This window comes from Pristis pectinata, chromosome 17 (genome assembly GCF_009764475.1).
Source record: "Pristis pectinata isolate sPriPec2 chromosome 17, sPriPec2.1.pri, whole genome shotgun sequence".
Lineage (NCBI taxonomy): Eukaryota > Metazoa > Chordata > Chondrichthyes > Rhinopristiformes > Pristidae > Pristis > Pristis pectinata.
Genome location: NC_067421.1, coordinates 16136601 through 16208689, shown reverse-complemented (window position 1 = coordinate 16208689; position 72089 = coordinate 16136601). Strand labels below are relative to the sequence as shown.

The window sequence follows — 72089 nt, the reverse complement described above, 5'->3', positions numbered from 1 at the left end:
CCTCCCACAACCAAGTAGGACCCGGTCTTCTGTGAATCCACTGTTAGTCCTCGACATGCTGAGACACAGGTGAAAGCACTTCTGGCTTTGCTGCTGGTTTCTACTTGCTTTATTCACATTTTTCAGCATTATGCCAGGGGTAATCCATTCCTCCAATCCTGCACCAGTCAGACCCGGCCTTATCTGGCCACATTACAGTGGGCATCCCTGACTTGGAGATTAGGAGGGAAAAGGTGAATTAAGTTAATTATTTTTATTTTGTTTTCTTTCAAAGTTTCTTCAAACTTCAAAGCCTGAGTGCAACATGGCAGTGTTCAATCCTTGGGTTACCAAAGCTGAGGAAATGAACCTCATCCAGCCCAGGTAAGTGTGGGAAGGGGCGGGAGTGGAGGACGACTCGCCATATATCCAGATGGAGGGCTGGGTCTGGGACAAATTGGCCCAATAGTACAAGCCTCATCTGCTCTCTCAGGTGGATTGAAAGATCTTATGGCACTTACAAAAGTTATCCTCAGTGTCATGTCCAATATCACATTGTGGCTATGGCCAAATCGACAGCTGTTTCTCCTACAATACAACAACATCTATATTTCAGAAGTACTCATTTTTCTCTAAATTATGTTGGGACATACTGAATGTGATGTGAACAGTGCTATATAAATGCAAGTCTCCCTTTTACTCTGTGATGTGCAACATCTTCCATAATGATGATTGTTGCCAGATATGGTTTATAGTTGCCTTATTACTGCAGAAATTTGGGTATGAGTCTATTAATGTAAACTTTTTCTGCTTTATTTTGGCTGGGTAATTATTCTTTTAAATCAGGAACAAACATCCCGCCAGCTTTTAAAAGGCCCACCTGCAGTCTATAATGTATTGTAAAAATACTTTGTTGTTGTTTCCCTGGAAACAGGCCTGAGACACACTCTGCTATACAATTTTGAGCCGTGATTCATTCTGTTATGAAAGTGACAGATTGTAAGTTTTGAATGAGGGTGGCAGGTTATAAATTTGTAATAAGCTTTGGCAACAAGCTGAGAGCTATAAAGAGGAAGAAGTCATAAACAATTCTGTGTGTGGTTAAACTGACAAAATAAGTTCTGTGTTGGGAGTGGTATGTGGGCTTTCACTAAAAATATTTTCACAGTATTTTTATGTAGAATTTTTAACCAGCTTCCAAGACTTACAAATAAGCAGGGCAGTTCTGTCTATTTGGAAGACATTGAAACTGCCTTTAAATTTGCGACAGCAAGCTATTTTCCCAATCAAGGAGTTGGAATTTCTGCTGCAGAGTAATTGTACCAGTGTTATACCTTGGTTAATTCATCATTTAGCCAAAGCATTTTAATAGATAAGTTATGATGCAGTGGCCCATGACTTAATGAGAATTAGAAATAAATCTTGAGGAGATAGAAGGATTATTCCACAGGTTAAATATAATTGACAGATTAAGATATTATCATCATCATCCTGGGCATATTATTGAACTAAAAGGTCAACAGATTTCAGAAAAAACTCAGAAATCCAAGAAGGGAAGGCCTAACTTTTCCTGAGAAAACCCACCCAAATATGAGCTGGTGTAGAGAGGACTACTTGCCCATCAAACAGTTGCTATTGTTATACAGTGACACCCTCAGACAAAACTAGCTGCCCATCATCTTAATCAGATTCTGTGATGTTTCCTCCCATTTTAGTAAGGATTCCAGCCCCAAGTGTCTAGCTGTCTCTGCCTCTGTGTTAAGGTAGATGTAAAAATGTCCAACTGCCAGGTTACACCTACTCCAGCCATTCCTGTGAGAACTCGTGGTCAAATCAAGAAATTGTAGAGTTGTGGATACAGTCTAGTCAACCATGAAAACCAGCCTCCCCTTCATGGACTCTGCCTACACTCCTCGCTGCCTCAAGAAAGCAGCCAGCACAATGAAAGACCCCTCCCACCCCAGACATTCTCTCTTCTCCCCCCTTCCATTGGGCAGAAGGTAGGCCCAATGAAAGCAGGCACCACCAGACTAAAGGACAGCTTCTATCCCACTGTTATAAGACTCTTGAACAGATCTCTTGCATGTTGAAGAAATAACTCATGACCTCACAATCTACTTCGTCATGGCCCTTGCACCTTATTGTCTACCTGTACTGCACTTTCTCTGTAATGGTAACTATAACAGTAACACTATATTCTGCATTCTGTTATTGATTTTCTCTCGCACTACCTCAAAGTACTTATGTTTTTATATGATCTGTATGGATGGCATACATAGTTGCATACATGCATGCCAAGTTTTTCACTGTATCTTGTGACAATAATAAACCAGTACCAATACCAAATCACTCCAGAGGCTGAAAACTAACAGTCATGTTTGCACTGTATTAGCCATAACAAAATGCCTGAATGCGGACACTGGATGCTTCCATGAATGTTGATCGGAGACCTGTACCCATTTCAGATAGGTGATTGAATCACAATGGAGAGAACCCTGACTGATGTAGCAAGGGCCTGTAGATGCAGGCCATTTCTTTGCTAACTTCTTCATTGCAGTGCCTGTTTTCTGTCTGCCGCGTGGACACATTGATGTTCATTTTAGATCCCTTTTCTCTTTTATAGTTGAAGTCTAAATATTCAGTTGTTATCCTCAATACAATGGAGAAAAATGCATATTTTCCTAACTTCTTTCATCTGCTCCAATGCTTCCAAGTTGATACACTTCCAACCTTTATTCAGATGCAGCCAAGTTAGCAGCCATCAAGAGGCCAAGTTGGTGCTGGTAACCTGACATCTTTATATACACATAAAATATATATTTGTTGACCAGATTGTGTCCATCATAAACATTTGGCTCCCACATTAACTCTATGGCTGATCTTACCTGCTGCGGCACTTGTGGGACAGGCGTTGTTGGAGGACTGTGGGACTGCTGTAGGGACATTATGTTGCAGTTATATAAGTCATGGGTGAGGCTGCACTTGGAGTAGTGTGTACAGTTTTTGTCACCCTGTTATAGAAAAGACATTGTCAAGCTGGAGAGGATGCAGAAGAGATTTACGAAGATGTTGTCCAGACTAGAGAGCCTGAGTTATTGGGAGAGGTTGGCCATGTTGGATCTTTATTCCCTGGAGCACAGGAGAATGAGGCGTGACCTCATAGAAGTATAAAATCATGAGGGGTATGGATAAGGTCAATGGTCATAGTCTTTTCCCCAGGGTTGGGGAATCCAAAACTAGAGGGCACAGATACAGGATAAGAGGGGAGAGATCTAAAAGAGACCTGAAAGGTAACTTCCTTACACAGAGGGTGGTGAGTGCCTGGAATGAGCTGCCAGAGGAAGTGGTCGAGGTGGGTACAATTGCAACATTTGGATAGATACATGGAGGGGAGGGGTTTGGAGGGTCATGGGCTGAACGCGGGCAACTGGGACTAGCAGAGAGGATGCTGTGGTTGACATGAACCAGTTGGGCTGAAGGGCCTCTTTCTGTGCTGTGTTACTCTATGGCTGCCGTCCATGGTTCTCCCAAGTGCTGTGAGCGATAACGGTGGTGGAACCTGTGGGTCTGCCTCCAGATCCTCCCTGACGGCCTCTGACAGCTCGCTGCTGCCCAGGACACTTTCCACTGTTCACACTGCTTCTGTTAGTTATCGTAAAATGAGAAATTATTTAAAAAGTAAAAGGAAATTATGAAAAATAAACAAAAACAAGGTGGCAACACACAAAGCGCCGATGGAACTCAGCGGGTCAGGCAGCATCTATTGAGGGAAATGGACAGTCGACATTTCAGCTTGAGATCTTTCATCTGGACTGAACAACACAGAACACAGAACATACTGTAGAACGGTACAACACAATATGGGCCCTTTGGCCCACAACGTTGTGCCGACCTATATAAACCCTATCCACATCCTACAGTATCTATCCCCCTCTCTACTTCACCTCCCATAGTCCCCTATTTTTCTTTCATCTATGCGCCAATCTAAGAGTCTCTTAAATGACCCTATCGTATCAGCCACTACCACCCCCCCACAACACCCCCCTCCCCTGGCAGTGCATTCCAGGCACCCACTACTCTCTGTGTAAAAAAAAAAAACTACCTCTGACATCGCCCCTGAACTTTCCTCCCTGCAGCTTAAATGGGTGACCTCCAATATTGGCCATTACTGCCCTGGGGAACAGATGCTGATTGTCCACTCTGTCTATGCCTCTGATAATTTTATATACCTCTATCAAGTCTCCTTTCATCCTCCATCTCTCCAAGGAGAGAAGCCCTAACTTGCTCATCCTCTCCTCATAACGCATGTTCTCCAACCTTATGCATCCTTGTAAATCTCCTCTGCACCCTCTCCAAAGCTTCCACATCCTTCCTATAGTGTGGCGACCAGAACTGAACACAATATTCCAGATGTGGTCTAACCAGGGTCTTATAGACCTGCAACATTACCTCTCTGCTCTTGAACTCAATCCCCCGGCTAATGAAGGCCAGCACACCATACGCCATTTTAGTCACCCTATCAACTTGTGCGGCAACTTTGAGGGATCTATATACTTGAATTCCTTCTCTCTGTTCCTCCACACTGCTAAGAATCCCGTCATTAAACATGTACTCTGGCTTCAGGTTAGATCTTCTGAAGTGTATCCTTTCACACTTCTCCAGATTGAACTCCATCTGCCACTTCTCTGCCCAGCTCTGTATCCTGTCAATATCCCGTTGCAACCTACGACAACCTTCTGCACTATCTACTATACCACCAACCTTCGTGTCATCTGCAAACTTACTAACTCACCCTTCCACCTCTTCATCCAAGTCATTTTTAAAAAATCATAAAGAGCAGGGGTCCCAGAACAGATCCCTGCGGTACACCACTAGCCAATAACCTCCAGGTCAAATACTCCCCTTCTACAACCACCATCTGCCTTCTGTGGGCAAGCCAATTCCAAATCCACACAGCCAATTTTCCATGGGGAACCTTGTCAAATGCCTTGCTAACATCCATATATACCTCATCCGCCGCTCTACCTTCATCAATCTGTCTTGTCACTTCCTTGAAAAATTCCATTAGACTCGTGAGGCAGGACCTGCCCTTTACAAAGCCATGTTGACTATCCTTTATAAGACTATGCGTCTTCAAATGCCCATAAATCTTGTCTCTAAGAATCCTCTCCAATAGCTTGCTCACCATTGTCGTAAGACTAACTGGTCTATAATTCCCAGGTTTATCCCTTCGACTTTTCTTGGACAATGGAACAATACTTGCCATCCTCCAATCCTCCGGTACCACTCATGTAGCCAGGGAGGACTCAAAGATCTTTGTTAACGCTCCAGCAATTTCTTCCCTCGCTTCCCAGAGTAACCTGGGGTATATCGTATCCGATCCCGGGGAATTATCTATCCTAATGCTTTTTAGTGGTTCCAAAACTGCTTCTTTCTTAACCTCAAAATGCTCCAACATATTTGCCTGTTCTAAGCTAACCTCTCCTTCATATAAGTTCCTCTCCTCAGTGAACACTGAAGCAAAGTATTCATTCAGGAACTCCCCTACCTCCTTCATCTCCAGACACATTTTCCCCTCTTATCCCTGAGCGGTCCTACCCTCACCCGAGTCATCCTTTTGTTCCTCACGTATGTGTAGAATGCCTTGGGGTTTTCCTTAACCCTATTTGCCAAGGCCTTCTTATGCCCTAAGTCTAGTTCTCCTAAGTCCCTTCTTAAGCTCCTTCCTGGCTACCTTATAACTCTCAAGAGCCCTGGCTGATTTTTGCTTCCTAAGCCTTAAATAAGCTTCCTTCTTCCCCTTGACTAAACCTTCCACCTCTCTTGTTAACCATGGTTCCTTCACCCTACCATCCTTTCCTTGTCTCAGTGGGACAAACCTATCTAGAATCCCATGCAAGTGGTCCCTAAATGATCTCCACATTTCTGCAGTGCATTTACCAGAGAACATCTGTTCCCAATTTATGCTCCCAAGTTCCTGCCTAATACCATTGTAATTTGCTCTCCCCTAACTAAATACTTTCCCATAATGTCTTCCCCTATCCTTGTCCATGGCTATGCTAAAGGTCAAGGAGTTGTGGTCACTATCCCTGAAATGCTCACCCACCGAGAGGTCTGTCACCTGACCAGGTTCATTACCCAGTACCAGGTCCAGCATGGCTCTCCTCCAGTCAGCCAGTCTACATACTGTGTCAGGAATCCTTCCTGTACACACTTAACAAACTCTGCCCCATCTAAAGCTTATGCACTAAGGAGGCGCCAATCAATATCAGGAAAGTTGAAGTCAACCATGACAACAACCCTATTATTTTTGCACCTTTCCAAAATCTGCTGACTTATCTGCTCCTCAGTGTCTTGGTGGCTATTTGGGGGCCTATAGAATACTCCCAATAGAGTTTTTGCTCCCTTCCTGTTTCTGACTTCCACCCACACTGACTCAATAGATGATCCCTCTATTATGTCCTCCCTTCCTACAGCTGTGACACTATCCCTAATTAGCAATGTCACCCCACACCCCTTCTACCTCCCTCACTATGTCTTTTGAAACATCTAAACCCTGGAACCTCAAGCAGCTACTCTTGCCCTTGCAACAGCCAAGTCTCTGTAATGGCCACAACATCGAAATTCCAGGTAGACAAATTTTATTGAATGGGATCAATAATAACATGCCAGCTATGGTCAGTGTAAAGCTGGGCAAACACATACAGTCCCTCAGGTCAATGGATCCAAAGCCACAGCTGTGGTAAGTGGAGTGTCTAGCTAGTAGGAGATCAGGAGTTCAGATGCACCAGAGACATAAGCAGAATATATGCTGATGCTCAGAGCTTGATTAAACCCTTTACTCCATGAGGTATCCTTCTGTTTCTGTTCCTAAGGTGGTTCTCCATTTCTGCCTCCATGCTCACTGTTCTACTTCTCCGCCCAGCATCATTTCATGTGCTTTGGTAATTTACGTTTTTACAAAGATCAAATGATACAGGAAGGTTGCTAACTATATTTATTTCAGCTTAGCACATCATTACAGTCAGATAATGATTAGCTACTCAGTCTCTGCTTACAAGCTCACACCACCAGATACATGTTGCAGTATGATTCTAGCCCATTGCTCCATTAAACCACTGATGGAGCAAATACAAATTTCAGTTCTTAAGCCGATATGTCATCACAATAATCAAGCTCTGATACCTTTATTTTGACTTTCTGGTATTATCTCAGTGTGAGGGAACGGGGTGTAAAAGGTCATCAGGGAGGGGCTGGAGGCGGAGCCTCAGGTTCCAGCACCTGAGGCCTTGTCATCGCTCACAGCTTGTGGAAGAACTACAGATGGCAGTCCTCCAGCAATGCCTGTCCCACAAGTGCCATAGCAAGTAAGATCGGCCGTGGAGTTAATGTTGGAGCCAAATGTTTATGACAGACATGATCCAACCTACTGATATATATTTTGTGTGTATATAAAGGTGGTAGGTTACCAGCACCAGCTTGGCCCCTGATGACTGCTAATTTAGTGAATGGAGTGTATCTGTATTATGCAGAGCAGATGAAACCATACAAAGTGCCCCCTCTGCTACAGAGTGCAGGCACAGTCATGTAGCGGTTTGCAGAACGCTATTACATTGCCAGTGACCTGGGTTCAATTCCGGCCACTGTCTGTAAGGAGTTTGTACATTCTTCCTGTGTCTGTGTGGGTTTCCTCCGGGTGCTCCAGTTTCCTCTGACATTCCAGAGACGTATGAGTTAGCAAGTTGTGGGAAGTTGGCGCCCGAAGCGTGGCGACACTTGCGGGCTGCCCCCAGAGGACTCTACGCAAAAGATGCATTTCACTGTGTGTTTTTATGTACATGTGACACATAAAGATATCTTATAGGGCGGCACGGTAACATAGCGGTTAGCGCGACGCTATTACAGCGCCAGCAATCGGGATTCGATTCCCTTCGCTGTCTATAAGGAGTTTGTACGTTCTCCCATATCTGCTTGGGTTTCCTCCGGGTGCTTCGGTTTCCTCCCACATTGCAAAGACGTACAGGTAGGTTAATTTGGGTTTAAAATGGGTGGTGCGGACTCGTTGGGCCGGAAGGGCCTGTTACCACTCTGGAAATAAAATTTTAAAAATTTAAAAATTTACCCCCATTGCAAATTAGGCACTTCTAGTTCCACTCCTCGTTTCTGGAACTATCATTGATCTGAAGATCACCTCCAGCCTCAACTTTTCTCATCTAAAACCAAAATCCTTTGGATGACAGAGATCTGAAATGTGGAGAAAACGCAGCAGCTCTGGGAGAGTTTGTGGAGAGAGAAACAGGTTCAGCGTTTCAGGTCGATGACCTTTTGTCAGCTCATTGTGTTATGCTGAGGCAAAGGAGAGTATTTGAAGAACAAATTATAAAAACACAAAAAGGAGATTAATGTGGTAAAGAAAATAAATGAAACATTTGATCTTTGAGCATTTCTTTTCTTGCTGACTCAGTATTATTCTCTGGATCATCAACCTGTCTGTAAAGATTATAAAGTTGTAATCATCCAGTTCAATGTTCCTTCAGCTTGCTTACAGTCTTTTTTCACCTTCTAAAAGCCACAAATGAGTTTAAATGGATTTAAAGCATTAACAGCAAAGAGCTCATTATTTTTCCTATTGTGTAATACATCCCGCAAAGATGAAGGTAGCTTTTATTTAAAGTTACATGTCATCTATTCAATACAAGCAGATTTCTGGAATACTTAGGGTAATTGGCTTGTGTGTGTGTGTCCCTTATAAAAATGAGTAGAAAATGCAGCCAAAATCCTACACAAAGCACAATAAAACACAATTATTGTTTAGTGACCTGCAAGCTTTAGTGCATTTCAGAACATTTCCCTTGATACAGTTGCTTGGAGAAAGTAATGAAATGCATTAGCTAATCATCTCCTCAAATGCAGATTTTAACATTTAATCAACATGATGCTTGTAGCTTCTTTACGAAATTTTGCAGTTAGCTTCTAGGAAACTGCAAGACAATTTTATTGCATCCAGCAGGCCACTCACAGTGTACTGGCATACATACTAACAACTTAAAGGTGTTTTTAGAGGAAGGCCAGTCTAGGTTCACAGTAGTTGTGGCATCAAGTCTCCTCAGGTATACATGTTGATCTTTTCTATATGGAATTATCTTGTGTGTGTGAATACTCTTGGAATGATAACCAAGTTTACATTCCAAGGGGCAAGCTTGACTCTAAGAAATTTGGTTTTAACCTATTGTTTGTCTATCATCATCAATATGCAGAGAGCCTCATTTAAGTGGGAATGTCTGATTACTGCACTTGAGACTGTTTACATCCACGGAATATGTACGTGCTCTGAAAATTTGATAAAGAAAATCCCATTGAAATTGCTTTCAGCAAGCCGCAACCAATTTCAAATAACCCTCAAAGTACTTATCAGTTGTACGTCTTGCCTTAGGAAAAGCAATCAATGTGAATTTGGCAGACCTTCAAGCAGTTTCAGCTTTGATGTGATGTCTTTGATATTTTCTTCCAAATTTTAATAAAGCTAGTCACACTTATTTTAACTAAATGCATTTTTACAATATCTTCATCCATTTTCCTCAATGTATAATTCTGCCTCCTCCATTACAGTTACACATTGCCATTATTTTCCTTTAACACAGACGAGATCCTCTACTCTCTGTGAAGAACTGTACTTCCATAGAACTGCACGACATCCTCCCTCAAGATGATGTATTCTCATTTGTGGAAGAATATTTCATCACGTCCCTCGGCTTGAGCAAGCTAAACTTGCTCATTGACGTGGATCTTGAATCAGCTCTCTGGGATTCCTCTGGTCTTCTGCCAAGATTATGACAGGGAATTGTGAGACCTCCTATGTGACATTGCAGCCCATAGCCTTTGCAAGCATAGCGAAAAGGCTCTCGAGATCTTGGGTAGAACGACATCAAATCCTCTACATTCTACCATAGGCATATACGTATCATGGAACCTCAGTCTAAATCTTTGCTCCTGTTAATTTGTAGGTTCCTTAAGTTGAACCAGACAAATGGGTCTCTAACCTTGGACTTAGGCACAATAAGACAACATTAGCCTCATTGTTATCATAACATGTGTGCCCATGAAAATAAAATTCAAACAGAATGAACAGGTAGTTAGAAATAACACTGCATTGTCTGTGATTCAAAGACTGACCTACTAAGGTTTAAGGGGTGCATATTTGGTCACTGTTGGGCGTACAGATGAATGGATTGTACATCCAGATACCAACAATGATGAAATGCATATTTTTCCTGTGGACTATGTATGAGAAAGTTTATAAGTTTTTCTAAGTTTTTGAGTGTGGATGTTTGTATGTTTTATTAAACCTGTCATTAGAAATGAATGTACCCTGGAAACTATTTCCAGTTATACCAAACATAACTGCCTAAGTAAATGATAGGGTATCATCAGGGGGACTGCTTCATATGGAATTTCAACAATAGCTGAATGAAAAGGATTTGAAATTCTTCTTCTTAAACTGTTTCAATTATAAAAGGTATGTTTTAGTTTTCATTCTTATAACTATATATCTTACTTTACATTATATCGAAACCCAAAGTTTCTGTTACAGATGTGGATGAATTTATATTCATGGAATAATGAAGCCAGTTCTGTTTCAGTTTATTTATGGCCACTTTTTCTCACTTTTCTATTAAGCCCCTTTAATGGTGGTAAATATATGATCAATAATTAATAACACTGAGAAGAATGTAGTGAAGTGATCATCAGTCCTGAGCTTTGAGCATGAAACATAAGAAATAGGAACAGGAGTAGGCCATTTGGCCCCATGTGTTTGCTCCACAATTCAGTCAGAGCTACTTTCCTGCACTAACCGCACATCCCTTGATTCATCTAATATCTAAAAATCTATCAATCTTTGACCTGAATATGCTCAGCACCCTTGGGGAGTGAGTTCCAAAGATTCACCACCCCCTGGGTGAAGAAATGTCTCCTCATTTCTGACCTGAATGGCCAAGTCCTTATTTGAGGTTGCCATCCCTGATTCTGAATGCCTCTTTCAGGGGGAATATCAAGCACCTTAAGAATTATGTATGTTTCAATGAGGTTGCCTCTTTTTCTTCTAAACTCAAGAGGGTAGAGGCTCAGGTCTGCTTAATCTTTCCTCATACAACAAACCTGCTGTCCCAAGTATAATTTGGTTCAGCTCTGCTGCAGCAACTCAATCACAAGTATGTCCTTCCTTAGGAGCGTAGGCCAGACCTAGACATAATATTCGAGATCTGGGTTCAGCAGAGCCCCATATAATGGGAACATGATGTCTCCACTCTTGTTTTGAAAGCCTCTTTCCATGCAGGCTGGCATTCTGTTTGTCTTGCTTGATGAATCAGCATGTGAACTTTCAGTGATTCATGCACAGGGATACCCAATCCCTCTGAACAGAAACACTTACCAATCTCTCACCATTTATAATATATTCCACCTTTCTATTTTAACTATTGAAGTAGATAACCTCACATTTTTCCACCTTACTTTCCACCTGTCATGTCCTTTCCCATTCACTAGCTCCTGAAGCCTCTCTGCATCCTCCTCACAGTCCACACTTCCATCTGCTTTGTATCATCAGCAAACTTGGATTTACTACACTTGCTCTCCTCATTCAAATTATTGATATAAATCATTACAGCGGGGACCCAGCACTGATCCCTGTGCCACCCACTTGACACTTCCTCCAAACCTGAAAATAATCCATTTATTCCTGTTCACGAACATTCATTGACACATCCTTCAGTCTTTTATTTACCACCTGATTATAGGGAACATTTGCCATTGGTATATAATATAAGAATACAGTCAATAGATGTATCAAGCATATTTTTTTCATAGTTTGGTATAGTTGCCATATAGAAACTGCACATGTTGTAGATGGTGTATCGGGAAGATCAAACATTGCTAAAAATGACTTACAGAAATCAGACTTTATGCAAATTCTCCCATGCATTTTTAAAGCATTTTTCTAGCTAGTAGTAATAATAATAATAAGAAAATGTTTCCTGGTATTCGTTAATGACTGGATACTGTATATATTCCATTAGTTTAATTATGGATAGTGTTAGGGTGAATATTCAATGAAACGAAAGAATTATAACAAGTGTATGTGGATCGATATGATATGCATAGCTGGAGAAAACTGACATTTCTGACTCAAGGAGAAATCAACTCATGGGCAGTTCTCAGGAATGAAACCCTTAGGTAAAATGGGGACTGCCTGTAATTTATTAATCTTACATGAAGTAAGAATGTTTCCTTTCCTTTGGTTTGACACATCCTCTGAAGATTTTACTGCTCTATTTCTTGCAATGAATTTTTAATAATATTTTATCATTTGTGTACTATAGATTATAAGGAGTTTATTTTCAGATCATCCTTGAAGAAATTCATTTCTTGCATGTATTTTTTTTCAACATCATTCCCTGGATTCAACACATATCTGTCCTCATAAGGCAAAAGAGTGTTGTTTCTTGGGCACAATTCTTCATGTTCAAACAATGATGGCGAAAGGTGAGTTTTTGCAGCCCTCTTCGAAGCAAGAGCAAGGCCAACATGCAGTTACAGTGCAAGACTGACTTGCCCCTTCTCCCTTAGTTTCCACCTGCTGCCATGTGATCCACACACTTCCTTTTGGGTGTCTGAGATGTTCACTGGAAGTAGGCGTAAGCCTCATGAACATATACAAATCAGTATCCCATGATACCGTTGAACTCTCTAATCGCCAGAATGGAAATCTCATTTTGTGTCTAATCAACTCAGTAAAAAAGTGAGATTAGTTTCAGAGTGTCTTTTGAAGCAGTACTTAAAAGGGATGCTTGCTTATACTGTATATGCTCAGAATATAGCAATTTGTTTGTCACTGAAATATTTCATATCCCGAAGGATAGTTAGATTGGCAGATTGATTCTTCATGAGTTAACTCTGCCTAGGCAGCCTCAATTAGCCCTTGAGAGTAAATCAAAAACACTGCAGATACTGGAAATCTGAAACAAAATCAGAAACTGCTGGAAATACTCAATAGGTTGGACAGCATCTGTGGAAAGAGAAACAGAGTTTCTGACAACGAGTCTTCAGCCTGAGACATTAATTCTGTTTCTCTTTCTGCAGTTGCTGCCTGACCTGCTGAGTGTTTCCAGCATTTGGTAGTTTTGTCTCAAATTTCACTCAGCTTTGATTGTGTGTACTTCTTGTGATGAGTATCTAAGGGAAGCAGGCAACATTAAATAACAGAGAGAGATGGAGGTCTTGCTCAAAGATTTGAATTGACATTACATTAGTGAGAGTAATACATCTCACTTGCCATGGAAAGGTCAATGCATCTATAAATCAGCAATAGCTTATAACACTACACAGGTAATTAATAAGCAACAGGAGAAGCAGAATGCCATACAACCCTCGAGCCTGCTCTACCATTTACTAAGATCATCGTTGATCTGATCTTACCCTCATTTCCTCTTTCCTGCTTCTTCCCCAGATTGATTCACTTCCCCAGGGACCAAAAATCTGTCCGTCTCAGCTTTGAATATGTTCAATAACTCAGCCGCCCCATCTCTGGGGTAGAGAATGTTAAAGATCCATGACCCTTAGAGAAGAACTTCTTCCGCATCTCCATGTTAAATAGGCCACCCTTTATTCTGAAGCTATGCTCCCAGTTTTGAAAAATCCTCTCAGTAACCGCACTGTCAATCTGCCTCATACGTTTCAATAAATTCACCTCTTATTCTTCCAAATTCTGTGTGTAGCCCCTAACTACTCAAGGTGGAGATGGTTGTGAGCTTCAAGTTCCTAGGTGTAAACATCACCAATAGCTTGTCCTGGTCCAACCCTGTGTATGCCATGGCCAAGAAAGCTCACCAGTGCGTCCACTTCCTCAGGAGGCTAAAGAAATTCAACATGTCCATTGACTCTCACCAATTTTTATAAATCCACCATAGAAAGTATCCTATCCGGATGCTTGGTATGGCAAATGCTCTGTCCAAGCCTGCAAGAAATTACAGAGAGTTGTGGACACAGCTCAGTCCATTATGAGAACCAGCCTCATCCCCATGGACTCTGTCTACACTTCCTGATGCCATGGGAAAGCATCCAATGTGATCAAAGATCCCTCCCACCCCGATCATTTTCTCTTCTTCCCCTGGGCAGAAGATAGAAAAGTTTGAAAACGTGCACCACTAGGCTCAAGGACAGCTTCTATCCAGCTATTATAAGACTCTTGAATGGACCTTTTGTATGATAAGGTGAACTCTTGATCTCTCAATCTACCTCATCATGGCACTTGCACCTTATTTGTCTACCTGCACTGCACTTTCTCTGTAACTGTAACACTATATTCTGTTTTCTGTTATTGCATTTCCTTTTGTACTGCCTTGATGTATGTATGTTTTAGGATGATCTGTATGGATGGCATGCAAAACAAAGTTTTTCACTGTATCTCGGTACATGTGACAATAATAAACCAATTAACCTTTCCTCATAATGCAACCCTTCAACCATCTATCATTTACTCAGTTAACCTTTCCAGAACCACTTCCACTGCATGTATATCCATGCTTAAATAAAGTTGCCAAACCATCGTGCTGCTCTAAGTATGGACTAACCAATATAAACGTGAAAGTCAAAGTCAACACTTACAGAAAGAATCCCCCACCTTTCTATCCAATTCCTCTTTCAATAAAGGCCAACACATTGCATTTACCTTCCTACTTACTTGCTGTACCAATGACCTTACCTAGGTAGAGGATGTGGGCCTACCAATGATGGTTGATCAGTTGTCAGTGTGTTTACGTTCCAGCCAGCATTCACCTCCTGTGAGGTAGAGAGATTAAGATCCTGCCTCCATCTCAGACCTCTATTCATTTTCCTTTGCTTCTACCCTGAACAATTGTACAATACTTCTACAAAAGATATACGTAGTCTTCACAGATTTCAACCGGTGCCATTCCCAGCTATCTTTAACTATTCCTAATGTCCTTTGAGTCTTCAAGGACATCTGCATTGCTTTTATTGATTGCTTTTCTCAACCATTTGTCACTGGTAAGTGTGCAGGCATTTCGCATTAATTACCTTCCTTTGCCATTTGTTTCTGATGGGGACGATAGGATGAACATCCGGTGGCCTTCACAAACTTCTGATAAAGGCAAGACTATTTCTTTTCAGAAGTGTGATTTATGTGACTTCATCTAGTTGTTAACAACAAAAAAAAGCTTGAGGGACTTGCCAGTGCGTGTCAGTACAATGTCTGTGTGCCAGTAGACTTTGCATCTTTTACCATCATCATTTTCATCATTTTGTGGCCAAATCTCATTTTATGGCCAATCTCACAGAAGGGAAACAAAGAATTGACAACGACAAGCTGTCTGGCTACTTGGCGAAGTATGTGGATGAGGAGAGCTGTTCAAAGAAAGATGAAGTCAGCCCATAAGAGTCCATGGGTCTGGAACTAACTGGGAGCAGAGGATGAAGTAACCACACACTTCTGTAGGCTATGCAATAGGATCTACCAGATTTCTTTACTACCCTTGACACAGGACCTTTCCAAGGTTCTATAGGGGCTATTTCCACAGTCTTGAAATCCATTTTACAAATGTCGTAAGTGATTCTCCAATGACAATACACATATAGCATTAGAACACAGCACAAGAACACCAGGAACTAGGAGCAAGAGTAGGCGACCTGGCCCTTGAACCCTGCCCCAGCCATAATCAAGGCTGATCTGCTCTAGGCCTCGGCTCATCTTCTGCATCAGTTCCACACAGCATTTAGTTTTCAGCTGCTGGTTCCTGAGAAATTCCCAGTCCTCTGGTCTACCACTAGCTGTTGTCACTTTGTATGTTCTAGCTTTTGATTCAATATTTTCCTTGCTGTTCATTGTTAACCATGGATGGTTCATCTTTCTCATTCAGAGCACCAAAAGTATCACCTGGAACAACTGTTAATTCATTTTTTTTCCATCGATATTCATTTAATCTGTGATCATCTGGAGGGATAATGGAGCCATGAAGTAGATTTACACCCGGCTTTGTTCTGTGCCAGTGAACCCACCTTTATTCCATCTGACTAGGAACATTACCCTTTCTCAGTGACAAGGACTATTCTCTTCACATGGGGTTAATGACATCTCTCTATAATGCATTTATCTGTAGACAAGTGAAGAATGGGACTACAGGATAATCATTGAACACATGGACTGCTCTTTCTCTGAAAACATTACATACTCTGCACTCAATCTTGCAATATTCCAGCAACAATTTGAAACATTCAATAGACAATCATATCTAAGAAATCCTAACAACAGAATGCCACAATAAAGTTAAATATACCTGAAATAAAAGGATAATTTCTTAATGCCTCAAATAATGATAGCTCTGAAATAATTTTTCACACAAATATTAATTGCTGTGGCTTTCTTCGAAGGACTCCTTATAGTTTGTTACCATGGACAGCATGTTGCTCATCTATGGGTTGTGAAATACTCACAGTACTTGGTGTTTGGGAGGATGACAAGCAACAAACTTTGGAGCTTTTGAACCAGCAGAAGCAATGTCTTGAATAACGCCGGGTGCAGCTTCAGGGGATGGTGAGGGAACAAAGGTTCTGACAGCCTGAGGGAGGGCAAAAGGTGAAACACTCCCTGCACCACTGCCACAGTTGTGCATGTTACTTGCAGTGATCCGCAGTTCCTGCAGACCTGAGATCAGGACCACATGCCCCCTCAAGCTCCAATATACATTGGTGCAGAGTCTCCAAAATATATAATGTCTTTTCTGCGACAATGATTAATTTAAGAAGCAGTGTCTTCCTGTTTATCATTGTGAATTTATGAAATATACTGTCACCAAGTACAAATACATTGTCTTCCATACTATTTATAGTACACAGTGAAGCTATTTGGACCAATGGTCATTGTCTGTGTTTATGATCCACACAAGGGTCCTCCCACTCTACTCCATCCCAGTTTACCAGCATACTGTAACCTTCTGTTCCTCACTCCCTACAAACATACATACTTACTGAGCAGAAGAAAGTCAGTTAGTGCAGAGTCTGGATCGGAAAGTTTGGAGTTCCATCAAAGCTGGTGTTACACCCTCCTGCTCTAAGTCACAGCTGCTGAGTTCATGGAGGTCAATGAAAGATTATGCTCCCACTTACCAAAACCCTATCCAAATTGAATTTCCCATTAACTATCAGCAGGTTATTAATCTATGCAGCACCAGAGCAAACATACTCTTGTCCACAGCCTATGAACGTTCATAAGCTTGTTCCAGCACAAGTTACTAGGTGGTGATCAGGAGTGGGGATTCTGGCGAGTTATTCCACTTCCTAGCCTGTGATAGTAATTCAGTTTTCTTCCCATTGTCCAGACTGAGATGAGATGGTTCAACATATTGGAATTAGCATCTAATAAAAATGTGACAATTCCTCTAAATTAACATGCTCTGCTCAGTAAAACGTATGAATAAATTTAGCATTCATGTTTAAATATGCTATTTTATAAAACAATTTGGATGCAATGCCATGTTTATGCTCTGTAGCAGGATTGCTGAACATTAAGGTATCTTTTATTTGCCTGTTGTGATCTTAAATAAACTACTTCAAGCCTTTTGGTGCTCTTCAGTGTCGAATTTGTGTAATATATATCCTTGTTCCCATTATTTTCTGGTCTGTTTTTCTGTCACTTGATATATTACAAATTGGAAGATATTTACTTGGATTTGAATCAGTATATCACTACTCACACAACTCGTCGTTAGTTTGACACCATCAAAAGAATGATAATCAGTTCCATTTAATAAGTTCCTGAAGTCCTGCATGCTGGCACTATAAGATAGCATGATGATAACTGGATAAATAGAAATTCAAGGCAACTAGGATAATTGTTGAATTTGTAGATGAAATTCTGAGATACAGTTTCAAACATGTACTCCTGAAAATTGCGCTCTGAGCCATTTTCTTCAGATTATTTTCACATAATTTTAGATATCTTACTATCTGTCTAATAAAACACAATGATGACTGAAGTCCTGCATTATGCTGCTCTGTAAACATTGTTCATTGGAAGTTTTATCCTTAAGACTCCATTTTGGATCCACTTAGGATAGAATTTCAGCTTGTTGCCTGAGGGTAAAACTACAATGAAATACAGTGTTTTTTTCATAGGGCTTTAATTGAGAGTGACAATTTTATACACAAACAATAAGCTGACAATCTACCCAAACAAAGGACTGTAGATGCTGGAATCTAGATGAAAAACACGATGATGCTGGAGAAACTCAGCAGGCCAGCCAGCATCTGTGGAGAAAAGCAGGTGGTCAACATTTTGGGTCAGGACCCTTCTTCAGGCCTGAAGATAGGAAAAGGAGAAGCCCAGTATATAGGAGGGAAAAGCAGAGCAGTGATAGGCTGACAAAGGAGGGGAGGCGGGGTGGGCACAGGGTGGTGATAGGTAGATGCAGGTAAGAGATGGTGATAGGCAGGTGTGGGGGAGGAGGGGAGAGCAGATCCACCAGGGGATGGGTCAAAGGTAAGGAGAGGGAAGAAAGAAAAGGTAGAAAAAAAGAGGCTAGGAAGGGGAAGAAGAGAAAAAGCGTGGTGGGGGCTGGTAGCGATTACCTAAAGTGGGACAAATCAATGTTCATGCTGTTAGGCTGCAAGGTTGCAAGACGGAAAATAAGGTGCTGTTCCTCCAGTTTGCGCTTGGAATTCGCAGTGGAGGAGGCCGAGGACTGACATATCAGTGATAGTGTGGGAGGGGGAGTTGAAGTGACTGGCAATGGGAAGATGCAGGTCGCGGTTACAATCTACCCTGTTAACTTCAGATTTTTCCTGAATTGACTCAGTCACAGAATTGAATATTTCAAGAGAATGAGTGATTTTCAAGCATTGCTTTTGTATCTGGTAGAAAGTCAGTGTAAATCAATCAGGAAATGTCAAAGTCATTTGGGTCACTACGACACTCAATACTTACAACACAAGAATATTGAAAATCTTTTTGGACTTTCTGGCTTTTTGGACTACTGACAAATACTTTGATGCCTATGGTACCTCTGTTTGTATTGATCAATGACCAATAATCTTTAGCAAATGTTTGATCCCATTTTCCTGGTACATGAATCATTCTCCAGATCTGAAGAACAGGGCAGTTTAGGTCACATATTTCTATGAAGTTCACAAAAGTGCTGGTCTATGAAAGAGTGAGAAGTTTTGGAAGTAAATTGGGAAAGAGGCATTTTACATTTTTTCCTAAAGATGGAGATAGAGAATCTTGAAATGGTCGAAGGAAAACATGGATGTTTTTAGGTCTTGTCACATTGAATGAAATCTTGGGAAACAAAATAATTTATTGTTAGAGAAACAAAACTCATACTATGGTTGAGGCACATCACAAAAATATTCAAATGTAACGGCGCTGAAATTCTTCATCACACAAATGAAAAGGTGCTGCAAAGAGACCTGGGGCAATTTTAAGTGAGGTTGTAAGTGTCCAATATTAGAATCATAGAGTCATAGAGTTATACAGCATGGAAACAGGCCCTTCAGCCTAACTTGTCCATGCCAACCAAGTTGTCTCCTTGAGCTAGTCCCATTTCCCCGCATTTGGCCCATATCCCTCTAATCCTTTCCTATCCATATAATATTCTAGTGAACACGTTGCTCAAAATGGTTTTCTCAGGCAATCTTGCAAGACTGTGTTGCAGGCCTTTCCCCCATGGTCTCCTACTATAGCGGTGGAGCACTATTGAGGGGGAGTGTTGGGCAGGGTGAGGGTGAGATGATTTAGAGGCTATGTCACTGGTAGGGTGGAGATCACTAGAATCAGAGATCAGAGAATTTGTGGGAGGGGTGGGTGAGGATAAAATCAAAGGGGGAATGGGGTGATCTTTGAGGAGACTGGGAAAAGATGGTTATGGGGGGACAACCACTGCTGGTGGGAGATCAGAATAGGGGAGATATGATGTGGGAGGGATGGAAAGGGAGCAGATCCCGGAGGGTGTTTGAAGATAACATAGGATGATGCTGATGTGTGAGTGTGGAGCCTGGGATGAAGGAGAAAGGGAGGGGAGCTGAGGACAAGTTGGAGGGGGTAAAATGAACAGAAGGCCAAAGGATTAGAGAGAAGATTGGTGAGCTTGGAGAGGAATTGTAGCGAGATGGTTGGGGAAAGATGCACAGGGCAATAGGGACATTAGATCAGAGTTTTGATTGATTGTAGTGGACAGGGGGCTGTGGGGTCCAGGACATGAAAAGACAAGAACTACCTTCAGGAGGCATCAACCCAGAAGGGACAAGGCCTTAAGGGAATACAAGAGTGGTCTTTAATCCTCCAACTAACAAAATATACAATGGAGCAACACATAAAGCACTGGAGTGATGGGTCAGTGGGCACTCAGCGAGTCAGGCAGCATCTATGGAGGGAAATGGACAGTTGATGCTTCGGGCCGAGACCCTTCATCTGGACGTCTCAACCATTTCCCTCCATAGGTGCTGCCTGACCCACTGAGTTCCTCGAGTGCCTTATGTGTTGCTGCAGATCCCAGCATCTGCAGTTTCTTGTGCCTCCAAAATATACGATGGCTTTTCTCCAACCGTGATTCATTTAAGAAGCAGCATCTTCCTGTTTATCATTATGAATTTATGAAATATTCTGTCACCAAGTACAAATACCTTGTCTTCCATACTATTTACAGCTATTTGGACCGATTGCCATTGTCTGTGTTTATGGTCCACACAAGGGTCCTCCCACTCTGCTTCATCCCAGTTTACCAGCATACTGTAACCTTCTGTTCCTCACTCCCTACAAACATACATACTTTCCGAGCAGAAGAAAGTCAATTGACCCTTCATGATTCTGCCACCCCGAATGATGGCCAGAGTAACATAGCTTTATGCCTCCACTCCTTACAGTCATGTTAAACTAACACTGAAACGTTCTGCACTGTAATATGGTCAACTCATAAAGAACAATAAATGTAATGCAAATTTAACCATACCGCATTTTAATCCAATAATTCTTCCTTCCTTTATACAAGGGAGCAGCGCTCATTTACCAGATTATGTTTTGGGTTTTATTAATTGGAAACTGTCAAAATCTGCACTAAAACATTTACAATTATGCTGTGGTTACAGACGTCAATGGGGATATAATTGCCAAGCAATGTACAATTTGTTTCGCAATTTCTGACCATAAGCACTGTGAAGCCAAAGCGTTGACAAAACACAAAATCTATTGCTCAATATGCTGAGTAGTGAGTCCTAACAGAAGTGTTCAACATGACCGCTTCCCGTCCATTTTCCTCCTGCACTTGCATCGTTGCCCCATCTCTCTTTCAAGTGCTCTTCAATCCTACTCCATTCTTAATCATGCAAATAGAGGAAGTGACAAAAGTAAGAATGTATCGAAAGTAAAATCATGCACATTAAAAAAAAACGTGATTCATCCTTTGGCATCAGAGGCAAGGCCAGCATTTGTTGCTCTTACACTAAGTGGCATACCAGGCCAATGCAGAGAGCCAAACATGTTGGTTAGTCTAGACTTGCACATTGGACAGAACATCCCTGAAGCACATAGGGTTTAACAATAATCCTGTAGTTTTGTAGTCATCATCACTTGAGGCCAGTTTCCTTAAATCCAGGTTATTAATTGAATTTAAATTTCACAGTGGCCATTTCAGGGCTTGAAAACAGATCTCTGGATTGTTAGCCTGAGTTAACTGTTGCACCACCACTGTACCAGCTCTTATGTAAGGTATCCCTTGAACATCCCTTGTCTTGTTTTATCTTGGTCACATTTGCTCTCCAAGGATTAAGTAAAAATTAATAGACCTCTCTATTACGTCACTTTGAAGGGTAGACTGGCCAGATAGAGCCTTACAGTCGTAATCAGGCCACTCATCCCAGCATGTCTGTGCCAACCATCAAGTACCTATTTGTGCAATCACAATTACCAGTGCTTGGTCCTGTTACACTTTGGCAAGTCAAGTGTTCATCAAAATTCTTCTTAAATGTTGCTAGAGTTGCTGCCTCCAGCACCTTCTGAGGCAGATTGCAACCACCAAGTGGGTGAAAAATTCTTTCTCAGATTGCCTCTAAATCTCTTACTCCTCACCTTAAACATGTCCTCTGGTCTCAGGCACCTCTGCCATAATGAAGGAGACATTGGTGAAAGCAAAGAAGGTGATTGGGCATGGGACACTTCCTTGCAGAACTCTTGCAACGGCGTCATCGGGTTGAAGTAATTAGCTTCCCACGACCACAATCATCATCCTCTAAGCTAAGTAGAACTCCAGGGAATGAAGAGTTTCCTTTGATTTCCTTTAAATAAAGGAGAAAACTTGATCTTTTTCAACAACAAATGGCAGAAAACAAACTGCTTAATACCCCATTACTAAAGTCCACTGTAAGAAATCTGTAACTTATAAAGATAATAAATATACTCCATAAATTGCTATATTGATATTTTTCTGATATTTCTCCACTCTCAGTCCTGATGCAGAGTCTCAAACCAAAGTGTCGAAAATTCCTTTGTCCCCACAGATGCTGCTCAAACCTCTGAGCTTCTCCAGCAGTTTGTTTTTTGCTCCAGATTCCATCATCTGCAGTTTTTGTGTCTCCCTGATATTTTATTGGCATCAATATGAAATGATTGATTCATAAACATCTGATAGTTCTCTACACAATAGACTTTGATTGATCACACTTCATTCCTTCTTGATGTCCAATTTGCTTTGGTAACATTTTATTGTTCTGGAGCAGATCTTATTTGATGCCAGTAATCAAAAAGCCAAAAACTGCAGATGCTGGAAATTTGAAACAAGCATGTCAAGCAGCATCTGTCGAGAGAGGAACAAGAGATGAGATTTTAGGATGATGAAAGGTGATCAATCTGAAATGTTAACTTTGATTCTTTCCACAGGTTCTGCCTCATTTTATGCCAGATTTTACCAAGTGTGTTTCTTTCCATTTAGGCCAGACCACAGTGGATCAAACAGCCATTTTAGCATCTTCCACGGAAGGTTTAGCTCAAATCTGAAGGGAGAAGAGAATCCAAAGGAAAAGAAAGTAAGTGACTTGCTTAAAATAAGTGAAAGGGGAAAAGGATGGAATTTTTCTGAAAAAATGAAGAATCAAAAACAAAAAAGAAACCTTCCCTGTTACATATCTTTGATCTTTCACATTCACTATTGTTCAATTTTATTAAACACTAATAGAAAGGAAAATTTCTGCAGCAAACACAACATCAGTCCTTTCACTTTACCACCAGAACTACAGTCTTTTATTTGATTCATTATAGCCTTTGCAGATGGAAGATGACAAGCACCTATTTTTCAGTCAATTCATGGTGGTGGGTAATGTGAACAATATCATGTCTTTGAAAACTTTCCTAATGCTTTGAAAGCCATATGACCAAATGCAATGAAATTTATATAAAGAACAAGCTTTATAAATCAATCATGCCACTTTTGAACGTAGAGCAGTCAGACAATAAATATTTCTTGCTTCAGACCTTGGCTAAGGATTATCAAATGCCTGTGAACTTAATTTAAGTGGCTATATTTATTTGAATTTTACATAGAATGGGTTTTGGATATAACTTTATTAAGTTTTCTGTAGGCTGGCAAGCAGTGATAGGCATTGGATTGCTCTCTTCATCTTCTTCCACAGCTTTTCACTTACATCCTGGAGCATTTCTTGCTAATTGCTCATCACTTTAAAATTGAATGAGGTTATCAGGAATCATAGCATCATTCTTGAACTTGACAGGCAGATAAAGTGCTCCTGGAAACTAATTACCTATATATCTGGCATGCTATTATCTATTTTATTTAGAGGTCATTTCCCTAGCACTTTGCAGATCATTTTTTGTATTATTGAACAGGTGGGATGGAATGTATTTTCTGAGGAATCCTCATTCATAAAGTGCTTTATGAAGCTTCATTAAGGCAACTTTTACAATTGAGAAAGTGTGGGCTTACATTCGGTGAGAACATCGGCATACTGTATCTGAAAGTCTGTTTCTGGGTTTAATTCAGGCATACTTGAGTAGCTACATGTAATCCAGATAATCATGTTAATGATTACAATATTTAATTGAGAACATTCCAGTGATATTTTAATCAACATTTAAATTTAACAGCGGATAGACAGACTTCTTGGGTTCCTGAGACTTGCCATTGAAATCAGGGTGAGAAGATGATAAAGCATTTCATCAGGCTCATTAAAAGTTAGGCAAACTACATCAGTAAGTAATTGGTGTCCTTGGCTGCTTTTGGGATAAGGTTTCTTGAGAGAATTTGTATAGGGAAGCTTATTCATGCACTTTGAAGGTATTGAGTTTCAGGATCAGGGTTGGTGTTGCCATGGTTTCCACAGACTTGCGTCAAATGAGGAAGAAGCTATGCATCAGTCACAGTAACATATTGCTGTAGGGAGAGCTGTGAGTTGTCGGCAAAGGGATTGAGGTGACTGTAACAATCAGAAGCTCAGTTTTCTTGTGTATTCCAGCAGCAATTCTTCAGGAGATTGAGATAGTCATATTAGCTAGTGAAAAACATCTGCAGCCTTCTAAAGGTAGAGTAGCTCCTGAAGGGCCATGGGCCACTTAGTCAATGACCATCACCTTAACGTTTGGCTTTGCCTTCTGATCCTTCAAGTGGGTTACCTGAGGTACATCTAGGATGTCCAAACTGGCTGTATATAAATACAGAACAAGCACCACCTACAAGGATAACTAGGCTTTGGCTACTGACCAATGAATTATTTGCAGAGTTTGAAATTTTGTGAAGATTGCTTGTGGTGAAACTAGGCAGAAACGTTTTCATCTCTTCTTGGCTTCCCATCAGTGCAACGTGTCATTGACTGCACGCACGTGGCAATGGGTACAGCCAGGTTCTGCAGGGATTGGTTAAGCGTTCTGCTTCATCAATGTTCAGCTGGTATGCAACAGCAATAAAAGGTTTATGGAAAAATGCATCTGATCTCTTGGGAAGGGTTCTATCCTGTGGTATTCCAAGCTCCCTAATATCTGTTGCCCTACTTAGAGGCTGCTTGGAGAATGAGGAAACAGATTCGAGTGAAGACATTTGTGAGGAATCTCATAACTGAAACCCAACAACATAGAGTGACAGCCATATACTGACCACTTACAGATATCATTGAGCAAACAATTGATATGCTCAACTGATGCTCAGGGTAGGTGTAAGATCTGGAGGCTTCCTGTAGCTATCTATTCACATCTAAACTCATTGGACCCTGTCGTTGTTTTTCCCATTCATCCACAAACAAATGAATAGGAAAATTGACAGTTGCCAACCAATAACAGATAACAAGGGAAAGTGGTACCAATAATTGTGATTCTAGTAAATAATGAGAACTTAACTCATAATTAATTCATGGTCAGTGGGAGTCTCCGACTTCTGATTATTACACTTATACCATACATTAACCCACACATGGTCACAGATTAAGCTGAAGACAAATGCTTCTAAATGATCAGGCTAATCAAAAGCTATTAAAAGGATTTTAAAAACTTTCCCAAACTTCAAAAAAAGCAAGCAGCACCGCAGCACCTCACTGTTCAACCTACAAGTCTCTCTCAAAGATCAAGTCTCCCACGCTGCACAATTGGTACAAGGTTTGGCAGAGCCCTCAATGTCTGCCAAGACCATCTCAGCGGACACAACAACAATCTCAGTAGTCTTCCTCTATCAGTGATGAAACATCTGAGATTGTACCACAAAGGAATGGTAGAAGGTAGAGTTCTCTCTCTCTCTCTCTCTCTCTCTCTCTCTCTCTCTCTCTCTCTCTCCCCCTCTCCCCCTCCCTCCCTCCCTCCCCCTCCCTCCCCCTCTCTTTCCCTCTCCCTCCCCCTCTCTTTCCCTCTCCCTCTCCCTCCCTCTCTCTCCCTCTCCCTCCCTCTCTCTCCCTCTCCCTCCCTCTCCCTCTCCCTCCCTCTCTCCCTCTCTCCCTCTCTCTCTCTCCCTCTCCCTCTCCCCTTCATGACAAAGTCCTAACTCCTTCAAATTCCATCCTTAAAATGGAACTTTTAATACCGCAAGTGAAATCACACAAAGTAGCTTGGTGCTACACCAGTGATCAGTCCCAAGGTAACATCACAGTGAGGTGATTTTATTAAAATACCACATACAGGTGCACTTAAAGTACTTTTGGGTTTTCCATCCATTATCACAAAGCTTTTCCTGCTTTGAAGATGCCTCAGTTATTATCTGGCCTATTGTCCTTATATTGTTAAATGATATCATTTATTTATTTAATTCTGAACCATTAAAAATAGGCTACAAAAAGAGCAAAATGAATTACTTGTATTCATATTGTGCATTTAATGGAGCTAAAGATCTCAAGGTGCTTTGAAAGAGCATCATCAATCAAACTTTGCCCTTCAGGAGATATTGGGGAAGATGGCTAAAAACTTGGTTAGAGAGGTAAGATTTAAGGAGAATCTTGAAGAAATAAGTGGAGAGTTGGAGTGTTTTAGGAAGGGAATTCCAGAGCCTTGGACTATGAGAGCAGAAGGCACAGTCACTAAAGGTTAAAATTAGGATTGTAAAAGAGCCCAGAATTGGAGGAGGGCAGATTACCTGGATGGTTGTGGAGCCGAAGGAAATTAAAGAGACAGACAGAAGTAAGACCAGGCAGGGGTTGGAAATTCAGAAGAATGTCCATTGTGGATGTAAATTCTACAAAGGATGTACATTCATCAAGCACAATGGTCATGGCTGAATGTGGCTTTAGCAAGTTGGAAAATGAGCATTGAGTTTAAGATGACCTTAAATTTACAGAGAGTATAGTGAGGTAGTCCATCCAGGAGTGTGTTAGAACATTTAGTAACTTCCTCAATGGGGATTTCAGGAACAGATGAGGTGGGACAGGACCAAAGGTGGGAGATGGGATGGAAGTTGAAATAGGCAATCTTAGTAATGTTGCAGATATGTGGTCAGAACCTGACTTTGAGGATGAACATGACTCCCAATGTGTGAAGAGTTTGGTTCAGGCTTACCTACTGTTGCTGGGGTGAAGGATGGACACTATGACCAGGGAATGGAGTTTTTGGCAGGATCAAAGGCCACGTTTTGGCTCTTCCACATATTCATCTGTGCGAAATCTCTGATCTTCCAGTTCTGGATGAGGGACATGAAGCCTAACAATTTTGGGAAGGTAGAGAGATTAAGTGAGCTGGTGCTGGATATGGCTGGGTTTCATCAGTGTACATATGAAAACTGATGCTATATTTTGGATGACATTATCGAAGTTCAGCATATCGATGAGAAAACAGGAGCAGCTAAGGTCAGAATTAAATAACTACATTAAGCCCAGCTCTACTTAGTTCATTCATATTGACTGGTGTTGGTTAATGGACTCCAGGTACAGCAACTACAAAGAATTCTGGAGAATTATAAGAGTAACTGGTACGTTATAATTTTATCTCTGCATACTTGCATTGGTCACACGGTTTAAGATCGGTCAGAATATACCCATGATGGGCTGCTTTGGGATCTTAACAAGAATTGAGCTTCATGACCACCTAAGAGAGTAACTGCTTTGTAGATTAGAAGTTCTAAAACCACATTCCTAAACTAAGCTAGATAAAAATGTCATAAACACCCTAATTATTTCAGAATTTCCTCCTTAGGAAGGATCTGCAAATTCACAGAAACCTTTATAGTTTAATTGGCAGGGACTGCTGTAAGTACTTTCCCTTCAATGGTATATTGCCCTAAAATCTTTAAGGATTGGTGAATATTGTCCACAAAATCAGCTAGACAAACGATGCTGTCAGCATTAATGGATTGCTCGACGGATGATGTCAACTGTACCCGCAGAGATAGAAAACCTGCAGTGGGAAACCACTTTGAGAGTAACCAATAACATCTGACCCTTACTGTCTTTGAGTCACAAGCCAGCAGAACCACCAGACCAAAAAATGAGCTGCTGGAGGAAATCAGAGGGTCAGGCAGCATCTGTGGAGGGAAATGGGCAGTCAATGTTTTGGGTCAAGACCTTCCATCTGGACTCAAGACCAGATTAGACAACTACCTCAATAACTTAGTTGCCTTCACGAAAGTAGTGCCCTCTGAGGTATTTGTATTGATTGAAGGAAGGTTGGAGGATTAGCTAACCTTTGTAGATGCATTACATTTGCAATGAAATGGAGGAAATGGAAACTGATTCAAGTATAGTATCAGAAATTATGTACTAATTTTAAAGGTAATCCAAACACTGGTGAATGAGATACTGGAAAGGTTAGAGTCATCCAGCTAAGGAGACGCCTCATTCTCTAGATGAATTCTAATGCCCTTGAGCTGAATTCCAGGAATGGTTTCCTTCATATCCAGCAGACACTAACGCACACATGTGTATGTCTGTGCTGTGTCCCTATGAGGAAAATAGCATAGTTAATGGCAGTAATAGAACCACTCATAACCAAGGGAGTGGAAGAGATAGTTGCCTCTATATTGGAAGCACTGAAATTAGGTTTCATCAATTTTTGGTGCTAAAAGAATGTTATAGTTTGTCATTCCTGACATACACTACAAGCACCTCTTGCCCTCCCCTACATAATTTCCCACCGTTGACCCCTGATGCCTTCATTCCCCACAAGGAGATAAAGCTTTAAAATGTTGGATAATGAAGACATCACCTAATGTCCCTCATTGCCTGTACTTAGAGTAAGAGAGCGAAGGCTAGGAAAGAAGCCACCCACATAGGAGTGAGGTCTTTGTGAGTCCAGGCTTGAGACCACCTTCCCCCTCGTGAACAGAGTGCCCACAATGGTGCAAACCATTTCTCAGTGAACAATACAGAATTCACCAGGTACATTCACCAACAAATTTTCATTGTGATCTGCTTTGAATTGATCAACAGTACACAGTCTTACAACTATCTGCATCACTACAAAGGTATTTTGGCTGCAGATTAAAAATACAACTATCTTCTGCTAGGCCTTGGCAGAGTATCAGGAGAGGCTCCCTTCCTCCTCCCGTTTTGGATATGAGGAAACTATGTAGGACGAGCAGGAGGGAACACCGGAGGAAGAGGAGGAGGAGGACAAGGAGGCCGACGATGAAGATGATGAAGACCATGATGTAACGTTGCACCTGACGTTCCCAGTAACATCTTCAGAGATTGAAATCTCAGGGGATGAGCAGAATTTATCAGAGAGAAGCATGTCACAGACAGATACATTGGGCATGGGTGGGCTGTAGATTGGCACCAAGGGTAGGGAATCTGGAGCAGTGGCTCACCACTGGGTAGGTTCATGTATTGATACCAACCCAGAAAACGTAGTTGAGGAGCACTGATTGGATTCCTCCTCAACAAGGCTGATGGGGATGCTCAATAAGGCATCAGGACAGCCTGGCGGATGCAGTAAATGGGAAGAAGTGTGGTTCACTCCATCCCCATGTTGTGGAGATTGTGTGAAGTCAGGAGGCAATGACCTCCACACGAGAGGTCATGCACACTTCTATGCAAAGCCTCACCACAATCCCATCACACAGTATCTACTGGTTCAGTATGTTTGCTGTGGAAGGCTACTTAATATCTTTTTTCTTTCAAAGGAGTTTCACCCCGACCTAGCTAGAGGTCTGGTCTCTGCCACACAGGGGCACTTGAAGCTCTAAAGAAGTAGTGATATGCCACCAGGAAGCAGCCTTCCAGGAGTCAGACTGGAGGCAGACATGGGGCACTATAACATTCTTCTAAGACACTAAAACTCACCAATAAACGTTGTTAAATGTGAAATTACAAAACCTTTGCAGATAAATGTCATAATTTTTCATTTATATAATGTGATATTGCTTTATTATAAATGATTCTCAAGACGTTATTACTGCCCAAATGCATTATCATTTAGTGCAAATAACACCCTACATTGTACAGAGATAAGTCACAATCATGTAGCAGCTGCTGGCATTGCAGCAGCTCTGCCATGTGCAACCTAGAATGACTGTTATCATCATAAACGTCAGGTCAACATATTCAAGCAAAACTTTGATTGTTGATAGACTTTGATGTTTTTCTCTGAAAGATTATAGCCTCACTGCAGTGGACCATGTGATTGTCAAATTATTAGGGTCATGCTGATGACTCACAATACAAGGTGCAAAGGGACTTGGGAGTCCTGGTGCAGGATTCCTTGAAGATTGCCTTGCAGGTTGAGTCAGTAGTAAGGAAGGCAAATACAATGTTAACATTCATTTTGAGAGGACTAGAATATAAAAAGCAAGGATGTAATGCTAAGGCTTTATAAGATGCTGGTCAGACCACATTTAGGGTATAGTGAGCAGTTTTGGACCTCATATCTAAGGAAGGATGTGCTGGCATTAGAGAGCTTTCAGAGAAAGTTTACAAGAATGATCCTGGGGATGAAAGGGTTAACATATGAAGAGTTTTTGATGGCTCTGGGCCTGTACTCACTGGAGTTTTGAAGGATGAGGGGGGATCTCATTGAAACCTACCGAATATTGAAAGGCCTGGATAGAGTAGACATGGAGAGGATGTTTCCAGTAGTGGAGAGTCTAGGACCAGTAGGCACATCAATCAGAATAGAAGGACGTCCCTTTAGAACTGAGATGAGGAGGAATTTCTTTAGCCAGAAGGTGGTGAATCTGTGGAATTCATTGCCACAGACAGTTATGGAGGCTGAGTTATTGGGTATATTTAAAGCGGAGGTTGATAGGTTCTTGATTAGTCAGGGCATCGGAGGTTACAGGGAGAAGGCAGGAGAATGGGGTTGAGAGGGAAAAATATATCAGTCATGATTGAATGGTGGAGCAGATGATGGACCAAATGGCCTAATTCTGCTCCTGTCTTACGGTCTTATGGTCTAAGGTTGATCAGTCTCACAATGTAGTATTTTGAAGTTTGCTGACAGTGTTAGGGATGCAGAAGTTATGGAATTATGTGAATATAGCAGAAGTTAATTCAAACGAGAACCAATCTTCACTTCTTAACATAAATTGCAAACAGTAACCAGTTCGGTTAAAAGGACAGCTTTGCAAACAAACAGCATTGTCTATTGAGAACGTGGTGATACTTGCGAGCTGCCGCCAGAACACCCTATGCAAAAAGATATATTTCACTGTGTGTTTCGATGTACATGTGACCAATAAAGAAATCTTATCTTATCTTACCCACAGCAGGGGACTGGCTGCTCTAGAGATATGCTTTGTAAAGTGAAGTGACCATCTTGTCTGCATCAGCCAAACCTAAGAGAATGGGATTATTTTTCATTGGCCTACATCAAAACAGGCAACACTGGCTATGTTATTTTGCACCATTGTGACTGAGTTCAAGGAAGCTTGCAGACCAGACTGATAATGTCACCGAGCACATCAAACATGGTCACAGGTATATTTGATCGATCAATAGTTAGGATATTTGTGAACTCAAAGAGTCAGCCCTCACAGCATTAATTTTGGGTGTCTGGATTCTCTGTCCTCAAGAAGCTTTTAGACCATCCGTGTGAATTAGTTTGTCCCAGCAAAGGTGTTTGAAGATTCAGAGGTGTCTCCCATTGTAGATATGTAGCTCAAAGGAAGCATTGTCAGACTCAGAATATTGAAGTAAACAATGTCATTGTAACTATTGAACTTGTATTGAATCACCTATTGTTACCTTTGATCTTCAGGGCATAAAAATGTGATGTACTTTGAGTTTGGGAGGCTCTACCGAGAGGGTTTCCAGGAGAATGCCTGCTTGTTGTGATGAATGAAGACTTCTATATCACCACTTCAGTGTCTCTCCGGTGACTCAGGTCACAGTCACAACATTACTAAACTGACTGGGATTTTGAATGAAAATTTAAAAACAACTGCAGATGCAGGAAATCTGAAACAGAAACAGAAACTGATAGAAACAATCAGCAGGTCAGGCAGCATCCATGAAAGAGAAACAGAGTTGATGTTTCAGGCTGAAGAGGTTTTGTCAGAAAGGTGGGATTGTGAACTGTGAGGAGGATGTAAAGAGGCTTCAACATGACTGAGATAGATTGAGTGAGTGGGCAAAACTTGTCAGATGCAGTATATTATGGATAATTGTGAAGTTATCCACTTGGATAGGAAAAACAGAAAAGAAGCATATTGTTTAAATGTTGGGAAATGTTGATGTACAGAGACACTGAAACAAACACTAAAAGCAAACATACGTATGCAACAAGCAGTCAAGAAGGCACATGGTATTTTGTCATTCAGAGCAATAGGATTTGAGTATAGGAGCAAGGAGGACTTCAAGCAATTATGTTGGATCTTGGTGAGACAACACCTGGAGTATTGTGCACAGTTTTGGTCTCATTACCTAAGAAGGGACATACTTGCCTTTGAGAGTCAACAGTAAAGGTTCACCAAACTAACATCTGCGATGGTGGGGATGATGTATGAGGAGAGGTGAGAGCCACTAAGTTTGAATTCACTAGATTTAGAAGAATGAGAGGGTATCTAACTAAAATACAGAACATTCTGACAGGTCTAGACAGATTGGATGTAAAGAGAATGCTTCTCCTCACTAAGATGATTAGAATGAAGAGTCACAATCTTAGGTTACAGGGTAAGAGAGTTCAGACTGAGAAATGTCTTCATTCAGACATTGATGAACCTATAGAATTCTCTACGCCAGAGGTCTGTAGATGCCAGGTTGCTGAGTATATTTAAGAAGATAGATACGTTTCTAGATGCAGAAAGCACGAAGGAAAAGAGTGGGAAGCTGACATAGAAATGACATTATGGCAATTATTGTCTTCAATAGCAGAGCAAACTTGAGGGGCTGAATGGCCTACGATTGCTCCTATTTTCCAAGCTTTCCAATCATCTCACCAACTTGATCTATACAAAGTAAGGAATTATTCACAAACACCAGAGAACCACTGCTACAAAATGTGCCATCTACAGCAACAGTCTCTCCAACAGCAACCCAATGTGCATTTCACACTTCACCTTCAACTCCACTTGCCATGTTTCTGCCCATTCTACCATCCTGTCCATTCCATGATGAGCTTGCAATTTTCCTCATCACTGTCCATCTTTGTATCATCTGCAATCCTTATAATTCTCCACTCGAAATTTGAAGGCAGTTCTAACTCACGGCAGAAGAAAGAAGACAGATTCCATCAGGTGGAGACACAAGAGACTACAGACGTTGGAATTCTGGAGCAACACACAAAGACGCTGGAGGAACTCAACGGGTCAGGCTGCATTTATGGAGGGAAATGGACAGTCAACCTTTCAGGTCGAGACCCTTCTTCAAGACTGGCGAAGGCCAGTTTTTTGCTTCTCTCTGTGGGAATGCTGAAATTCTTGAAACCCTGTTTGGCCTTGTTGCTGTACTTGAGCTTTGACCTTCCTCCGCACTGAGTAGGTTCTTTAATTGGCCACAGAGCATAGTCCTCAGTAGATAACCTTTTAGCTTGTCCATGTGTGTCAGCTACCAAATCCTGCAACCATCCAATGTACCCGGCACGGACTGTCAGCTGGTTCTCCCATTACTGGTCCCAAGTGACTCCAAGGATTTTTCTGAGACAGTGAAAGTGGAAGGTCTCCAGTGTCCGTTCCTGTTTGGAGTCCACAACCCAGGTTTCACCCCCATACAGAACAGTGCTGAGGGCACACACCTGATCAACAGGTGCCTTTGCATTCAGGTTTAGTGGCTGTTGTTCCAGCCCTGTGATACAAATGCAAAAGATGGCAGAAGCTTTGTCAATTTTCGCATCAAGTTGTCTATAAAGCCTAATTGAGCCAAGATTGCAGAAGTAATCCTTGCTGTCTAGACCTTCATTAGTGATGCAGATTTTGTCTAGCATGTTGCTACTTTGTGACGTTATAAGTGTTTTCCTGATACTGATTACCATGCCTAACGTGGTGCATGAATCAGCAAACTAGTTCATCATGATCTGCAATTCATTAGGTGAGTTAGAAACAAATGCAGCATTCTCTGTGAAAAGCAGATTCTGGGTAGTGATTGAGGTGACCTGTCTTTTGCTTTGAAGTCATCAGTTGCTGAACACACTGCTGTCCATTCTCAATCCAATTAATGGCCAGATTGATTGTTTCAAGGTTTAATTGAGAAGAATAGAGAAGATGCCAAAGATGGTGGGTGATAGGATATAGCTTTACTCCATAGCTTTACCAGTTGATGTCTCATTCTCATACTGGATGTTGGTCTTCATTTCATTGCTGAAATCCATGAATAGAGACAGCAACTTTTTTGGACAGCTAATTTTCGACAGGATTTTGTTGATGCTTGTCCTGCTAACTTGAGTCTAAGTCCGAAGTAAATTAAAACTAAAAAAAATGTAGCACCTGGACACAAGGTATCAAGATAGACACCTACAAAATCCTGTTGAAAAGTGTAAGGATTCAAAAATATCCCTTGGGGAACACCCCTATGAAAATATCCAACCATCCGCATTCACTGTGTCAATTTTAGATCCAGATCACCATATTTCCCTCAATTCAATGGGCTTCCACCATTATAATGAGCTTCCTGTGTGGAATTTGGTTGAAGGCCTGCACTAATCCCATTTGCCTGCATTTGGCCCTTATCCCTCTAATGATCATGAGGCCCATTGCAGAATATATTGGACTTTTCATGTGCAACACACTCCAAGAGAAAGAGGCAAGTTGTGGATTATGCACCACAAGCCATTTGGGGAAGCTGTTGAAAGATGCTGAGGTTGGGGGGAGTTTGAGGTAGTGTTGGAAAGGTAAGGCTTTCAGTGGTTATGGAGGCAGGGGATTAGGAGGAAATAAAGGCTGAAAATCAGGTCCAGACTTTGGGGTGGATCATGGTTTTGGGAGCAACTTGGGGCAGGGACTCCATCACAGTGGAAGATGATGGGCATGGGGCTACAATATGGATGTGGTCTGATGGCAATGGCCCGGAGGTCAGTTATAGTGAGGGACGTTAGTTAGAGCCAAAAGGTTAGAATTATATGTAAGAGGATTCAGGCATCGGACTCCTTGGCCAAGCAGCAGGTCAGACTGGTCCCTCTGAGTTGGGGAGAGAGTGACTTACTGACAACACCTGTCACATGATGCACTGCTTCATGCCATTTATGGACCAGGGTTGAGTTGTTTACACGGAGGATTCAGAACAATTTTACCATACTACCGTACCGAAGTGGCTTCAGAAAAGTGTTTAGTTTTTGGAATTTTGATTAAACACGATGTAGCACACAAAAATGGTGCTCTTCATGAGAGAATTTCTCATCCCATGCAGGGTCTTAATTGAACTTCTCTGTTACCTTATCAATCACATTTACCAGACAAATTTACTTTTAAAAAATCCATTCTCGCACACTTAATTCATCCACACTTTTCCAAGTAAAATCTGCTTTTGTCCCTAATAATGCTTTCCAGCATCTTCCCTTGTATTACAGTTAGACAGATTAAGCTGTTGTTTTGTCTGTTTCCGGTTCCTTAATTATTGTTATAAGAAGAGCAATCCTTGCAACCTCCACTGCTACTCTCAGAGCTAATGTGGATTAAAAGACTTTGACCAATGTCTCTGCTCTTCCTTTGTCTGCAACTTTTAGCCAACTTGGATGCATTCCATCTGGATCAGGTGAATTACCACCTTTCAGTAATTCTAAACATTTAAATGTGATTTCCCCATTTATCTGACTACTGTCTGTAAACACCCTTTTATATCTGAGTGTAACTTTAATGCTAATTGTTTCCTTTGTGAAGTCAGATACAAAGTTAGTTCTTTAACTTTGTCCTTTGTCTCTGGATGAAGGTTTGCCTTTCGATTTTTAATGCCTGCCATATTCCTAATTTAATCACTTGCATTGTTTCAGATCTATGTTCAATAGCAGTGATAAACATGCACTGTGTTGTGAAATTAAACTATTCAAGCTGAGTAGGAAATGCATGAAATACAGACTGTCTGCTCTTTTTCATAGTTTTAACAGCCAGTACTAACTGCAAAGTTCATTGTTCCTTCTCATCATCATGGGTCCAATTTAATAAACTGAAGACAGCTGCCCCCCTTTTAATGTCAGCTTGCACTTGTTAAACAGGAGCTGAATTGTGATTGGAACTGCTGGAGAAACTGCCTTGCAGTTTGCTGGAAGCAAAAGCAGAACATGGATGAAAGTGAGAAGATAGAGGACTGGAGACCTTGATAGGTATATTGGAGAGGGTGCAACACCAGGCCAAGAAAGATTGAGAGAAGTATTGGGGTGATAATGCAGTCTTGGTGACACTGGTTTTTACTGAGATTGGTTCTGTTGTAGACTCATTAGTTACCTCCAACAAAATTCTCGTGAGTGGAGCTAACCTTCACAACTAATGGGAAAATGTTCAATCTACAGTGATTATACTCCAGAATCAAAATCACCTGATACTCAGTATTTGAGTTGCAATATGCAGATGATGTTTGGTTTCATGTATGCTGGGAAACTGAGATTCAAGACTTCATCAGCTTATTCGCCATAACTTATGTGGATAGGCCATACACTCAACATCTGCAAGACCATATCTTGGACACCACCTCTCAGAAAAGGCAGACATTGATGATGAAATTCACCACCACCCTCAATGTGCCAGAATTAGTTGATTGGGAAAAGGATATTAGGAGATTAAGACTTCAGACCTGGCACATAACCCATGGTCTGCTGAGCAGCAGTGATCCCTGCCTTACTATATGCTTCTGAGACATGGACTACCTACAGCAGGCTCTTCAAGGTACTGGAAAAAAAATCACCAGCACAAACTTCACAGGTCTTTCAATTCACTGACAGATAAGGTAATGGAGAATTCTAAAAGATTCCATAAATATATCAAGAGCAAAAAGGTTACCATAGAGAGAATAGGTCCCCTTAAGGATCAGTGTGGTAACATATATGAGGAACCACAGAAGATGGGCGAAGTCTTAAGTGAATACTTTTCAGCTATATTTACTGTCGAGAAAGATATGGAAGCTACTGAGTTCAGGGAAGAGAACAGTGATATCCTGCAGCATTTTGGAAGCATATCCTAAAGCATATTGCCTTTGTATCTGGAAAGGAAAGGAAAGGATTTATTAGGGATAATCAACATGGCTTTGTTCGTGGAAGATCATGTCTCACAAATTTCATAGAGTTTTTGAGGAGGTGACCAAGAGGATTTCATGAGAGCAGGACGGTGGACGTTGTCTACATGGATTTTAGCAAAGCCTTTGGCATGGTAGGCCAATTCAGAAGGTTAGAATACATGGATCCAAGGTGAGGTAGCAAACTGGATACAAAATTGGCTTGATACTAGGAGGCAGAGTGTGGTAGTGGAGGGTTGCTTTTCATATTAGAGACCAATGATATACTGCAGGGATTAGTGCTAGGTCCTTCATTGCTCTTCATCTGTTATAATGATTTGGAAGAGAATGCAGTTGGCATGATTATTAAGTAGGCAGATGACACTAATATTGATGGCATAGTGGAAAGTGAAGAAGGTTGTGTAAAGTTACAACATATTCTAGATCAGCTCAGAAAATGGGCAAGGGAATGGCTGATGGAATTTATCTCAGTGCAAAGTGATGCATTTTGGGAAATTAAGCCAGGCGACGACATAATTAATAGCAGGACCCTGGGGAGTGTTATTGAAAAGCAAGACCTAAGGGCACAAGTACATAGTTTCCTGAAAGCGGTGACACAGGTAGACAGAGTGGTGAAGAAGCCATGGTATTCTTGCCTTTGTTGGCTGAGGCATTGAGTATAGGAGTTGGAACGTCATGCTACAGTTGTTGGTTCGGCCGCAGTTGGAGTATTGTGTGCAGTTCTGGTTGCCATGCTATGGGAAGGATGTATTACGCTGGAGAGGGTGCAGAGAAGATTTACTGGAATGTTGCCTGGACTGGAGGGCTTGAGTTATAAGAAGAGATTAGATAGGCTGGGACTGTTTTCCCTGGACCAACAAAGGCTGAGAGGTGACCTTATAGAGGTTTATAAAATTATGAGGGCCATAGATAGGGTAGACCTTAGTGAACCATGGAGTTATGGAGAGACTCCCTAAGGATTGGAGAGGAGGAGAGGATTTCTCCACTGTAGGGATCTGGAAGGTTTCCAGTCACATTCTGGAGTGGCACTTGGTGTAGATAGTTGTAGGAGTCAATGCAAGGAGTGCAGCACCACATACTATTCAATGCACTGTACCCCTAACACTCAGCTACCAACTAGCACTCAGTGTGATATCACCCACTACAGCCTCACACGCATACCATTACTTAAGCCTCACACATACATACATCTCATAGTTTGCACATGTTGCTTGTTATTTGTCAATGACAGCCACAATACCCAACACATTATGTAGCAGTCACTAATACACTTCAATCTCTCTTGCAGGACAAGCAGGTTTTCTTAGCAATAAATTTGAAGGTCACGTATGTACCTGCCATGCCCACTCCCCTGGAGGACATAGTGCTGCCCATTGTTGGAACAGTGATGGCAGATTACATAGCCAGCAATTAAGCTTAGACTAATAGAGTCAGGGAGTCATAGAGACATAGCATGAAGAACAGGCTCTTTGGCCCATCGACTCTGTGCTGGCCATCAAACATCCATCTTTACACTAACCCTTAATCATTTTAATCTCCCCATATTCCCATCAACTCTCCTCCAGTTTCTACCACGCATTTCCGCAAGGGCAATTCGTGTCAGCCAAATAACCTACTAAGCCACATATTTTTGGGATGTGGGAGGAAACTGGAGCACCCTGAGGAAACCCATGCAGTCACAGGGATAATGTGCAAGCTCCACACAGATAGCACCCAAGGTCAGGATTGAAACCAGGTCACCGGAGCTAATGAGGCAGCAACAGTACTAGTCGCATTACTATGGGACCCATTAGAAGATGATTATATACAGAATAGGGCTGGTGGCAGAGGCTGATACGATTTAAGAGACTCTTAGATAGGCACATGGATGTAATAAAAATGGTGGGTTATGGACTATGTAGGAGGGAAGGGTTAGATTGATCATGGAGTAGGTATGTTCTCCTGTGTCTGCATGGGTTTCCTCCGGGTGCTCCGGTTTCCTCCCACATTCCAAAGAAGTACGGGTTAAGAAGTTGTGGGCATGCTATGTTGGCACTGGAAGAGTGGTGACACTTGTGGGCTGCCCCCAGAACACTCTACGTAAAAGATGCATTTCACTGTGTGTTTTGATGTACATGTGATTAATAAAGATATCTTATCTTATCTTATCTAGGTCGGCACAACATTGTGGGCCATTGGGCCCGTACTGTGCTGTACTGTTCTATGTTCTGTGTTCTAGAATCCTGATCCTTCTTCCCACATCATACTTGCCCTCTTGAGGGATGTTCTTCTTCTTTTTTGCAGAGATATAACCATAACACTTCAGGATAAGGTACTGACACAACCCCGGTTCTTCCAAATTCATATTGAGGAAATAGGCAAAGCCAGTATTTATTACCTATTCCTACTAGCCCTTCAGAATGTGGTACTGAGCTGCCTTATTGACCCATTGCAGTCCTTCTGGTGAAACTGCTCCCACAACAGTTGGATAGGGAGTTCTGGGATTTAGGCAGAGTGAAAATGAAGGACCAGTGATATACTTTCAAGTCAGGATGGTCTCTAACTTGAGAGGAACCTGAAGATGGTGGGGTTCCCCTTTCCCCACCGCCTTTGTCCTTGGTGGTAGAGGTCATGTGTTAGGAAAGTGGTATTGGGTAAACTAGGCAATTAATTGAAGTGCATTTGGTAGATGGTACATATTGTAACCATGGTATGTTGGTGGTGGAGGGAGTAAATGTTTAGGGTGGTTGATGGGGTGCCAATCATATGGGTTGATTTGTCCTAGATGAGGTCAAGTATCCTGAGGGATGTTGGTGCTACCCTTATCTAAGCAAGTGCAGCGTATACCATCATATTCCTGATGTGCCTTTGTAGATGGTAGGGCGTCAGGAGGTGAGTCACTTGACCCAACCTGCTCAACCTGCTCTTGTAGCCATGGTATTTATGTGGCTGGTCCGTTTGAGCTTCTAGTTAAGGGTAACCCCAGATAGTTCTTGGTGAGGGACTCAGCAATGGTCATGCCACTGAATATCAAGGGGAGATGGTTAGATTCTCATGTTGGAGATGGTTATTGCCTGGCACTTCTGTGTCACAAGTGCTACTTACCACTTACCAGCCCATTTCTGAATGTTCCCCAGTCTTGCTGCATGCAGGCATTGGCTGTTTTATTTGCAAAGGAGTCGCAAATAGAATTGAACATTGCAATCATTAGCGTATATCCCCACTTCATTGATGAAGCAGGAGACCATGGTTGGCCCCAGAAAACAGCCCTGACAAACTCATGCAGCGATGTGCTAGGGCAGCAATGGTTGACCTCCAGATATCACAACCATCTTCATTTGAGCTGGATTTAACTCTGACCATTCAAGTGTCTTCCCTTTGATGCTCATTGGCGTCAGTTGATGTCACAAACGGTCAAGTTCTGCCTTGATATCAAGGACAGTCATCCTCACCTCACCTTTAAAGTTCAGTTCTTCAGTCCGTGTTGGACCAAGGCTGTGGGGGGACCTGGGGTTGAGTGGTCATGGCAAAATCTAAACTAGGCATTGGTGAGGAAGTTATTGGTAAGTAAGTGCTGCTTAATATCATCGTTGACAACAGTTTCCACCACTTTGCTGATGATTGAGTGTGGAGCGCAAGGAGAGTAATTAGCTGGATTGGACTGCTTTTTGTAAACGGAACATGCCTGGGCAATTTTCCATATTGTTGAGTAGATGCCAGTGTTGTAACGCTACCTGAATAATTTGGCAACAGGGTACGACTGGTTTGGGAGTAAATGTTTTCATTACTATTGTTAGGATGCTGCCTGGTCCCATTGCCTATGTTGTATACAGCAGGGAAACAGGCCCTTCGGCCCAACTTGTCCATGCTGACCAAGGTGCCAACCTGAGCAAGATTCATTTGGCCTATGTCCCTCTAAACCATTCCTATGCGTGAGCCTGTGGGTGTGGAGTCACATACAGACTAGACTAGGTAAAGATCGTGGCTATAGTGAACCTGAGTTATAGGCTGGCTCTTTAACCCTCCTTGATGCTTGTCCTATAGCCTGAGTGCTGTACTACCGCCCTATCCAAAACCTTGCTCTCTAGAAGCACAGGCACATTTGGCCACGCTACGTGTCGTCAGCCAGCTGTTGGCTGTGACGAGTGTGCACTGTCACCCATAATGTGAGAGTGGAGGGGGCTGGAAGTGGTAAGTGAGAGAGGGCACATGCCTTGACTGCAGGTTTTTGAGCATGTCCAAGTGTCCAGCGGAGTACTGCTCAGTCACATCCACCACATTGTAAAGCCTCAAGCTCTCACTGAACTTTCACTTGGAAGCAAGAAATCACATAATGCTGCAAAGGAAGTTTCTGGATTGTTAGAGACGAAGAGGTGGGGGTAGAGGGAAAAAGGAGCCAGTGTCCCTATGCTTTGGGAAGTGCTGGGTCTGGCTGGGCTATGAGGAGCTTTGTGGAGCAGTTTAAATCTTTCTGAAAATGGGCCAACTATTCAACAATGTAAGGAGACATCCTCTTATTGCTCCTGTCTCACCACTGCCCTTCCCCTCTTTATACTGGCCATCTCCCTTCTCCGCTCTCAGTCTTACTGCAGGGTTTCGACCCGAAACGTTGATGCTGCTTGACCCACTGATTTCCTCCAGCAGATTGTTTGTCGCTCCAGATTCCAGCATCTGCAGTCTCTTGTGTCTCCATCCTGTTATTGCTGCCTGCCTAAGTTCACTGGGGAACTGGGCAGTGATCAGGTGCTGGGGCTTCCCTGGAACCCCCAGTACCAAAATCAGCCATCACCCAAAGTACTGACTCAAATGTCCACTCCCTCCTCCCCTGCCGACCTCCAATTCCTTCAGCTTAGCCTAGGAAGGTGCAGAAGCAATATGGTGACACTGGCACTGGAGAGTCACCACCACAACAAGATCTTGATCAAGAGATGCAGGGCCACTGGCAGCTGATCAGAGATTGACCCAGCTCAAGGGACTGAGTTTTAACAAGCATATTGACCAGCCCTGTTATTTGCAGTTTCTTTGAGGCTGCAGCTGGCATTGATGGGCTAGAAACCTACCCCATTCTCTTCCCATAGTTGACTGTTTGTGAATGCAATGTAAGAAAAATTGAAAATATCAAATGTTAAATGGTAAATATAATGCACCAACCATTTCAGTATTGTCAATGGAAAATTGAAATCCTTGCTGATACATGTCTTCAAACACTTTTGGATATTTTTTCTCTCATAATCACGACTGTTCATTGAGTCTTTTGAAAATTCAGTTATTGTATTACACGTCATTACTTGAGAGGTTGTGTTCCAACTTGCCATTGTCAGGATAATCTAATACAATGGAATTGCCTTGCATTTTGTCATTCAGGACTTAGAGCATTGTACTTTCAAGATCAATCATCCCTTGTACATAAGAAAAATGTAGAATGGAACTCCTTCCTTGTGAACATGTGGATTACATCATCTTCCGTTATTCCTGGTCACACGTGTATTCAGAACTATGCATTTAAGTGATTGGGAAAATTACTTATTCCTGGGTCGAACCTCACACCTTTTCAGTCAGATTTCATATGCAGTAGTTGGAATGATACTTATAAGAACATACAACATAAAACAGCACAGGAAAAGGCTCTTCACCCCACTATGTCTGTGCTAAGCATGATGCCATATTAAACTAAACCTATCTACCTGCATATGATCCATATCCCTCCATTCCCTACATATTCGCGTGTTACGTACCAGCAACAAAAGAAACACACTGAGTCATGTATAAGTGTTAAAAACTATTTTATTAATAACTACTTATGATAATAAGAAAAATAAAAGTAAAAATGTTAGAATGTTAGAAGTAAAATGTTAAATCTTAAACATTAACCCCAAAAACTAAACTCGTAGTGTGTGTGTGGCAAATTCCCAAACTCCACATCCAGGAATGGTTCTTAAAGTTCAGTTCAGCAAGCCGTAAGGTGAAACGTGATCAAAGGCTTTTCAACAACCACCGTTGACTAAAGACAAAACGTAGATGTAGAGAGAAAATACAGAGTAATTATGAAATCCAAATGTTACATGATGGAACCCAAACAACACCTCAGTATTTAATCAGCAGTGACCACTCCACCGCATCTGCCTCACCCCGAAAGGCTCTCGAATCGTGGCCGTCCACAAAAATATCCGTTTCCCTCTACAGGTCAACAACAAAGTGAACTCCACTGTTTTGTTCCGAAGTATCTGCCACCCCAAAAAGCATCCGAGATGTGGCTGTCCACAAAAGTACCTGTTTCCCTCTACAGGTTAACGACAAAGTGGACTCCACCGGATTACTCCAAAAATCCATACATGGACTGTAGTGACAGGCACAGTTATTATTTCTCATCCATCAATAGAGATACTAGCAAGCTGGTGTGTCTCTCTCTCTCTCTCTCTCTCTTTCTCTCTCTCCCCTCTGACTGACTCCGACTGACTGCTTCAAAAACATCATTATGACCTTTATCTTCTCTTGTCGTAACCACGCCCCACACACGCACGCACACACACACACACACACACACACACACACACACACACACACACCACTATGCTCTATCTTAAAGGGACATTCACCAATAGTAACCCAGTTCGTAACACACGTGTCTGCTTCCACCACCACCTCAGGCACCTACCACTCTGTGTAAAAAAAACTTGCTCTGCACATCGCCTTTAAAATTTGCCCCTCTCACATTAAAGCTATGTCGTCTAGTATTTGACATTTCTACCCTGGGAGAAAGAGTCTGACTTTCTCCACTATCCATGCCTCTCATAATTTTACAAGCCTCTATCAGGTCTCCCCTCAGCCTCCAACGCTCCAGAGAAAAGAATCCAAGTTTGTCCAACCTCTCCTTATAAGCTAATACCCTCTAATCCAGGCAGCATCCTGGTGAACCTCTTCTGCACCCACTCCAAAGTCTCCACATCTTTCCTGTAATGAGTAAAACTCTGTAGATCCAGAATGCTCAAGACTTTGGTGGTGCCAGACTGGCATTTAATTCAAATTTTTTTTTAGATGTTACACAGTAGTGTAATAATTTTTCCAGTGAAACCAGTAATTTTTAAAGGAGGTGGAGGAAACAGCGCCACTGTGAGTTTCTAGAACTTGCTGGAATTGGGGCATGGTGTATTAAAGGGAGCACAAGAACTGGGGCTCCAGTGTGTTAAAGGGGGTGTGGAACCAGGGCTCCAGTGTGTTACAGTAGTGAGGGAACGCAGAACTAGATGTGTTAAAGGGAGTTCATGGATCAGCATCTGGTGAGCCAGATGCCAAACCATCATGATTTTCAAACAATGGGATAGCAGATTATGGGAATTTTACTGTATTTTTCAAAAAAATTAAGAAGTAATCTGTTAAAATTAAACTGATGAAAAATATCTATTTTAGTTCTCTGACAATGAACGAACTAAAATCTAACTAACTACATTAAGTTAATTTAGATTTTGATTTTCTGATATCATTTGTAAGACTTGACTATTGTTAGAGTGCTTATCGATTTAAATCACAGTATAATTGCTTTTGCAATAGTTAGAAGTCTGAATTAACAAATATTCTTACACACTCAAAACAAATGAGGTTCCTCCTAGGATTCAAATTCATTGCTTAACAATTTCTTGAAGAAAATCTGGTATAAAAAGAAAAGCTAGTCTCAGTGATGGTGCATTTGAGGTTTCCGTAGAGCTGTACCCTCAGTGCCAGAGACCGGGTTCAGTACTGATCTCAGGTGCTGTCTGTGTGGAGTTTGAACATTCTCCTCGGAACCATGTGGGTTTCTTCCAGGTATTCCAGATTCCTCCCGCATCGCAAAGCCATGTAGATTGGTAGATTAACTGTAAGTTGTCACTCGTGTGTAGGTGAGTGGTAGAATCTGGGGAGAGTTGATGAGACCGTGGATCAATATAGGACTAGTGTGAGTGGGTGGTTGATGGTCAGTACAGAGACATGTGACGAAGGGCCTGTATCCGTGCTGTATCTCTCCATGACTCTATAGTTCACTAAAGTCCATCTGGGATGGAATTCCACCACCCTCACCCGGTCTGGTCTACATGTGACTCCAGACCCATCAAAGTGGTTGACTGTTAACATCTTCCTCAGAATGTCCTGAGTTGAACTAAGTAGATCTGAACCTGTGGGTTGCAATGCCTGTTGTGGACCCATGGATTTTTATATATTATCACACACAATTATATCATAAAAATTAAAGTACTTGTAATTAAATTGACTTTGTAATAGGAGAATGAAAAACAGAAATAAATTGCTTATATTTCAAGGGGTTGATTCAGGAACCTATGAATTGTGAATAATTGTGGCCTAAAATGCAAACTTATACTTTGCATGCTGGACTTTCCACCAGTTTAATTCCCCATCCCAATCCTACTCTGATGTCTGTGGCCTCCCGCACTCTTACAGTGAGACCCAATGCAAGCTTAAGAAACAGCACCTCTTCCATCTGGACAAGTTGGCAGCCTTGTGGACTCAGTATTGAATTTTCCAACATTAAGTAGCTCATTCTTTCTGACCCGATCAGAACTGGCCATTTTTTCAGTCATCCATCTTTCATTTTGGTTCACTTTTTCTCTTTCCATTAGTATGGTGTGGCTTGCTGGTCATGACCCACAGCTCTGCTATTTAGCAGCACATAACACAGACACAGAACCATAATTGCATTCTAGCTGCCACAATACATCATTTGGTTTCATCTATCACAGATTTTCCCTCTATTCTGCCCATTCTGCTATTGAAAATTATCTTGTTTTCTCTCTTTCCTAATTCTGGTGAAGGGTGTCAGACCTGAAGCATTAACTGTTTCTGTTTCCACAGCTGCTGTCTGACCTGCTGAGTGTTTCTGTTTCTTTTTCCCCATCAGTTTAGTTGAATTTACATTGAACTTTTCTCATTTGAATTCCACAATCATTGCATATTTCACATGCAAAGTCAATATCACCAGTAATGGAGCTGTAGTGATCTTTAAAGTTTTATACACAAAGTAGAAGTGTCACTGACAAGTCCTAGATCTGTTATCCATCAGTAATTTTCCTAAAGCTGATTGGCTTGCTGGGCCATTTCAGAATTAATCACATTGTATTATGCTTGAAGTCACATAAAACCCAGCCAAAGTAAGGGCCAAAGATTTCCTTTCCTGCACGACTGGATGACATTTTACTAAAATCTGGTAGCTCCACGGTCACTATATTTTACCAGATTTATTTCATAAATTTAAATTTTTACAGCTGCCAAGGGATTTGACCTCACTCTCATTGGATTAATAACTTAGTCCTCTGCGCTACTAGTTCTGTAACAGAACCACCTTTTTACTGTACCCTTTGCAGGTGAGAAAGTGCAGGTATGAGAACTTACACTGTATCTCACCAGCGTAAATGGGCATAACCTTAACTAAGTGTCAGCTCCAAGAGAAATTCATGGAACAACATCGACTATGATACAAGACCTTTTTTTGATCTCACAAAAGCGAACCAACATCAATATCCTTTCCCGGGTCAATGCTCCCAACACCGCGGCCTGAACTACACTCAGTCAGTTCTGATGGACAAAGCATATCATTTGCATGCCTGATGCCAGATCTCCAAGCAGCATCATGGTTAGAGATTATCAGTTGGACAGAGGAATCAGTTCAAGGATATTCTCAAATCTTCCTTGATGAAGTGTGTTATCCCCATCAATGCATGGAAATCCCTGGTCCATGATCACTCAGAGAGAGAAGGAGCATTCTCAGGATGGCATTGAGAACCACGAGTTCCTTATCAGGAATACATGGAAACCAAGGGTAACAGTGGAAGGAGCATATCATTTCCCCGACATTGCCTCATCAGTCATCCCAGAATCAACAGAACCAAAGGAGGAAACCAGTCAAGTTCAACCTGACAAACCACCTGCATAACGATTTTGACTGTTGCTTTAAATGCTGGTTGCAGATTTCAGTCTAGGAAACACCAATGGCCCAGCTGGTCATGAAATCACACTGGCACTTACCCACAGAGTGATCCCAGCTCTAAAGAGGCCTTCTGGTTTATGGGGATGGCACTGACCAGAAATGAGATAGTTTCTTCAAAGATTGAATCAACATGTATCACTCGTGCTCATTCATCCATCAGATTAGAGAGGGTTTGGCAAGACTCCTGAGAACAATCCACCTGGGTGATAAATTGTAATGATCATAAGCAGCTATAGATAATTAGATGAATGAATTAAATTGAGAATATATTTTCCATGCCCACAGTTTTCTCTCCTTCTAATGGAATCTTCCACTACAGGTTAAACCACTGCAGCTTGAATGTTTTCATAATCCTTATTAACTCTGATGCCTGGCACATATTCACCATTGATTCTAGTTGCTGCTGAAACCTGCTTGTCAGCTCCCTCCAGTTGAATCTGAAGTCTTGGGAGGAAGACGGAACAGATAAGGTTTGCACATAGACCAGTTTATTTCCACATGGGTACCCGAACCAATTTAGGAATTCCTGCCAAATTCCTGCCTAAGGAAGTCTCTAGACTTACAGGAATGGTCGGCTTTCCCTTCCTTTCACTTGGGTGATCATATGTCTTTGTGCTACTCAGCTTTCCCTGTGGATTACTTACCTCCACGTATTTTCCTTTCACTGATAGAGTGAGACCAACTTGAACTGCGGACTCTCCTATGATAATCAGCAGCGTGGCTGGGTGGCAGGCACTGTGATTTAAGCAGGCTGGGGCATGCAGTGTACACTTTGCTCAGACAGAGGCTTCATGAATCTCATCCATCTAAGATAACTGTGTTTAAGTGATGCACAGGCTTGGGTTTCAAACCCATGGCCTTGATGTTTGGAATAAATTGCTCAACTGTTTAAGCTGGATAAACAACCTTGGTAGTTTGACCTTGCAGTTAGAAGTCAAATATTAAACTGCTTGAACCAACGGGCCAGTCTGCAAAATGGGATTTTCTATAATGGTTATTGTAAGTACATCATGAATCAACCTGCCAAAATGCTAGTCAGTGTCAAAGTAGGCAAGTGAGATTGAACACTTACATTAAGAAAGAAATCAAGTGGCCATCCGATTCAAAGGCATTATATTCTTCTCTACATTAACTAAGAAGAATGACAACTACAATGCTTACATTCTAAATATTGTGCCAATGTTCTGCAAAAGCTTTATTAGAAAGAGAATCATGTTTACATACTGCAAAGAATAAAAAGGACAAAGGAATAACATTACAACAGCTTACAAGGTTAAAGGAAGGAGTCAAATAGCTGTTGGAAATGGATTCTGAATGGGGATGCTTTACAGTAGTGGCTGATGGAGAAGGGTGGCTGGAGTGTGAGAGGGTGGAGTGCTAGCCAGGAAAACCAGAAGGGGTTCTGCTTTACTTTTCAGGTGTACAGAAGTCCCAAAGTCCCAACCTTCCTTTTGTAAAGAATGGACAGTGACATTTGTCAAATTCATTATGATCTCCAGGATGAATTTTGAATTGATTGGATTTTTGTCCCCACATCAGTTTAAAAAGAAAACTGTGTTAATACCACCCAACACTTCCTCATTGGCTTTCAATGTAAGTGAGTGGCAGGAAGAGCGACCGGTCCACTCACCTCAACTTTAACCCTAACCATGCAGTTGGTCGCCTTAACACATACAGGGGCAACTTGCACCAGCTGAAGTGAGCTGGCAGTGACTTGAAGCCAGGCTCGCTCCTCTTACAGAGCTGCTGCTTAGTGCTTGCAATCAGTAGTGGATGTGATTCCACAGGCCTTGGGCAGGTTGGTGGGCGCCATCTCAAGGGCGAGAGCAAGCACCTGATTTCAGATGCAGTGTTGCATGCCTTGGGAGATAAAGTGGGGGAGAAAGGTTCACTTTCCACAGGAGCCCAGAAGGTCAGCCTTGCAGACAGTTAAGCGGCTGTGGGAGGAGGTCACACTTGAGGTGACCTTTGGGAATGAAGCCCAAAGCTCATTTATGCAATGCACAAGAAGTTTAATGAACTTGCATGCATGGCTAAGTTTGGTAGATATGTTCATCATCAAATCCCACCATTCAGCAACTCAGTGCTGGCCTCACACACTGCTCCATGTGTTGCACCTATATCACTCATTTAACCACAGTCTCACCAACCAGAACCCCTACATAATATTTCCATACCCTTCCATGCCCTGACACACACTTAGTTCAACCTTAACAAAAAAGTCCCCACGTTATGGTTTGGAAGGTACATCAGCGAGACACCTTTCAAGACCTGTCACAATGACTGTTGAATACACTCAGCGATGGGTATTTGGGGATGGGCAATAGATTCTGGCCTTGCCAGTGAAGCCTAGATCTTGAAACGTGAGAAATTATAGAAAGCTTCCCTCTCTCTTACAGGAGAAGATGGCATATACTTGCTGCTATCGACAACAATACAGGGCTCAATAGGAGATGTCGCTGGCCATTACTGGTCATGAACAGCCATAGGACAGATATGACTAATGCTGATGCAATGTTGATCCCTAATCCTCCTTCACCAACCCACTTTCCAGACATCCCGCAGTATCTCCAAACTACATTTGGTGCAAGCATGGATTTCTTGTCATCCCTCACACAGCTTTGCCTGTGCACCTTTCTTCTTTCTGTTTGACCATAGCTTCCCATTTGGGTCAGCAGCAACTGGTAGGGAGTAATTCATAGAAAAAGTAAGCACGACATCACTTTATCTGACACCTGGAATCATCAGTTCAGATTCTGAAACTGTACATGCTGTAGGGGGATCTCATGGGGAAAGTATAGACTGCAGCCAGAGCAAGGTCAAAGGATAGCCAGAGTGCCAGTAATCAACAGGGCAAGGTTACACATGAACTCTGCTTCAGAAAACTCCAATGAAGCAATCGATGTTGCAGCCTGTAGAAGATGGGTAAATGGCATGGGCAATGAGATGCTTGGAGCATTAACAGGCCTGCCTGAAAGACCAGAAGAAATGCTGAGACAAATGGAAATCTTGGACTAAGCTTTGCACAGAGCCAGGAGCCCACCTCCATCATGGAAATAGTGGCCAGCTACGGTTCAATGTTTCTGGACACAACTGAGACCCAGAAGCATGAGCAGAGCTTGTGTCTTGTCCTGTGATTTGCTTATTGCAGTTCTGTCAGACTTTCTGACCTCCACCTCAATCACTGGCAAACCTGCCAGTCATTGAGGATTCCCTGAAGAAGTGCAGTTGGTGGTAGGGTCCTTTCCTGCTGTCAGTTGCCAGGTTTTCCATGTGTGATTAACACTTTTGCATTATTTGGATCATCGCCAGCCTAATTAGCAAGGTTGGCATCAACTCAGCAGTACAGGAGAATTGCCAACTTTTCCTACTTCCAGAGTGTTGTGGTGATGTGTGCCACACTATCCAATTTTCCCAGTGACAAAAGTCTTGCCAAAGATGTGTACCAGTGATTGGAACTGGAAGCAAATTGGCACCCATGTAGTGAAGAATCTAGTGCTACCTGGGCTAATTTAGTCCTCTTGAGCTTTTTAAATCCTATTTCTGCAGCAAGCCCAATAGATTATTATTATAAAAGTCATTAAGTTATGTTTGCCTGAAATAAGCAAGCAATCAAAACAGAAGTGAGTACATTACTGTTTGCTGATGTATAATTGCATGGTGTGCAGATTGGGAAAGGTTCCCTCTTTAGATTCCACCATCTGTCTACAGAGATAAAACCCCTAGTGCCTGAGTGCACTTTGCATGAAAAATGATCACTTTATGCTGATTGAGTGTATGAGTTTTATTAATGTGCAAATGTAGAACTTCAGTAGAGTATATACATTTCTAGATTGGCAGATCGATTTGGTGCTACAATATTAGCAGGTTTTAGTTGTTTGCTACTAAAAGGAAGTGTCAGGAATTGTGCATCTGAATAACACAGCCGCAATTTCATCAATGCTCTTTAAACATTGAGATGTAACCGGAAATTGGGCCATATTGAACACATGTAGTCCTAGGATTGAGAGCATACAGCAGCTGGCAGAGTGTGGTATAGGAGTGGTGGAGTGTGGTGTAGGAGTGGCAGAGAGAGGTGCAGGAGTGGCAGAGAGAAGTGTAGGAGTGGCAGAGAGAGGTGTAGGAGTTGGTAACTGTGGTATAGGAGTAGCAGAGAGTGGTGTAGGAGTGGCAGAGAGAGGTGCAGGAGTGGCAGAGAGAGGTGTAGGAGTTGGTAACTGTGGTATAGGAGTGGCAGAGAGAGGTGCAGGAGTGGCAGAGAGAAGTGTAGGAGTGGTAGAGAGAGGTGTAGGAGTTGGTAACTGTGGTATAGGAGTAGCAGAGAGTGGTGTAGGAGTAGCAGAGAGAGGTGCAGGAGTGGCAGAGAGCGGTGTAGGAGTTGGTAACTGTGGTATAGGAGTGGCAGAGTGTGGTATAGGATTGGCAGAGAGAGGTGCAGGAGTTGGTAAACCATGGTATAGGAATGGCAGGGTGGTGCATGAGTGGCAGAGAATGGTATAGGAGTGGCAGAGAGTGGTGTAGGAGCTGGCAGAGTGTGGTGCTGGACTGGGAAGGGAGCGGTGTGGGATCTGACAATTAACCATCTGGGTCCAGGCAATTCATTAACCAACTCGGGCAGAGATGGATATTACCTCTGCCCACTCTGTATCAAACTGTCCACCATTACTTACTGCTGTGGCTCTATTGCTCTTGCACCAATGATGGATATATCCAGTGAATGATATAAAAATGATAACAATGTTGTCAGTTAATGTTATTCTTGAGCAACAAACTCATATCATATTTAAATAATATTCCAAATCATTCTCTTTTGCTGTCATGGGCATAATGGACTATAAATTTCTACAATTATATTATTTTTAAAGCAATAATAATGCCCCACCTTGCTGAATATTATCAGTTAAATCAGAACTTAACTGAGGGCACAAACTCGCAGCACCCATAGAATACCTTGGCTTGCTTTTGTGAACAGCACCATTTGCTTGGCACTGAATTGTGTTTCACACACTGATAGGAGTTTGATGTTTGCTGTCTAAAGTGAAAACAAGACATAGATTTGGAAGGACTGACTCAATGCTAAAAGCAATTTGTTAACTTGCACTTACAATTCATTTTGTAATCGCTTTCAGTTTCCAGTCTGCCCTGTGCTTTCTGCAAAACTAGTGGCCTTGTGGATCTCAAGCTGGCAGACAATTCGCTGCTTATACTTCTGAGGCTTTATCCAGAGATCATAATTCAGTTAGATTTAGCATTGTTATGGAAATGGACAAATATAGACAAGGAGTAAGAATAGTAAACTGTGGCAATTTTGTTAGATTGAGGTAGTTTTTTTTTCCAACAGTGGAAACATCTACTTGAAGGTAAATCAGTGTCAGAGTAATGAGAGGCTTTCAAGAAGGAGACTAAAGATTCAGAGCAAATATGTGCCTGTTAAAAGAAAATCAAGGTTCCTAATTCTAGGCCCCCTTGGATACTGAGGAACATACGGGGCCGAATAAAGACAAAAAAGACAAATATTGAGATCTTCATACTGCAGAAAGCCCAGAGTATAGAAGATACTGAGTGAAATTAAAAAAAAGACGTTAGGATGGCAAAGGGTATGTGAAATAATTTTGGAATATACTACATAAACAAACAAAAAAATTGAAGAATACACCAAGATATTCTGCAATAATATTAGAAAAGATTTAAAAGAAAAATATGATTCTCTGTGGAGAGCAAAATGGTTGGCTAACTTTGGAGGTAGAAGATGTGCACTTTCTGAGTGCATACTTTACATCAGTCTTCATTGTTGAGGTGATGACGTAGGCAATAATATTAAGCAGGAAGGATGTGGTATTGGAAATGATATAATTGTTATATAAAATATAATAAGTATAATATGAATTATAGAGAGAGAACTATTCAGAATCTTAAAGGTGGATAACTCACCAGGTCCAGATAAAAAATACTCCAGGTTCTTAAAAGAAGGAAATGAAGAAACAGAACTGGCTCTGACAATAAGTGCCATTGCTCTACAGCTATAGGCATTGTGTCAGAGAAAAATTGCTTCCAAATTACCATTGTCCACAAAGGAAAGATAGGCTGATTACAGGCCAGTCTGCCTGACATCAATGGTGAGTGAATTGTTGGAAGAAATTCTGAGGAGTGGCACAAATCAGCATTAGAGAAGCATAGGCTAATGTCAGGGAAGGTTATGTCTAACTATTAATTGAATGTTTTGAGTAGGTAACAAAGGAGCGGTGATATGGATAGGGCATTTGGTACAGTGTTCATTGCTTTTAGCAAGGCATTTAGCAAAAGCTCCTATGGCAGTTTGATCATGAAAGTGGAAGTTCATGGAATTCGAAGGAAAGTGAAAAGTTGGATTAAAAATTAGCTCAGTGGCAAAGGGTAAGGGATGATGGGATTTGTGGTGACTGGAATGTTCTGTGAACTGCGGTTCCACAATGTTTAGTTTTAGGTTCCTTGCTTTTCAAGGTCCATATAACCAACTACAATTAAGAAATTTGGGAGTGTTACCAAAATAGAAAGTGTGCTTGATTGTGAGGAATAAAGTTCCAGACCACCAATAGATTGGTTAGGTAGACATAAAAATGGCAAATGGAATACAATTGATATAAGTATTAAGCTGGGGAGAGGAAACAAGGTAAGGGAGTAGGTGAAAAGTGGCAGGATATTAAGAAGTGTAGAGGGACCTTGGGGTGCAAGTGCACAAATTGTTGATGGTAGCAGAGTAGGTAGTTAAGGTGGTTAAGAAGGCATAAGGGATGCTACCATTATTGACTGAGGTGTAGAATGCAAGAGTAAGGAGTCATGCTAGAATGTTATGAAAGCAGGAAGGATGTGACAACAACTTGAGAGAGTGCAAAGGAAAATTATGAGGATTCTGCAAATTCTGGTCGCCCCATTATAGGAAGGATGGGGGCTTTGGAGAGAATTCGGAAGAGGTTTATCAGGATGCTGCCTGAATTAGAGGGTATTAGCTATAAAGAGAGGTTGGACAAACTAGTGTTGTTTCCTCTGGAGTGTCGGAGACTGAGGGGAGACCTGATAGAAGTTTATAAAATGATGAGAGGCATAGAAAGGATAAACAGCCAGAATCTTTTTCCAATAGTGGAAGTGTCGAATACTAGAGGCCATGGATTTGAGGTGAGAAAGGGCAAGTTTAAAGGGATGTACGGGGCAAGTTTTTTTTACACAGAGAGTGGTAGGTGCCTGAGGTGGTGGTGGAAGCAGACACTATAGTGGTGCTTAAGAGACATTTAGACAGGCATGTGAACATGCAGGGAATGGAGGGATATCAACTATGTGCAGACAGATGGGTTTAGTTGAATTTTGCATCATGCTCAGCACAGACATTGTGGGTCAAATGGACTGTTCCTGTGCTGTATTGTTCTATGTTCTAGGTTCCTCTGTTGCCAGGGCTGGAAACTTATTTATCAGGTGATCTTGGATGGGGACAGAAAGGTGATTTAATTGAGATATATAAAATTATGAGAGGCCTAGGGAGGGGAAACAGTGTGAATCAATTTCTCTTAGCAGGAAGGTCAATAACTACAGGCATAGATGTAACTTAATTGGTAGAAGGAATAGCTAGGGATTGGAAAAGAAATACTTGTGTAAAAGGACATAGTTTGACTGTGCTGGGATTGACTTTGCCATGTCACAGTTTGGTGTCTGACTGAGGCCGGATGGTTCATCTGGTTTCATTCTTTCTCTCTTTTAACCTCATGGTACAACTGAATGGTTTGGTATGCCATTTTCGGCAGAATTTAAGAGTCAGCCACTTTAGTCACATATAATCCATAAGGACAGCAGAGTTCTGCTCCTGAATGGCGTTAGTGAACTGTTCCATGTTACTAAATGAACTTAAATTCTATTACAGGCCTCTGGATTGTTATTTTGGGTCTCTGGATTTTTTGTCTTGTACTTTAACCACTGTGCTCCAGGATGACTGAGAACTATTATATATAAGTTTCATCCTGATCCTCCTCTTTAATGTAGCTTACTGGAGTGTGAAAGGTCATGGCTGTCATGTGACAGTGACAACACTGACCCCTCTGGTCGGATGACATCATTGCTCATTGGGTCGGAAGTGACACCACTGTCAATCAGGGTTTGGCTCCACCCCTGCCCCTCTGGGCACACCTAACCATTGGCTTTTGTAAAACACCTTTGCACCTGGCCCCAAGCGATTGGCTTGTGAATCACCTGGGCTGGCTCCACCCCCAGCCCTCCAGCAGTATAAAAAGTGCCACATGTTGGCTTGCTGCTTCTTTTTTTCTGAGGATGTTGAGGTAAGCAGTGTACTACTTAAGGGTAATTAGTTAAGGATTCCTGGGACCAAAGAGCTGATACTTGCACTGAGTCAAGGAAAGTGGCAGGGGTCATATTGCTTCTTCCTTGATTTGTTTGTACCCAGTTTGTTGTGTGTGTGTGCGCATCTCACCCTGTTGCGATTTCCACCATGTTTCGTGATCACCCGTGTGTGTGAGTGTTCATCCATTCCCGTTCGTTCTGTTCCTGTGTTTGTCTTTGTGAATAAATCATTTTTAAAATTCCAAAGACACTGTCCAGAGTCCTCCACTTTTAAGACCTCAAGGAAACTTTTCTCACAACACTTACTTTTTTTTCTCCTGAGTCTTTTTTTAAGATTGTTTTCTACAATATTTTTGTTTTGCTGCACTTTTCCTTCTTTACACAACCCACACGAATGAGTTCTGAGCATTTTCTATCCTTTACCTTGTGGGGAATAAATGGGGGAAAAAAAACATTGGCCCTATTGTTTAATTACATTGGTGTCGGAAGTCAGTCAAGTGTTAGGGAACTGGCAGCACTATCAAAACATGCTTGCAGTGATTGTCCTTGAGAAGGAGGTTTAATGGGGATAAGCTGTTAGGATATTGTGGGCACATTTCACTGAGAATTGCTGTAAATATGTTCTCAAATAGGAGTCAATACACAGACTGAACCATAGGACAAAAAAATCTAAAAGTTATGAATGCTGCAGTGAAAAGACATCCTCAGAGAAAGTAGACAAACAGAAGCCATCAACACCACAGATGGAGCTGTGTAACAAATAAGAGTGCAACTTCCTGACAAAACTCCTTGTCCTTAAAAAAAAAACCGTTAGGGCCGTAAATTTGCTGCCTGCCATACCTTTAGCCTAATGTCATAAGGATTGTGTGAATGGAGTGCCCAGTGTGATCAAATGGTGACATATTACTGAAGAGGTAGTCTTGAAAGTGAAGGATGTGAGAGATGGTGTCTTGACATAGATAAACGTTAGTTTCGTAGGTCTATTTCTGTTCTTGATTTATTTTGTTCTTACTAGTACTTGTATTTTACATAGCCTTTGTACGGGTTGGAAAGGCTTAAATAGGCAATTTTGTCAGAAGAAGAGCAAGAGAAATGATTAGAGGAGTGCAGGCAAATACATGACTAGGAAGTGAATGTATGTGAATTTCTTTTTGTGGATAAAATGCATGTAAAATCAATTTATGTATGCTTTAAAGTATTTCCACCCATTTCTGGTGGAAATCATGCTCATTGCCATCTTGGAGACTTCCAGATGTGACTAACCCAAGCATGAGAGTCAATTTCTGCATAACATTTGCACATATGATGATGTCATCAACATGCTCAATGCTCCTTTTTGTCTTCCTGCCAATAATTTTGTGTAATGTACAATCTTTATATTTAGGCTTGAATTAGACAGCATGGAAACAGGCCCTTTGGCCCCATATTGAGTAAAATTGACCTATGGAACAGCTATGGAGCAAAATACGCAGAAAGATAGGGTATTTGTTAAGGTGTCCTGATGGGGACATTGCCGTTTTGAGCCATGCAAGTGCCTTTGAGTTGAAATTGCACCTTAAATTGAAAGCATTGCTGCTTCCCATTGTGGTGAAAGGCCATAACCATAGCATGTATTTGCTGGGATTACTACAGCCCTACAAGCCCAGACCCACTGTGTATTGGGGTCACTTGTAGCAAGGGAGAGGATTAATGATCATGGATGTGAGTGGGGTGGGGCAGTGTGGCCACATACTCCTATCACAACCATCCCCCAATTCAGACCTGCATGTTCTCCCTCACCCACATGCCAGCCTTTCCTACAAGTACTCCAGCTGCTGTGGACTCCTTCTGTGTTACTTCCATGGGCCATAGTAGCAACACCATGGCCAGTGTGGTGTCTACAAGCCATTACCATTGGGAATCATACAGGTTGGGTTTTAATGTAACAAAGTGAGACACAAAACATCCTCTACTCATTTCCCTATCACTTATTGTCTCATAGGTTGCCATTAGCACCTCCCTGATTTTCCCACCAGCTAACTACACCATGCACAATTTACCTAACAGCTAGCACATCTTCGGCTGGTGGGAGGAATAAGAGCACCCAGTGAGAACATGCAAACTCCACATAGACAGCACCAGAGGACAGTATTGAACCTGCTTTGTTGGATTTTGTGTGTAACAGAATTGAGGTTGGTATGGTAAATGCATATAGAATATAGATCGATTGATCCATGAAAATCAGAAAAGCTGCAGATGCTGCAAATCTAAAACAAAAACAGAAAATACTGAAAATATTCAGCAGGTCAGGCTGCATCTGTGGGAAGAGAGTAACTTGTTGGACCATTTCAGAGGGAATTTAAGAGTCAACCATGTTGGAATGTGGGTCTCCGAACTGTAACGTTAACTCTGTTTCTCTTCCCACGGATGCTGCCTGACCTGCTGAGCACTTCCAGTGTTTTCTGATTTGGTTGATCCACGTCATTCATGCTGAGGACTATAAAATGCAAAAAAACCGGGGTGAAATGCTGACTGATTATTTCAGATAATAATCCTGGCATCCTCACAATATACTAGGAGATGGTGTGGGTAAATTAAATACTGAAGAAATGCTCATCCACTTACCTCCACAATCATCTGCTCCTGCGCATATGTACAGTTAACCTAATAAAGCGACTCAGCCTTGATATTATCACTTGCCCATTCTGCATCAACTGTGCCAAATTAGAAGCCACATTTGAAGCAGAGAACCATTTTCCAGAATTACTCAACTCTCTGCCTCTACCTATTCCAACAGATGAATGTGCTGCTCTTTATTTGTTGCCATGCAGGACACGTTGCAAAGATACAGCAGAAAATGAAGTGCTTGTTCAGCATATGTACATTCCCATTAATACAGCCGTCCTGATGATCAGTGTCTGGAACACGGCAATTGCATGCTGGTGATGTCATTACAGCTTCTTGCCAAAGTGAACTGATTGATGGCTGCGCTTAAAACACAATTTCTTCTGCCTGTGAGAAGTAGCAATTGCTTGGGGAATTGCTAGTCAGAAACAGTTTTACTGTGCAGAATTTTTATTTTTTTTCTCATCACCTCCCTGAAACGCGTTGGCTCATCTTGGGGTACAGTTCATTGGGTGCCAATAACCCTCAGGCTCCATGCTCAAGCTGTCATTCAGCGTATGCAAGTCCCCACAGTGTGTGTTGCTAGTGTATTCAACAGGTCCACAGGAGCCAAGTGCATGCCATCATCCCATCCAAAGTGGTCACTCCTTGTGTATTAACAAATAAATCAGCTTTGTTGGTTGCTGGAAGAGCATTCAGAGATTCTAAATGGAGATTAAGAGGGTAATTTTAATCAGATGATTTGATAATGTCTTTTTATGGCACTCCAGAAGTTATTCTGCACTTCAAAGAATTTAACAGCTGATCCCATCAGGTTTATTTTCTGGAGCAAAAAATAAACTGATGCAGGATTTCAACCCGAAACGTTGACTATCTCTTTGCCTCTGCAGATGCTACTTGATCTGATGAGTTCTTCCAGCAGTTTAATTTTTGCTTCAGTCTCTAGCATCTGCAGTCGCTTGTGTCTCCAGGTTTTTATTTTCTTGGTAGTTTAGTATAAAATTGCCCTCCTGAGAATGAGAAATACTAGGGTAAGCCATTTATATTTTAATGACATTTTAAAATGGATTAACACAATCTAATAATTAGAATTAAAAGGCTGCTAAAAAGCTGAAAAGTGCAAAGAACATGTGTATCTTCCTTCTGGATTAAGTCACACATTATTTACATTGACATTCACTTGATCATCCAACTGGAGATTGTTCCCTTTTTATGCCTTGCTTCACAAGCACCATAGGCTCCTGACGTTTAGCAGAGCTGGGGACAGCCTGACGGGGTAGTATGGAGAATGGGCTTGGGGTGATGCAATTCAGATACCTCTAGATCATTGCAGCTCATAGCCATTGATTAACAGGTACAGAAGAGAAGCACCTGAAGGGGTGAACCCAATGGATTGTAATGTGCATTTCTTCCACAACCGTGTCTTATCCCAATCTCAGTGTTTACATTCAGTCAATATGTAATAATCAAGCATCTATTTTTAGCAGATTGTCTCAAAATCTGTGCCCTCTGGTTTCTGAGCTTCATGGTAGTGGAAACAGCTTCTCACTTTCTGCTCTATTTAGACCCCTTATAATTTTGACAAAGCATTAAATCTCCCATCACAGTGGCACAGCTGGTAGAGTCACTGCCTCACACTGCCAGACGCCCGGGTTCAATCCTGACTCTGGATGCTGCCTATGTGGGGTTTCCACGTTCTCCCTGTGACTGCATGGGTTTCCTCTGAGTGCTCTAGCTTCCTCCCACGTCCCAAAGACGTGGGTTGGTAGATTAATTGGCAAGTGTAAATTGCCACTAGTGTGTAGGTGAGCAGTAGAATCTGGGGGTTGGGGGAGTTGATAAAAAGGTGGGGAAAATGATTAAAAAAAAAGGGATTAATGTAGGATTAATATTAATGGTCAGCATGGGTCAAAGGGCCTGTTTCAGTGCTGTATGAATCTGTGACTCCTTTCCTTTCCATGCACTATCCCCATTATGCTAATTTCTGCACATAACTGAAACCCTTCCTCCTCTAGTTCTATTCCAGCAAGTCTCTCTCTTTCAAGGACTTGTGAGCCTTCCCATAGCACGATGCCCAGAACTGGGCACAATCCTCCAGCTGGAGTTTAACCAGTGACTGGTAAAGGTTTATCACCAAAAAGCAGAATTGGTGCTGTAGTTTATGTTAGTTTACTTTGAGCCTAATTAACTCAACTCATCGACAGCTTGGTAAGGATTAATCCTCTTCCTGCATTTTCTTTTTTTGAGATCTAAAGTGTATTTTCCAATAGTCTGCTGAAACCCCATTAAACACCAGCTTGTTATTTTAAAAGAGCCTATCTGCCCTTCCTGAGAGTGAACAGCTCCCCAGGCCAAGAAGGAGCGAACAAAAAGGCAGCCAGATGTCACACTGCTTTCCACAGACACACAGGCAGTGAGCCACTGTTTCAGTATGCAAAGCTCTTTGTGGAGCCTTTTATTCAGGAATGATTGGCGCAGGCAAGAAGCTTCCTGATTTCCCAAGGCTTGTGCATGTGTGGAGTAATAAAAATAGAGCTGAGAAGAATGATGTTTCGTGACAGAGATTTAGTACAAAAATATCAAAATGCTATGTTGCTTGGATGTTTCTCATGCACGAGTCAGAAATCATCACTGACTCCATAAAAGCCTCTCAAGGCTTTTAATAGTGATGGCTGCAGCCTAACAGCTGGAAATCAAGGAATTTATGAGGAAAGAGGCACAATGCAGGAAGGCAGAAGATGAGCCTGTGACACAGTAGAACAAGATACCCCCTGACTATATTAGTGCTCATTTATACTGCAACATTTATTCTGCTGGGATGCACTTTCAGATTCTGGGGTTGCCTTCAACATTTAGAGAGTTTAAATTCTCCTGTCTGTGCACTCAAAGGATCCAGAGTCTCTGCGTGTGCCAGCAATGAACAAAGTTCTCTCCTGAACATGAGTTGAGCAGAGGATAGAGTCAATGCTGATGGACTCTAACAGCAGAAAGTTATCATAAGGCCATGAACACCAAACTAGATTTATGCGGTAATATACTCTAGGCAAGGGAAGACTGTTCACCCAACCAGCTTGCCAGCCAATTGTCTCCTTTCCTTCCTGCAAGGTGTATCATTACTGAAATGTAATAACCAACTCCACTGCATGTTTGCTCAAAGTATTTTGCCAACAGTACTTTTTCTGAATTGTATCTTCAAATTCTTCATCATAAACCAGTACTCGAGTTCGGAATTCTGTGACAGAAAAAAAAGTTTCCATTTAAAATTTATCAACTACATTCATCAGTTTAAAAATTCATGATTTGATTATCTTTTGTCTTTCTGGTGTTCCTTGGTATATAATCTCTGTTTGTTACTGATTCTATTACAACTTGGTATGAATCTTGTTGCTTTCCTTCTTACTTCTATTCTGTATTGGATAAGATAGAAAAAAGATCTGCACAACTTTATGGCAGGGAATAGCATTGGAAGATGTGAATAAACTGAAATGATCAAGTTCTCAGCCTTTGTTGTATGGCTGGGTGGTGGACATTGGGACGATGGCAAATCAGGGTTTCACTGTGGAGGGGTGAGAATTGATTCACGTGCTGAGCTCTTACTTGGTAATCTGTGGGGATCATCTTCGAAGTGTTCCTCTGAAGGTGAAATGAATGATATAGGGGTCAGGATATAACAGACTAGATGTCTTAGGGAGAAGGTACTGGTTTTGTTATTTTGCCCAGCTTTTTATCATTCTGTCCATTCTTACAATTTTATCTTTACTGTAATATAGAATAGGTCAGAACCAACAAAGAATAGGAAATACTGGAGTGAAAACAGCCTGATAGGTGTAGACAGTCATTTACATAAAGTGCTCTAAAAGCCCTACACATTCAATTCCTGTGTCACCCCTGTGCACTTTATGTCAAAGAGAATGTGTAATGATTTCTGACCAGGTATAAACCAAAATTCTTCAATTCTGCTCGATCTGATATTTCTCTCCCTTGCATTGACAGAAAATAATTGAGTCAGCACCATCTACTTCTGCAGAGAGTGTACTTTTCTGCAATAAAAATGTTTTTTTCTTGTTTCTAGTCTCTCTGGATTAAACATGCATCCTTCAGTTCTGTTCCAGTCTACACCTATCAGGCTGTTTTCACTCCAGTATTTCCTATGAACACTAAGAGCAGGCTGGAAAGCCAATAAGATTTTACTAAATTGGCACCTCGTTCAATTGACCATGCATAGAATCATCTGTACATGAGTATTTGAATACAAGAAAGTAAAGAAGACTCTGATTCCATCCATTTGCAACCAACATGAACCTTTTACAGATAACAGCAAATGGAAGGCATACTTCCTCGTTGTATAAGACAAAAAAAGACTACAGGTGCTGGAATTTGGAACAAAAACTAGAACACTGGAAGAACTCAGCCTGTTGAGCAGCATCTTTTTAAAAAAAAACTTTAAAACTTTATTTATACAGCACCGTAACAGGCCCTTCTGGCCCAACAAGCCCACACCGCCCAATTACACCCATGTTAACCTCCTAACCCATACGTCTTTGGGACGTGGAGCACCCGGAGCAAACCCACACAGTCACGGGGAGAACGTACAAACTCCATACAGACAGCGGTGGAAATTGAACCCTGATTGCTGGCACGATAACAGCGTTATGATAACTGCAAGCAAAAGGTGAAAGTTGACATTTTGAGTCAAAATCCTGCATCAGGACTGAGAGGGGAAAGATTGCCAGTATATAGCAGTACTAAGGGGGGGGGGGGGGGGGGGGGAGGGAACAAAGGCTGGTAGGTGATAGGTGGAACCAGATGAGGGAGGATGATAGGTAGATGGAAGCAAGTGGGGAAGAGGGAGGCAGGAGGGGATGGGAAAGGTGAGCAAAAGGAGAAGCAAACCAGGTGGACAAGTGAGTGTGTGTGGGAGGAGAACACCAAGTGTGTCGTGTACGTGAAATCGAAAAATTCAACGTTCATACCATTGGGTTTAAGCTACCCAAGTAGAATACAAATGCTCTTCAAATTTGTCTTTGGCTTCACCCTGGCAGTGGAGAAGGCCGAGGACAGACAGGTCAGTGTGGGAGTGGGAAGGAGAGTTAAAACGACATACAACTGGAAGCTCAGGATGGCCGTTGCTGACAGAGTGCAGGTACTCTGCAAAATGGACTCCTAGTCTATACTTAGTTTCTCCAATGTAGAGGAGGCCACATTGCAAGCACCAAGTGCAGTAGACCAGCTTGGAAGAGGTGCAGGTGGACCTCTGCCTCACCTGGATGGGCGGTTTAGGTCCCTGAATGGTGGTAAGGAAGGAGGTGAAGGGACAAGTGACAGTTGCAGGGGAAAGTGCCAAGGGACAGGAAGGGGTGGGTAGGAAGAGAGGAGCGGCCCAGGAAGTCGTGACGAGAGTGGTCCCTGCAGAACGCAGGGGGTGGGGAGATGAGAAGATATGACTGGTAACGGGATCATGTTGGAGCTGGCAGAAATGAAGGATGATATGTTAATGTGGAGGCTGGTGGGGTGAAAGGTGAGGACTGAGGGAACTCTACTGATGTTCTATCTGTAGAGTAGGGAGGGAGTGTGAGAGTAGACATGCAGGAAGTCAAGGAGGTACATGTGAGGGCTCCATCAACTATGGCAGAGGGGAAGCCACGTTTCAAGGAGGAGGAGGAGGACATCTCAGAAGCCCTAGACCAAAATGCTTTATCTTGAGAACAGATGTGGTGGAGATGGAGAAATTGAGAAAAAGGGGTAACGTTCTAAAAGAAGACGGTGGGAGGAAGTACGGACAAAGTAGCTGTGGGAGTTGGTGGGTTTGTAGAAAATGTCAGTGGCAAATCTGTCTCCCGAGATGGAGACAGGGAGGTCCAGCAAAGGAAGAGAAGTGTCAGAAATGGTCAGCAAAATCCAGGTCAAAGAATGCCACAGTGGACTTTTGGGCAAATGATCTCCAACTCATTATTGTACAGAGCGTGTGGCACCAAGAGTATGATTGAATAGCGTCACATTTTTGTACATGAGATAAGTCAATTTCAATTAAAAGTCATTGGGACTTTCAGAGTTCCAAGTTATCATTGCATCCAATGCAGTAATGCGTAGAACAGTTGGAACATGCTGAGTGTTGTACAATGATGTGTAATGCACACCTGCAGACTACTTCTGGGACTTTCACTGATGTATGCATGGCCTGTGGATGTTGCAGGTCTCTCAGAGAGGAGGAGGACTTCACAGCAGATGAGGGGCTGCTTCAACAATATATAAAGCACAACCTTCTCAGCATGTCCCATCCTGTGTAGCCAGTGCAGGGATTCTATCTTGGGGAGGTCCCCTTTCAGGTTCTTCCTCAGACCCCATCCTGCACTCCCACAATATTAGTCCAAGACACCCACTGGCCATGACCATCCCCTGACTACTGATCTGCCACTGCCTACAAACTGAAAATAAATCTTTTTCTTACCTTTCATGCAGGGGCAGTGAACAGATTCCCCCAGTGTAAGTGCTGGGTAATGTCAGCAAGTTGCTGCCCAGCTTGGTCTCCATGCAGAACCAGACAAGAGATTCACCAGCAGATTTGGGGCTTTCATGTTTGAATATGAGAGCACTGAGATCCCAAACTTGTTGGCAGGGGCAGATGTCGGCAGTTTCCCACAGAACTATTGACATTTCCCAATATGATTTGGCCTATTTTAAAAATAAAATAAATTTGAAAATTAAACCCTGTTAAGGACATCTGGTGCAAACAGAATGTAATCATAGAATCATAAAATGATTGCAACACAGAAGAATGCCAATTGGCCCATCATATCTGCACTGGCTCTCTACTGGAGGAACTCACTAGTTCCACACCCAGCCCCCACTGTGGAGCCTTGTAAATTTTTCTCCAACATTTAGTCATCCAGTTCCTTCTGTAAGGCAACGGTGGAATCTGCCTCCACTGCTTCTGCAACAAGTGCATTCCAGACCACAAACACACCACATAAAAAAAGTTTTTGCTAATGTCACCATTAATCTTTTCCTCTTTATTTTAAACCTCTGACCTCTAGTCCTTGACTCTTCAATCAACAGCCTCCCACTATCCACTCTATTTAGATACCTCATTATTTTATGTACATCTTTCAGATCTGTCTTTAGGCTTCTCTTCTCTGAGAGTCTGGGACTGTTTTCTTCATCGATCCATGTAACTATCATCCCTTATACCAAGAATCGTTCTCATAAAATCTTTTCCAATGTCTTCACATCCATCCTAAATTAGGCTACCAGAATTGAACATGATACTCCAGCAGAGGCCAGCCTAGTGTTCTATAAGGATTCAGCATGAATTCCCTGCTTTTATACTCTATGCCTCTATTGATAAAGCCCAGAATTGTGCACATCTTTCTCACCACTTTCTCAACCTACCTCTTCCACTTTCAATGACTTATGCACCTATAGCCCAGGTCCCTCTGCTCCTTTTGGAACAGTATCCTTTATTCTAAATTGCATCTCCTCAATCTTTCTACCAAAATGCATCACCTCACACTTCTCCACATTAAACTTTATCTGCCCTGTGCCTGTCTGTTCTACCATCTGGTTCATATCCTGCTGCAGTTTATCACTATCCTCTTTGTATTTCACAATGCTGCCAAGTTCTGTGTCATTTTCAGTAATGGAATTTACAATGCCAGTTGTGAATGCTACTTATTCAACCAGATGAAATTTCCATTGCTTTGGGATTATTGGTATCTTTCCCAATAACACGGCACTTACTGATAGAGATCAAATCATCTCTGCAGCTTCCCTTGATAGATAAGTCATGTGGCTGGAACCGCACTCACCTATCATTCTCTCAATCCCTTCTCCTTGCACCAGGCACTTCAAGGTGAATCTGGTTTTATCTACCTCATCCAGATTGACTAACCAATGGAAGCTGCAAACTAAATCAATCAAGACTAATATTAATAATCTCAACATTATTATATTTCAACATCTGGTGAAAATGTGTTAATGGCACAAGACAAACATTTATTTACTATAGCTCAAGTACTAAAGAGAAAGTTATTCTTAAAGTTGAAAAAAGTCTATAATAAGTTCCAAATATAATTAATGAAGACTTCAATGTTCAAATAACTAATAGGTGGTTTTGAGGAAAATAAAGCATATTTATTTTATAATGAAGATTAGCTGCATGTACATTGTGGGGAGTAACAGGAGATATGAGAGTTTAAAGAACATATGGGCCCACCATATGCCAGTGTTTCCTCACTCTCACTCCCAACCAATACATAAAGCTTTAATAAACTGCCTTGAAGCTTCTTTATATTGTAGCAATCTTAATATTAAGCCATTAGTGAGGTTCTGTTGGAAGATTGTAAGTGCAATCATGGAACAAGCTTGCTTTATTTTGGATGCATGTCTCTTCTAAAATATGGTGCAATATTATATTTCAGACAGAGGACAAACAAAAAACAATCCAGACACAGAAAGCCTGCAGTTGCAGATTTGGTAACAGGCAATTAATATTCAAAAGTATTTCTAGGGACTGCTAATTTCTTCTTAAGGATCCTGGTTGTGAAAATGTTGCCAGAGTGGGCTTTGGTCTGTAAATTATTTCCCGTAGAGTGATTCAGCCAGTACATATGTTTCCTGTTATTCATGGGTGTTGGAGGGGAGGGCATTGTTGAGAAGCCTGCTAACTGAATGAATAATGCTTTAGAACAAATAAATCCTCGTAGGCTAAATCCTCATATGCTACATCCTCATAAAGCATAAAGTTATGGGTATATGCACAAGTGAAGCACATCATAAAATTGACTTGAAACTTGATGACTTGAGACTTGATTGGGAGAGATAAGTTGAAGATCTGCCTGATCATCCTTGACTATCTACAAGATCAAAACTATAATGTGTTTGAATTCTTTAGTAAGCTCAAAAATATCTCAAGATGTATGCTGCCCTATGCATGTTTAATTGTTTAGCTATTTCCAAAGCATAATTCCTATATATCAATGGATGTTTTGACCTCAATTATTCTGAGGCTCATGTCCAACTGTCCTCTAACAGTCAAATGTATATTATGGAGATAGGATGGAAAGGCATAACCTTCCCATCCATCTGATGTAATAAAAGCACCTTTTAGAAAGGCACACACAGCCAATCAAATTGTGTTCTTTATAACTTTTCTTTTGGAAAATATTAATGGTAATTGTCCCAGAGAATGTTGAAGATGGGCAGTGGAATTACTGTTGCTGCTGAAGTCCAGCTCATTAAGGGCAGGAAGAAAATACAGTTGGAACGGTTACTTGGAAACAGAGATATAGACTCATCTTGACGTTCTACACTGGGCATCTGATCTACAACATCAGATTTATGCTGCAGGTGGCAACCTGAAAATGCATCTCATTGCAGAGTAAGATGAAGGTTACAGATGAGCGAAGAATAACCTCTGAGACGTTATTCTTTGTACAGGCACAGGCTTTGTATTTCATCCATCTTTAACAGTAGGTGATCCTTTTTGTCCGACCACACCAGAAATGCAGGAAGTCCAACTACTTGAACTTTAATGATGCAGTGCAGGAATTCTGCCAATGTAATTCACTGAGCCAGACTACAGGAAGACCTTGGCAAAATCTCCTGAAAAATGGTTAGTGGTGATTGCAGAATCCCCATGGAATATCAAAGCCTCTAATTTGAAAGCAGAGAGAAGTCAATAAAGCTGATTTTGCTGTTCGGGATGTGAGATGTCGGCAGGAAGAAGTGACTGGGGCTGGAGACTTTGTAACAGAGACACAGAGTCTGACAGCATGGAAACGAACCCCTCGGCCCATTGTGCCAGTGCCGACCATCTGCCATACATTTCATCTTTTATCTCATATTCTCATCAACTCCTCTCCCCCACCACTCCTCCCCTAACCTGCTACCCACCTACATACCAAAGACAATTTACAGTGGTAATAGGTAATTGGTTTACTATTATCACATGTACTGAGGTACATTGAAAAGCTTTGCTCTGCATGCCATTCAGACAGATTATTCCAAACATCAGTACATTGAGGTAGTACAAGGGAAAAGCAATAACAATGCAGAATATAGTGTTACAGTTACAGAGAAAGTGCCTTGCAGGTAGACATATAAGGTACAAGGGTCATGATGAGATAGATTGAGAGATCAAGAGTTCATTTTTATTATACAAGAAGTCTGTTCAAGAATTTTATAGCAGCAGGATAGAAGCTGTCGTTATAGCCTGGAGGTTTATGTTTTCAAGCTTTAGTACCTCCTGCCTGATGGAAGGGGAAGAAGAGAGAATGAGGGGTCTGATTATGTTGGCTGCTTTCCTGAGGCAGTGGGAAGTGTAGGCATCGTCAATGGAGGGGAGACTGGTTTTTATGATGGACAGGGCTGTATTCATAACTCTCTGCAATATCTTGCAGACTTGGGCAGAGTGGTTGCCACACCAAGGCTGCGTTGCATCTGGTTAGGACGCTTTCTATGGTACATCTATAAAAACTGGTGCGGGTCATTGGGGACATGCCAAATTTCCTTAGCCTTCTGAGGAAATAGAGGTGCTGGTGTGCTTTCTTGGCAATAGCTTCTAAGTGGTTGTACCAGGCAAAGCTGCTGGTGATATTTACACCTAGGAACTTGAAACTCTCAACCATTTCCAGTGATACAGACAAGGCCATGTTCTCTACCCTGGTTCCTGAGGTCAATGCCCAGCTCTTTAGTTTTGCTGATTAATCTCCTTGCATGTCTTTGGAATGTGCAAGGAAACCAAAGCATCTGGAGGAAACCCACATGGTCACGGAGAACATTCAGCCCAGATCATTGGAACTGTGAGGCAGCAGCACTAATCACTGCACTACCGTGCCTCCTTGGTATGTCGTTCACATTCAGACCTGCCATCTCCCAACCGATGCTCCCCCAGAGTGGTACTCCTTGCCATGTACATTTGATTTGGGAATCAGTCTTCTAATTTGGACCTGATTTTGGATGGAAGCAGTAGAAGCCTTCTTGGATACTGGAATCTGGAGCAAAAAGCAAACTGCTGGGGCAACTCAGCGAGTTGAGCAGCATCTGTAAGGGGAAATGGACAGCTGGTGTTTCAGGTTGAGACCCTTTATCTGGATTGAAAGAGTAGAGGGGAGATGGCCAGTTTAAAGAGATGAGAGGTAGTGGCGGGGCAAGAGCTGGCAAGCGATAGGTGGATCCAGGTAAAGTGGGGTGACTGACATATGGAGTCACGTGGAGGAGGGAAGGTGGAGATAGCAACAAAGGGCATGGAAGTGATAGGTGGAGGCCACAGGGGGCTGCAGGTGATGGAGTCTGATAGGAAGTTAAATCTCAAGGACATTGGAGCTCACACAAGTACAAGACAATCATAAAAAAGAGACTTGAGATACAGACAGAAAACTGTATATAACAGAGGTGAGAATGCAGATGAATGGTTAGATTGGTTTTCCAGGAAGGAGAAAAGCAGGTGGGGGTCCGGGGTAAAGGAGACTGCACGAAACAGACCTTAATAACATTAAAGGAATTTATTTTCAATTATATTTTATAATTGTTTTAATACTCAACAGAAATATGTTTCTCTCATTGTTCTCAATCTGAGTATTAACCAGCTTCAACAGATTCAGTGATATTTAAAATGCCTCCTAACAATAATGAAGCAATAACATCAGCAATAAAACATGTCTCTTGGCATTCATGTTGTGATGTTTAATTCAAGCAGATTTTAAACTTTACTGGTGGAGGATGCAGTGCGCTCAATTTTTCTTTTTGGTAATAAATAATTAGCTTGTGTATTGCGTTCAAAGACAAAATCCTGCAAAGAATATTTGTCAGCTCTTTCCAAAAGTAATTGGAGAGGAGCTCAGCTGTCATGATATATCTTGATGTCAGATCAATTCAGACTTGCATTAACCCGATCATTTTGCAATTTTTTTTGTTATGACTGCATAATCAGGCCTCAAAATTGATATATCGCTCCTTTTTGTGCAAGAGATTGAGTGATAGGGAAGTATATTACCCACTACTCTCATCTACTTTTCAATTCAGGTTTCAGTCTTTGCCTGTGGTAATGAAATTAGCTGAAAGCATAGTAATTCCATCCATCAAAGGGACTTCTCCCATGATTCTGTCTAGCAGTAATGGGTCTCTATTTCCAGTTACGCTTGGCAAAGATCATTAGGATTCATCTGGATAAAATCAGCAAAGAGAGATGAAAGCGAGCACAGCTTTTATAATTATGATGAAATGTCTACAATGACCTTTAAAACTGTGACTCGTTCTGAAAACATTAATCAAAGTTACAAACATATCAATGCATTTGATATATTCTATCTTATTGCCCATTGCAATATTACCAGTTTTGAAGTTAAACTCCTACCTTTCCACTTTGATAGGCTGAGCTATCTATTAAAGAAAAGATGCCTTGTATCTTCAGGAGAATGGGACGACCTCCGGACACATGTTTGGAAGGTGGAGCAACAAAAAAAATCTGCTGGAGGAACTCAGGGAGCTGAGCAGCATCTGTGGGGGAAAGGAATTGGTGATATTTCAGGTCAGAACCTTGCATCCCGGTGCAGGGTGTTGACCTGAAACTTCTGCTGAGTTCCTCCAGCAGATTGTTTGTTGCTCCAGATTCCAGTCTCTTGTGTCTCCATGTTTGGAAGGTAGCTGGAGTAGTTAGTTCTAGAGGTATTGACCAGAACTCAAACCTGAGACCCTGCTGCTAGACTCATACCTGCACACACAGATGGATAGCGGCAACAACTGAAACACCCGATGCATTGTATGTCAGTGCTCTTGTTCCTGATTGCACAATAATCAGGTGCTAAAGCAACTAACCACAGGGTAGTTGTGCCTATAACTCCCATGGTAAACAGAGTGTTGGCTGACATTAGGACCGTCATTGCAGAGGCAATGTCCAGCAGGAATTTGAAAGCTTAGAAAGTATTTGTATCTTCATACTTAATCCTCCATCCCACCTCTTTTTCTACCTTTTTTTCTGATTTTACAAGCCGCAGACAGTGTAAGTGTGCACCCCTCCTTTCCGCCGCTTCTCACCTATCACCTTGTCCTGTTTTTATTTCGGATACACTAGGAGCCAGGTGGTACAGAAAAAGGAAGAAGAAAATGATGATGAAGGCATATTCTCCCTTAATTTCAAACTCAGCAGCTCAGCTAGTGCACATTTTATAATTTCGAAGACAGCAAAGAGGTAATGTCTGCTCATAGCGAGACAGGATACATGGTTAAGTCACAAGGGGTTAGGTTCATTCAGTGGCTAGCACACCAGAAGGGGTAGTTGCACTTAATTCTCGTGTACTGAGGTGCAATGAAAAGTTTTGTTTGCATGCTGTCCAAACAGGTCATTCCATACATAAGTACTCTGAGGTGGTACAAAAGGATAAACAATAACAAAATGCAGAGTATAGTGTTATAGTTACAGAGAAAGTGCAGTGCAGGTAGACAATTAAGATGCAAGGGTCATGCTGAGGTAGAATGAGAGATCAAGAGTTCATCTTTATTGCACAAGAGGCCCATTCAAGAGTCTTATAACAGCGGGATAGAAGCTGTCCTTGAGCCTGGTGGTACGTGTTCTCAAGCTTTTGTACCTTCTGCTCGATGGAAGGGGGGAGAAGAGATGACTGGGGTGGGAGGGGTCTTTGATTATGTTGGCTGCTTTCCTGAGGCAGTGGGAAGTGTAGACAAAGTCAGTGGAGGGGAGGCTGGTTTTTGTGATGGACAGGGCTGTGTTCACAACTCTCTGCAATTTCTTGTGGTCTTGGGCAGAGCAGTTGCCATACCAAGCTGTGATGCATCTGGATAGGATGCTTTTTATGGTGCATCTGTAAAAATTGGTGAAGGTCTTTGTAAGGGATTCTTCTGAGGACATTGTTGAGTATCATCCAGAAGTAGATGAGTTTGTACAGTGCATTGCCAGGCCTGCCAGAAAGCCTGCATTTCCTGTCAAGAACTAAAACGTAGTTCTGGCACCAAATTGGCCAGAGAGCTTGGGTCTCATCCTTCCCTCTGTGGAAATGCTGGCATACCTTTAGATCCAACCATGACTTAATGGTCAGTGACCAATGGCTCAGCTTCCATTGCACACAAGCATTAACCTCCCAATGTCTGATTGATGTAATGCGAGATTAGATTGCTGCCAATGTGATTGCAGATTACAGCATGCAGAGGG

General features: G+C 41.8%; 1 long non-coding RNA gene across 1 annotated transcript; it reads right to left on the bottom strand.

Annotated features, from left to right (window-relative positions):
- Window positions 1-42905: 42905 nt before the first annotated feature.
- Window positions 42906-47779, bottom strand: LOC127579523 (uncharacterized). The gene is made up of 3 exons (XR_007957689.1): window positions 47644-47779; window positions 47038-47198; window positions 42906-44914 (listed from the first exon to the last, which is right to left on the bottom strand). It is a non-coding gene; the product is annotated as an uncharacterized LOC127579523 (long non-coding RNA).
- Between the last annotated feature and the right edge of the window lie 24310 nt (window positions 47780-72089).